The following is a 71645-nucleotide window of genomic DNA, read 5'->3' as shown; positions in this document are numbered from 1 at the left end:
GGGCTGCAGGTACCCAGGTGCCAGGGGCCTGGGCTGCCTGGAGCCCTCTGCGGGACACTTGCTTGAGGCACCGAAGGCTAAAGGCTGCTTGGTCACTGGCTTCAAGGGCATCAATCTATCTCAGATCAAAGCCCTCGGCCTAGCCCTCCTCCAGGTCACACCCACAGGACAAGGCCAGACACTGCAGCCCGGCACACCACAGCCTGGCCCCAGCACCAGCCGATTCTCTCTGGTGGGACGCTGCACCTTTGCCCCTGCTGTGTGCATCGTTTGCAATGCCTCCCTCCTCTTTTCTAAATCAGTTCCCCGCTTCAGCTGAGGTTCTGCCTGCTTCTGCAGCCTCTCCCTTTCTCTGAACTTGACCAAAATATACAGCCAGAACCACTCATTTTGCAGGTAACTCTGAGCGAGTGTGGGCTCTCCTGGATCACTATCTTGCATCGCCAGTGATTTTCTGAATCAGAATTTGGCATTCCTTGAAAGCAGGGTCTGGTCTCCCTCCCGGCTGAGAGCCTCTCAAGGGAGGGAAACATCTTCCCCAGGCTTCTGGGACCTTCTGTGACTAGCACAGGGTTTGGTATACAGTAGGGGGCAAGAAATGTTGACTGATAGGCAGATAGGGTCCTGAGTGGCTGTTCTCCAGGGAGCACTGACAGAGGAGTTGGACGCGGCAGCTACCTCACCTGCTTCCATCCCAGCCCCCGGGCCAGAAGCCTGAGCCAGAGGAGAGTGCCTGGTTTTCTCATCTCCAGGTCTTCCTTGGGCAGCTCCTAACCCCTCCCGCTGGACCTGCCTGTAAACCAAACCACGCTCATCCTCTCGCCTTCACTCAAATGCCACCTCTCAGGAAATTTCCTGAACCTGTCCTTCCTCTGTGAAAAAGTCATCGCCCTTTGCTCTGAGTGCCCACAACATACTGCATACGATATGGTCCGAATTTTGGCTTTGCCACTTGCTAGCTGCAAGGCCTTGGACAGGTCCCCACTTCCCCAAGCCTCTGTGTCCTCGTCCTTCGCTGGTAATGACATGCCAACTGGATAAGAGTATCATGGGCACGAAAAGGGAGAACTCAGTGCCTGGTGCTTCATATGACCTCACTGCTTGTATTTCTGTCTTCTCTGCTGCATGGAGGGTGGGGGTTGTGCCTAATTCACTGTTGGGATGGGGCGAACCCCGATCTCTCTCTCTTTTTTTTAAGAATCTCTGTTTTAAAAAATCTTATCAAGTGACTGATGTACGGCTACATTTGAGGACCACAAGCCTAAACTAGACTCTCCTGTGAGAGGGGAAACCAGGTTCCAGAAAGTAGGGCAGAGTCGGGAGGGTGTGTCCAAAGTCAGCACCACGAATAAGGGTTGGAGCAAAACTAAGATGTACAGAGCCCAGGGTTGGAAGGGACCGTCCCTGTCACCCAACCAACAGCATACCTGATGCTCAAATCCCACCAAATATGTAATATGCCTGACTGCTCTTTTAATTTTTCTTTCTTTAATTCTATTCACACAAATAAGGTGTGATTACATTTTAATTGTAAAACAATCACCATAGAGAAAGCAGGATTCCCTTCGATGTCTATCCCCTGCTCCTCCCTGCCAGTATCTGGGTTTCTGGGTAAACTTCCAGGACTTTTTCTATATGTTCAATTATTTTTTATTTTATTTTGAGGGTACAAGGAGGACTTTATAAATATTGTGCTATACAATTGTTATTATTTTCGAGGTAATATTAAACCTGACTTCTCTATCTCTATCAGGTGATGGGTAAAGTCACTGGCTGGGGTGGGATCCTATTCAGTCACAGACACAGCTGTCATGCATGCTGACACTCCATTCGGGAAATGTGGTTGAGCATCTACTGAGGGGCAGGCACTGGGCACTAATCAAAGTCCTCTGAGTTACATAAACCTCAGCTTCCTAGGTTCCTGCCAGCATTTCTCCATCTTGTCCAACAGGAGGTACTGAGAGTCCATGCCAATTACCTTAGTGAAATTTAAATCTGTTATATTTATTGTGTTTCTCTGGCCACCTTTCTGGTAACCTTGTCAAAGAGGTCTTGTTTTGACATGGTTTGTTTTGAATGAGCTATTCTTTATAAATTCATCTTAAACCCTGATGATCACCATTCCATTTTCCAACTGCTGATAAGTCACGGGTTTTATCGCTTATGCTGCAATCCCTCCATGGATCACGATCAGGTTCATGAATACACAATATTTCCATTACTATTCAACTTTTCTCATCTCCACAATCCTCCCAAGATCACTACCAGCTGTTTGGTGATCTTCTTTGCAAGAAGCTCTCAGGACCCAGGGGTGTAGCTAGTTGGCCTCAGGAGATGGGACTAGGTTCAGGACAGCCTGGGCTCTCTGACTTCCTCCCTCCATCACAGCTGCACTGCCAGCCAACAGCACTCTTCCCTTTCCAGCCTGAAGCTCACTTTCCTGGTCTAAGAAGAAATCAGCCGTAGAAAACATCCATTTCCTCTTCATCCCCTAACATCGGTGGGAGGCATAGTGGGAAGGCCATGGGCCTCAGGAATCAGACACACCCTTGTTCAAATCCAGCTTCACCACTGGCCAGCTCTGAGACCTGGGGCAAGTTGTGGAAACTTGCTAATCCTTGTCTTCCATTTCTGTAAAATGGGCAGAATTGATTTAAGATTAGAAATATAGCTTAGGAATGTTCTTACTGAGGAATGGTTGTTGCAGTTACCGTTATCATCCAAAGTAGCTCAGCAATCATCTTTTGGAGCCTAGAAGGAAAATTTTTTTCCCAAGCTAAGCCACTCACCAAAGCAATCAGCCATGGCCTGCCTAGGTCCTCACCCTCCATGGTTCCTCTGCTGCTGTGACTGATGGAGAACAGAGAAGGAGTTCTGAGCTTCTATAATAACCCCCAAGAAGAGAATGAAGTAATTCCGGGCACTTTGGGCAGAGGGCACTTCTCCTCCTGAGTTCTCTTGTGGCAGATGCTCTCCTGGTTCCTAGATAGGGGGATGCTGTGATTGGCTCAGTGTGCCTTGTTTAACCCCATCCACTTTCTGTCCACGAAGAAGACCCTGGCCGCAGCTTCCCCAAATACTGCTCTGGATCACAGACTTGCTGAGGGCTTTGCTATCACTACTTAGTCAAACTCCTTTACAAATGAAGAAACTGAGGTTCAGAGAGGGGAGATGATTTGATCAAAGATCTCCAAAAATTTAGTTGTGGAGCTGGGGCTAATACCCAGGAACTCTGAGGCACCATCTCTTCTTCCAGGCTCACTCCACTCTGATCCTGTTTCCTCCTAGCCAATAGGGAGTTTTCCTTAAGCCTAAAGGCTCAGTGCAAACCAATTTCTACCACCTCCACCCCTGCTCCTCCTTCTTCATGCCCCAGCAGTGTGCTGGGAGGTAGCCTATGCATCAAGAATCCTGTCTCTGCTGTGTGACCTTGGGCAAGTCACTGTTCCTTTCTGGGCCTCTGTCCAGTGAGGAGGTTGGAACACCTGATCTCCAAAGTCACTTCCAGTCGGATAGTCTCAGACTCTGTGCAGGTGAGAGCCACATCACATCACTCTACCCTCAGGGTGGGACGATTCCCAGGCTCGCTCCAGCCCACGGTGACAGGTAAGCATCCCCTTCCACTCACGCATGCAGGCTTCATATCCCAATCACTGAGCTCGAGGGCTGTGGGGCAGGCATGGGGGCCCCTTAGTGCAATGATGTGTGCATGTGAGCTTCTACTACAGTCAACAAACCACACCCTCTCCAACGCAGAGTTTAGTTTGGAAAGACTACAGTCTTGCTGGAGGCCCCTGAATGCACCCCCCTAATTCTCCCCAAATTCTCCCAGGTTCCTGCTGGGGACTCTCAGGAAGGCTATTCTAGAGCTGGGGCTCCCTTGGCATGGCCAGTATCGGGTCGTTAGCTATTAAGAGCCAACTCTTGAGGCGGCCCCAATCCACATGCACACACATGACCTTGGGCTTCTTCCACGCCTCCACCTCCCACCCCACGGGAACCAGCGCTTGGAAAGGAACTGAAGCAGCTCCTACTAGGGCCCAAGAGACTCCCTGCCCAGGCAGCCAGATCCCGCCAGCACCTCCCTTGCTCCCCCAGGGCCACGCCTGCAGAAGGATGATAAGGGGATGGGATTCTCCAGCGACACCAGAGGCACAGTCCAGAGATCCAGAATATTTAGCTGTGTTTACCCGCAATAATCACCTTGCTTCTCAAAGACACGTCGCCGGGCAGCGCCTGCTACATTGATTATGCCGCCTCATATTTTTGGCCCCCAGGGGCAAACAGCTCTGATTAATATTTCACAACACAGTTTTTTTTTTTTCATATTCCTTTCTTCACGTTGTTGCTTTTCTCTTTTTATTTTTTTTCCTCCTCCTGAGCCCGAGAACCTGATAGAGAGACATGGAATATTTTACTGTCTCTTGTGTCTGCCTGCTCCAGTAATCAGCGGACTCAATCACGCTTGCAGTGTTTTTATGAATTAATAACAGGCACTTTGGAGGGCTAGCGGGGGAGGCAGGAAATGCAATCTATGGAAGCTTAATGAGCGCCGTGGGGAGCAGCTACCTCGCCGCCTCCAGCCCTGCCTCGCTGCGCTCTAAATCATCGGTTCTGAGATTACCCACTGCAAACCAGCCTCGACAGCTTTCGCGGGCCTCCTGAGTGCCACTCTGTCCCTGCCAGGTCCTCCCAGGAAGAGGGATCTGGGAGGGCAGCCTCAGTGCCTCTCCATTTTAATTTGAAAAAAGAACGAGAGAGGGGATCTGGCTCGGCCTGAGAAATAGCCCTGCCCCTGCACGCGCTTTGCATCTGTGGCTCTTCAACAAGCTAGGGGAGGCAGGGTGAGAGTCAGGCAGGGAGGGTGGGCGGGTGGCCCAGGCAGGCCCCACAGGGAGACCCAAAATCCAGACAAGGTCCCCACCGGGAGGTCTTACTCTTACTGGTCTAGAAATTTCTTGTTAGGGATCTCCGTGACTCGATTCTAAAGGACTGACTGATGCCACCGAAACTCCCAAGGACTCAAATCCAGTATGTTGTGAAATACAACTTTGTACAAAAAATTTCCAGTCCATCGTGGTCTGACGCACGGTCCTACTGTGCGTGACCAACCCCCAGTTTGTCCCACATGACACTCACCACTCGAGTTCCACAACCCTCATGCCCCGATTGACAAGACCTGTCCACTGACCACATGCTTGGATGTTAGGGCAATGCCAAATGGCTACAAACGTTTCTGAACATTTACCCTCAATTACCTTGTATTCTGACAACAACTGGTTCCTATCGATTCACGACAGGCTCCCATGTTCATATTGGGAGCAAGGTATGTGTTGATCTTCCTTTCTTTTTTTACTTTTTATTTTGGCAAATGTCGTCTCTACACAACCGTGGAGAGAATAGTATAATAAGCCCTCATGCACCCACCCCTGAGCTCCAGTCATTAAGTTGAATATTTGTGACCTCACCTTCCCTGCAAGGACAGGTCTCCTCCGACCAGGTGCCATGTACCCAGGATGCTGGGAGGTCACCATGTTTGCCCGGCCTGCCTCTTTAGAGGGGCTGCGCAGCTCACACGCTTCTGGCAGCCAGGCTTCTCCCAGGCATTACCCCCTCCCCAACTCCTCTCCCTGTGGGACACCCGAGCCATCCAGGGGGGAGAGGGCCTTCAATCAGGAGCTCACAGATCGTCAGCTGCATGTCCATTGCAGTAGATGACTGGCTTCATTCACCACATTTTCAGTCTTTCTCACTCACTCTCAGGTGGTAACTTCCAGGACCTGGGAAAACAGGAAGCAAGAGCGTGGGGGGTCTGGACACTTTCCTGGGGGCTTGGAGGCACCTCCTGTGAGACGTACCAACCCATCTCCACACGCAAGTGTCACAAGCAGTGGGAAAACTGCCAAATCTCTTCTCCCACTCCTGGTGCCAGGCACTATGCCGGGCAGTGGAGCATCAAACACGCAGCACCTGCGTCTGCCCTCGTGGGCTCCTGGTCCAGCGCTGAGATGCCAGGGACTGCCAGGAGTAAACACTGGTCCCCTGGTGAGACGGAGAGTCACCCATCCTCTGCTGGAGAGGAAGCACAGAGATGATGATGCGACGAGACAGCATGGCGGAGAGGGAGAAGGAGGGAGAGAAGATTGGGAGAAAGGGAGAGACAGACAGACAGATGACAGATAGATAGATAGATAGATAGATAGATAGATAGAAATATACATAGAGAGAAACAACACGCGTGCACGCACACACACACACACACACACTAGTCAGACACACGGAGGTAGGTTAGAGAGCCAGTGGCTCAGAGAAAACCTGAGCCAGGGGTAGATGACAAGGCAAGAGGGGAAAGCAGGGCAGCAGTTGGGGGGTGGAAGGGAGATTCAGGTTCCCTTGGGGGCAGTCTGGGTGTGGCCCAGCAAGGTCTCAGGCCCCATCTTACACGTATACCCTGTAGTTCTTAAGAGTACAGCTCTCTGATCCATCCCATAACAAATGGCAGCCCCACGTGCTAGTTGCTCTCCTCTCACGAGGGAGCACTGCTTTTTGCCAGAATTCCTCCTGAACCATCAAATCCTGCAGCACTTGGGCCTTCTACCAAAGCTGGGTTTTGGGGGTAAGTTGGGGTTGCTCTTATTTATCACTTTGCTCCCCCAAAGTGGACCCAGACCAGCAGCCTCGGCACCATCTGGGAGCTGGGAGAAATGCAGATTCTCAGGCCCCTCCCAGGCCCCCTGAATCAGGATCTGCATTTTAACTCTACCCCCAGGTCATTCATAGGCACATTCAGGGTGAGAAGCGCTGGTCTATCACACACTTGGGGGCCCTTCCTGGACACCACGTTCTCTTCGTCCCTTCCCCTCCCCGTGTAGCGGGTTCGCTGGCTTGCTGCCAGCCTGGAGAAGCCCATCTCCTCCGCCTGGCTCTCAAGGGCCCAGAGATAATGGTTGCATATTGATGTCTCCCAAATGCATTTTAGTGAAAATGTCTTAAAGATCTAAAAGCCTTTAACATCCCAGGGAATGCATTTCTAATGATACAATTTCAGGCTTCTTGACAAGCCGTGACAAAAAATGTTTCTAGATAGGAAAAGAGGCCTTCCTGACATTGCTTAAATTCTGTGCTGTAACAATAGCTGGTATTTGTATAGCATCTTCATTTTACAACATGTGTTTATTCCTTCTTTCCTTTAATGCTCCCATCGCCTGAGACCTAAGCAAGGCAGCTTTTAGGATGCCTATTTTGTGATGAGGACACTGGAGCTCAGAGAGGTTAAGAGCCTTGCCTGTGGTCACCCAGCTACAGGCAGCAGAGGCATTCACAGACCCCACGTCAGCTCCCTCCAATCCCAGGCTCCTTCTGGACAGAACCACAGCTTATAGGACAATCCCACCAGAAAAATCTGTGTGCAAATTGAGGCATGTTTGTTTATTTTTTCAACAGAATCCTACTTTAAAAGCACTAGAGTCAAATGTCTGGTTCAGCACAACAAATATTTCCCTTAGGTGCTCAGCCCTAAACGAGGAACGGGGCCCCAGGAGGAATGCAAGAGATCTGGCCCTGCCTTTGGGAGCTTGCATGTCAGGGCTTCATTTTTTAAAACCCTTTAATGGAGCAGAAATAACTTCTCACATCACAGCATCACCAAAAACTACATGTATTTTTTCCCATAAGAAAGTAAAAATTTCTCTCCTCTTAAAAAAGGAGTAAAAAAACATAGCTCCCAGAGCCCACCCCCACGCCCCAGCCGACAGGTGTTTCCCATGATGCCTCTGGCCGCATGTCACTTGAACCGGAAGGACGTGGGTTCCTTGAGCAATGTGTTAGCACCTTTCACAGCTCGACTCAGCCTAAGAGTTCCTGGTGCAAAATCGAGCTTCTACAAAACACGAAACCTCTTTTGTTTTTTTCAGCAACATATTTACATAAGCTTTTCTCAAATTGGATTTAAGGTGGTTTCACTTCTCTCTGCTCTTCTTCTAATCAAAACTTACCTTTTGTGTGTCCCATTTCCTCAGAGCCTTCCAGATGTGTGAAAGCTAATCTATGAAACCACTTTGCATTTAGGAGCATTTAACCAATATTAGCATAACATTTCACTCCTCCCCAAGAAAATATGCCTAAATTCTTCACCGCCCCAATCCAGCATTTCATGAAATGTGTGTCTGCAGAACACCAGCCAGGGCTTGGTGCAAATATTTCCCTCATCAATGGGGCTAGGAAATCCTGGCTGCCTCAACCCCGCCTTGGATCCTTAGCATGTTAAAGGCTCTGAGAAGTCCTGCAGCATGCAAAACTCTACTTTCGATTAAATCAGCATTCCTCGAACTTCTTTGGACGCAGCCCTTTAACACTTATGTCCTGGGAATCTAGTGCCCCATCCACCTTTGGGAAATTTTGTCAAAACCCAGTGATTGACTCTTCCCAGGTAGATTTAGGTCTGCAAATGGGTGAGGCAAGACTTCGTCTGTCCCTCAAGTCACCCTGCACCCATGGCATTTCCCCCCCGGCCTCACTTTGTTGCAAAAGCAACAGAAGACTCCAAAGCACCTTGCTGCCTCTGACTGCTCCGTGGTACCCCGGTCCAGTCTCTCAGCCTCTCCAACGCTCATCTGTGAAATGTGAGGACAATTCCTGCCCGCTGGTTCTCACAGGGCGGCGGAGAGGCCCAGAAACAAGCTGGGGTCCTAGATAACCTCAACACGCGTCACCCTGGATTCCACAGGGACCCAGGAACGGCTGGTTTCTTAACCACTGGACAGTGAGGGGCAAACCTGGCCTTTCCTCAGAGTGGCCACTCCAGCTCCTGAAACTCGGGATGACATTGTCGTCCCCTCTTCTCTCCTACAGAGGATACATAATCTTGGAGCTGTAGCGTTGCCCAGAATCCCACATTTGGGCCATAATTCCGGCAATCACGCCTTGTACTTGGTCTAGGAGGGGGCCGGGGCTGGGCTGTGGGAGAGGAAGACAGTGCGCCCCTCTGCCGTCTTCCCGCCAGCTTCCACACAGTCGTCCCACCTGTCCTGTGCTGCGTCCTCCCCATGAGCCACACCTGTTGGCAATCTGCACTGACATGTGTCGTGCCTGTGTGCACGAGAGCCTGGCGGGAGAAATCCTGGGGGACTGATTTATTTTCGTCGCGCACGTACATACCTTGTGTGCAGTCAGACGGGGGGTGGTGTTTATGTCTCAGTTCTCCTTGCAAGGGGAAAAAATACAGTGGAGCTATAAATGTGTACATTTGGAACAGCCGCCCTCATGTACTGTGTATATAACTCAGCTGCAAGAAATTTAAACATAAACCTGAGTTTTCCGAGATTGGATGGAGGAAAATTTGGCCATTGGCATCTCAATTATTTTTCCGCACCAAGTGCCAAAATCAAGCATTAAAATGCAACACCTCCACCCCCAGAAAAAAAGAAAAGAAAAAACACATACACATATTTACAGCCTAATTTTCTCTGGGGAAAAGGTTGCTGTTGTTGATATGACATGTTTTTGCAGCACAAATGTTGGCTCTTCAGCCCATTTTGCTCTTTTAGAAACACTCAAATGTGAAACATCTGAGGGAACACCCACCCGAAGTCCAGAGCACTTCCCCCGGTCTCCCAGCGAGCTCTCCTTGCAGGATAATCTGCTCCCAACTGCAAGGCGAACTCTCCGGGGTCGGGACAGCACAGGTGGGTTTTATTGACTGGCACAGAAGGGGAAGGGTCTCGTATTTCTCTCAGCGTCTAGAGTGGGTGGTCGGTCGGGAACAATTGTGAAAGGTGAAAGTGTGAATGGAGCAGAAGCGTGGAGGTGATGGGGACAGTAGAGGTGAAGGGAGTGTGTCTGTAAGGTGGTGGTTAGAGAAATCGGCAAAGCTGAGGGGAAGTCCATGGGGATGGGGAGCCATCTCATGTGCGCTGGAAAGGGAGGTGACATGGATTTGGCGCAGGCTTTGGACACAGGTGGACCTGCGTTTGAATTCTGACCTGGGAAAGGTCCTCCCTGGGGGCAGCACCGGCAGGCTCCTTTCTCCTGGGAGCCCGTATAGACGTCAGAGAGCAGCTCAGCCCTGAGTCCTGGTGATCCCTTCACGGTAGCCCCCATGGTGTGTTCCTGGTGCCCTCGGCTGCCATTTTGGATTCTGCCCTCCTTCATAAATGGCTCCAAGGCCCTTGTCCTCCTTGCCCCCGGTCCCTCCATCGCTCTTGCCCTTTGGAAGGCTCTGGCTGCTTCGCTTCCTGGCTACACACTGGTAATGAATCCTTTTAGGGCTGGGGCACTACGCAGGTGCAGTGGGGAGACAGAACAGGGTCATCCATGGTCCCCAACCCAAAGAGGTACTCCAGGGGAGGAGGCAGGTGTGCAAGCAACCCACTAAGATGCAGCCCAAAGGCTTATATACCCTGTGTCTGCGTGTGAAATTGGTTTGTGTTTCCATAATCAGAGATGTCGCTGGCTCTTGTGCTCTCCTCCACGAGGCAGCACAGCCACTCTCTGGGAAGCCAGAGCTACCAAGTGTTTCCAGGAGGCCCAGGGCTGTTTCTCACGCACCTACAACCCAGCCTGAGGGGGTCCCATGTGCAACTGAAGGGACTCACTCCTCTGGGCAATATGGCGTCCATCAAGTAACGTTGCCATTGTCTTCAGTCGTCACTTCCTACCCAGGCTGGCAGGCCCTGTGGGGTCCCCTGCTCTTCTTCTGTCTCTGTCCAGCACCGTGGCTGAGACCTGGGAACCTCAGACTGCAAGTCCTCCTGACGGTGTGAAGGAGGGGATGCTCTTTCCTCATAGCTTAGTGGAGGAGCCCAGAGCAGGGCTGCTTGGGCCCAGTGTTGCACAGCTCAGCAAAACAGCCTCACCTGCAGTTCCTGTGCCTCGGTTGTGAGTTCTTAAAGGACTGGGCCAGGTGACCAGTCCGGGCATCGCAGCTAGCAGATAGAGAGTTTCTCTTTTGACAGGGGAGTCTTCCATAGGCCCCGAACTCACAAACCAACAGCAATACCTTCCAATCATAAGGCTTGTGGCCCTACTGGGTGCCCAGTGACCAGTGCCCAGTAGGTTCTCAAGAGTTGTGTGTTAAATGGGCACCAGAACATCACTACCAGATCTTAAGTGGGAGGGTAAACATGTTGAGAATGGAGAGTTTCTTAAAGTCTGTCAACTTTTATAATACACATTTTTTAAAGTTTGGAACTACCAAAAAGTAGGGAAAAATGTAAAACTTAAAACTACCCACTTCCAATCCCATCGCCCAAAGGCAACTCTTGTTAGCATTTTTGTGTATTTCCTTCAGCCCTTGGGGAATGGTTTTTTCAGAGACCCTTCTGCAGGAGCAGCAGGGGCTATGCTCTGAGCCACGCAAATCCACGAGGGGGACGAGGAGGAAGAGGCTAGACAGGAGCCCAGCAGGCCCCGGAATGGAGAGGAAGGCAGGCTGAATCCAGGCTGCCTCCTGCCAGTCCTCACAGACAAACTGGGGTACGGGGAAGCTCTCCAGAGGAAGAGAGGTCAAGAAGGAGAGACAGGATGCTCTCAGAGAGTCAAAGCAAGAGTCGGGGATTCAGGATGTAGAACAGGGGTGGGTGGGTGGGTCCTGGGTGGGGTGGGGCGAGGCTGGGGTCAGATGTGGGACAGGACCCTCACATCCCTGCCCTGTGTGAGCCAGGACAGCTGCCAGGAACGTGGGACGCTGCTCATTGACAGTCTGAAAGTTAACGGCAGAGGAATCCTGCTCAGTCCTTGCTCATCTTTCTTCTTTCTTGTGCTCGCCCACACAGCGCCTCCCTCTCGGCCTCCCACTCGCTCTCCCTGAGCAGAGGCAGTCATTCACACAGGCCTCCTGAGGTTTTCCGTGCTGGCTCCATGATTGCCAGGAGCAGCATTCTCTGGTGAGGAATTTGTCAGACTTTCAGGACCAGGTCCCTGACCATTTTGTGACCTGAGAGAAGAAACTCCCGGAAGGGAGCCACTGGGTTTGACTGAGGAGTCTCAGGGATCCCACCCTTGCCCGAGGCCATCCTGCCAGTAGGACTCCATCCACACACTTTGGAGGAAGCAGAACGGTCTGAGCACTGAGAGGGGAGTCAGGACTCTGGGGTCCCAGTCGAGGATCGCTCCCTGTCCCTCTGAATTATGACTTGGAGAAGTCCTTTCACACTCTGAGGGAAAAAAAAATTTTAAAAAGAAGAAGATTGGTATGAGGCAAATCAGAGAAACAGAATCCAAGGAGCCGAAGTGCGTCGATTCTGCGAGCCACCCATGGGCCGAGGCCCTGTGGGGTGAGCACTGTCCCTCCTTTCTCTTTGGATCTGCTGAGATGCTGGGAGCAGCTGTGATCAGATCTGAGTGTGGAGGAGTCTATCAGACCCTGCCTCCGAGCCAAGGAGACTGGGGGAAGAGAGAAGGGTGCTCAGAACCAGGCTGAACTCAGGAAGAGAAAAAGGAGATGGGAAAGTGGGGGTGGGGTGCCTCAGCCCCAGGAGAGAAACACCCCAGGCCCAGGGCTTTGCAACAGACAGATTGCTTCAATGTTCCATTTGACCCTCAAAATAACCCTGCAAAGTATTATTATCCCCATTTTACCATGAAGCCCTTCCAAGGCTCAGAGAGGGGAAGTGACTTACCCAGGGTCACACAGCTGGAGGATCCAAGTCTCAAAGTCAGTTTTACCGGACTCCAAATTCCAGGCTCCTCCCTGGTCTCTGCACTGCAGGAGTTGAGGGGGTGGAGACTAGGGCTCCCGGGCAGGCGCAGCCCCCACCTTCTTCAGTCCTCTCTTATGTCAGCAGCATGGTGACCCCAACGCTCCCACCAGGAGCTAAAATTAATCTGATACTGCCACCAGTGGAAGGGCTTTGAGGAAATCTCTGGGCAGAGGAGACATTTTCCCTTATGCAGGGACAAGGGAAAGAATTATGGTCTGCCTTCTGTGCGGCCAGAAAACCATGGTTGCTGAGAGCCAGATGCAGTGTGCCTAGAAGACGGGAGGGTGGTCCCGTCCCCTGGCCACAGGAGAAGGCTGAGGCTCCAGATCCCTCATCCTGACTAGTTGTTGGGACTCCAGAGCCCTCCTCTTATCCCCAATCCTTCCCCCCCCCCCCCCCCCCCCCACCGCCCCGGCTCCCACAACATTCTTCAACACCCCTTTAAAAATTAAGGGTGGCTGGAGGTCGGGGCAGCTCCTGAAACAGATAAGAGGTAATTGCCTGCCTTTGACTCCTCTTGATGTGAAAATGGGATTGGAATGACTCACTCTGGTTGAAAGGTTAGTTGAAGGTTATTACAGGAAAATTGTTATTCATACATTTTTCCTGTGCGGCCCGATAGCCTAAAAGATTAAATTCACAGAGTGCATAATGACCCATCAGGGCGGACAATGGTAGGGGCGTCCCCGGGGAGGGGAGATAACGGAACAGAGACTTCTCTGAATAATTCATGCTCCAGCAGGCGCAGCACACTCGCAGATTACAGGATGGTTTTCATCAGAAAGGAGGGGAGAGAAAGGCCCTTTGAAAGCAGCCGTGTGTTTCTCAGCATCGCGGGCAGCGCCAGCCCAGTTTGCTGTAGCTCCAATCAGTGCCTGTCCCCACACCTTGGGGGCCCTGAGAAGGGGGACAAGTAGGAACGAGGAGCATTGTTGTTTGTCCCAAGGCGGGCGGTGACAGACCTCCCGCTACCGAGTGCTTTGGGTTGCCTGGCCTCACCCTGAGTCCTGAAACTCCCCGAGGCTGAGGCCAGGTTCGTCTCTAGGGGCTCAGGATGTTTAAAACGAAGACGTGGGTGTGGACGCAGTGGTTTACGGAGAGTGATGTGACGGACCTTTGCTTCCTGTCCCATCGTTCTTCTCTGTGTAACCTCATCTGGAGGTGGAGCCGAGTCAGAACCGGAGGGTTTTTGGGAATGAGGGGGCAGGGCCAGAATGTCACCCCTCTGGGAAGGCCCCAAGTCCTGTCTGCGGCCCTAACTGCTGGTGGAACGTGGGGCCAGTTGAGCCCTGGCCTACGGAGACCAAACCACAGAGTTCCTGCTGGAGCAGCTGCCGCCCCTGCGGCAGACAAGCAGCCACCGGCCCACTTCTTCCCCTCGCAGCCGGGACCCTGGGGCAGCGCCCTTGGCTGCCCTGGCCTCCGATAGTCTCCCTGCAGAGTCAGGCAGGTAAATTGTGAACTTCCTTTTTGCTGAGGAAGATTTGCCCTGAGCTAACGTCTGTGCCACTCCTATTCTCTTTTGTATGTGGGTTGCTGCCACAGCGTGGCTGACAAGTGGAGTCAGTCCACACACAGGATCTGAACCTGTGAACCCGGGCTGCTGAAGTGGAGCCCGAGAACTTAACCACTGTGCCACGGGGCCAGCACCCAACTGCGAACTTTTAAAGCAGGTGAATCCCATTCTGTCTCCCACCAAACACTGCTGCAGTGGTGAGCGGAACGCAGACGCTGCGGGAGGAGCAGGGCTGGCACCGGGCCCGCTCTCAGCCGCTCTTCCAACGTCCCGGCTCTCTCTCAGGTTCTCCTCTGCTGTGACCTCCAAGGGCCTGGGGCCCATTCTAGGTCACAGTGTCCCCTTTGAGGAGGCTAGGGGCCTGGGGCACAGCATTCTGAGACTTGTCTCACCCAGACCTCCTCTCCCCCAGCCCCCAGATGCAGGGCAGAAAGGATCAGCCCCCTGGCCCCTGAGGTCTGAGCAACACTTGGTGCCTTGTGACTGCTCCCCCAACATCACCTCATGCTTTGCTTCCGGGTGTTCCGTTTCCTCACTGTCACCACACAGGGGACCAGCAGTCACACTGACTTTAGCAAATGCCTTATGGCCTCACTCCCCCACATCAAGGCCCAAGGATGGTGCGTTTGCCCCAGTCAGTGACGCGCATCTTGAAGGGCTTCCAGACGAGAGTCATCATCTCACTCAGGATCAAGAGGAAAAGTAGAGATATCCACGCCTCATGGTATAGTGGGAATGCAGACCACCAAAGACCAAGGGAGGTCTTCACGGAGGGTGGCCTAGCATCTGGGTTCTAGTCTCAGCTCTACTCCTTATAAACCATGTGATCTTGAATTTGCCATTTCAGCCCTTTGTGCCTCAGTTTCCCCATCTGTAAAAGGGCATCGAATGGCAACTGCCGTGCTCACCTCACTGAGGTGACGATAGAAACAAACTCATCCACACTATGCACTCACTGCTGTTCCTGTTTTGTTTGTCACCAGATGTGTGTTGGGCCCTGTATTAAACACTTTCCATGGCTGAGCTCTAATCCTCACAGCAGCCCCAGGAGGCAGACAACATTATCCCCATTTTACACGGGAGGAAATAGAGACTCAGAGAGGTTAAGTGACTTGGCCAAGATCCCACAGCAGTAAGTGGAAGAGTCGGAACTGAGACCCAGTTGTGCTCGTTCCAAAGCAGGTAGCTTTCCCTCTTCCCTGAGGGTGCTGGGGCAGCCCCTCAATCATTTCTGCTCAGTAGCTGTTGGTACGGAAGGGGGCTCTCAGTGCCAGATGGGCAGAAAGGACGCTGTTGCTGCAAACGAGGGGCTCAGGGGCAGTGAAGGCACAGCACATCTCCCCGGGTGGAGGGACCAAGACACTGGCTTAGACCTCCAGCAGATCGGGATTTGCCCCCAGCTGTGTGACCCCGTGCACTTGGCGTCTCGGCCGCCTCCCCTGTGGAATGGGATGGATTGACTGCACCTACTCCCAAGAGCTGGTGGAGGATCATGGTGCACAGAAAGGCTGAACCCAGTGCCAGGCTCTCGGCAACAGGAGCGCATGCCCTAGGCACTGCTCCCAGGAAAAGGCAGGCCTTCCGGACTGCCTGGAGTTTTGGCCTATTTCCCCGAGAGTTATGATCACTTGTTTGTTCCTTTGCTCATCTGTTCATCCATCCACTCACCCACCCCCTTTCCCGAGAGCCCAACGCCCTGCCTGTGCTTGGGTGGGTATGGGCACAGAGGACTCAGCCCCACGGGGGCCTGTCCTCGTGGAGCTCCCAGCATGAGGCAGACACAGACACTCGAGCAGCTTGGGCCTCTCCCTCCTTGATGCATAAATCCAGAGTGGTGGAAGAGAGACCCGAAAGGGTAAAGAGAACCCAGTAAAGACAAAAGGTATTAAACAAAAGGAATTCTGACAGTATTTATTCTTTATGAATCTCAGGCAAAACATTGAGAGCTCAGTATGATCCTGGGTTGGCACAATGTTCCAGCTGGAAGAGGTGTAGGTCAGCGTTTCCTGGATGAGGCCAGGGAGACCGTGGAAGGGGCACCTGCTCAAGGTCACACGGTTAATAAACCACCAAGACCCAATCTCAGGTCTCTTGACTCCAGTCTTAGAGCTTGTGCTTCTGCTGTATTATCCATCTCCAGCCTTGTCCAAAGGTGGGAGATATTAGCAGTCTTTTACTTAAGGGTTTGAACAGATCTCTCCTGCTATTTAAATATAGTTCATTGTTCGCCTTCAGTTTATAGAAGCTTCTCCTAAGTGGGTAAAGTGTCTCAGGTAGGCAACTGTGGATCACGGGCTGTCACATGCAGTTGGTACTCAAGATAAAACAGCTGTTGTTTTAAGCCCTAATTAAATCCTAACTCAATCAATTAATCTAGTCCCTAATGCTTATGATTTGAGATATGGATTCGGACTATCTTCTTCTCCTCCTCCCCTTCCTTCCTTCCACAACTTTGTAAGGAGCAGCTTCTTTATGTCAGCCACCGGGCAGGCACATGTGGGGATCCAGAGACAATCACGGTTCTCGCCCAGAACAACCACATTGATCAGTAGGGAAGATAAGCAGGGCGGGAGCGTGTTCCCCCTGTGACGGGAGCAGAGCTTGGAGACCTGCAGACCTGGGTGGGATCCCACCGCAGCCCTTGCCAGTCGTGTGTCCTCAGCCACAATGTCGCTGCTCTGAGCCTCCTCCTATTCTGCCCCTCAGCAGGTGGAGAGGGACCTGGAGAAGCACGTGATGCCTCCCCTGAGTTCACGCAGGTTTCCCTAAAAATCCCCGGATAGCTGAAGAGAAGTAACATCTAGAAAAATTTGTAAAATCAAAATGAAAACTTTGGCAGGTTGATTCTTTCCAACTCACCCTTACCTTCTGCCAAACTTAGCCAAACCCAAGAGAAGATCAGCCACGCTTTGAAGAGCCGATTTCACTTGGATGTTCTATCAGTTCCTCAAAATGAAGGACTCAAAAATAAAGCTCATCTACCTGCAGTATGGGATCCTGGATTGTGTCCTGGAGCAGACAAAGGCCATTAGTGGATATGTACACACACACGCACAACCAAGTGCAGAGGCCTGCTCATTCTCCAACTCTTCCACACCCCTCAGTGTGTCTCCTTCTCTAGATTTCCACAGCTTTGCCTCAGCCCTTTGCTATCTCTCATTGTAAGGATTGCTTTAGCTTGCTAGGTGTCTCCCTTCCTCCAGCCTCCCTCCCTCCCAAGCTACCCGAGACTCTGCAGCAAAGCGCAAAATACTGCCCATGTGTCTCCAGGGCCTACTGGATACATCCCAAGTTCCCCAGCTGGGAATCCAAAACTTTCTGTATTTACAGAAATCAGCAGCCGCTTTACGTTCAGACATACAGACCATCTCCACTCTCCCTTCAAGGTGTGATCTTATTGGATCCGAGAATTACAAGAAAACATCTGGATGTGGAAACTTGATTGCTCTCATAATGAGCATCAGCATCAAGCCCAGCTCAAAGAAGTAATTTTTGAGAAAATTGTAGACAGATTAAAACCCAGTCTTTGAATGAGCGCATGTAAAACTGGTGACATCTGAATAAGACCCATGGGCTGCATCAGTCTCAATTTCCTGGTGGTGATACCATGCTATAGTCATGCAGGATGTTACCTTTGGGGAAACTGGGTGAAGGGTATGAAGATCTCTCCGTATTGTTTCTTACAATGGCATGTGAATCTACAATCATCTCAAAATAAAAATTTAAGAAAAAAACAAAAACAAGCAAACAAAATAATCTTCCCCATTGAAACGTTTCCCCTCACAGCTCCCTAACAGTCCCCTTCTTTCCTTTTGCCATCATCATAACAACCCATACCTCAAATCAAAAGGTAAGGATATTTTCAGGAGAGATCAGAGGAAAGAGCCTGGAAAGGTAACACTAACCTTAACCTTGGAGGTTTATTATCAGAAGATCTATTTGTAATCCCACGTGCTTCTCAGCTCTTAGCATCTTGTGCCAGGATGCCAAGAGCCCATGAGCACTAGAAGCATTGCCAGATGGATCCTTGGAGTCCCAGCATCTTGGCACCCAAGCTATTTATTGGCCCTATATGAGCTTCTTCAGTGTCCAACTTTAATATACAAGATAAATACCCATGGTGGTCAGATATTGTTTGTGCACATACAGCCCTTCTTTTGGGGGAACTAGCCCTTTCCCACCTCATGTGGTCTAGGAGGTGCCATAATATGGTGCCCTGGATCCTCCCACTCCATGGAGCTAGACTCTGCAGTGATTGGTTCAGGGATTTGCACATGACCCAAGCTAGGCCAATCAGAGTCTTGCAAGGATTTATCTGCTGGAGCTGCTTTTTGCCTGAGTCTTGGTGCCTGGGAGATGTGAAGTTGGGGCTGCCAGCAGTCATGGTACTTGATGGCAGGGAAGAAGATAAATCTCAGCAGGAGTAAATGGAGCCAACACACAGAGGGAATCAGCTGAGAGAAGAAAGAGGGTAAGAGAGAGCTCTTATCAAGACTCTTGCTTTCCTGTGGATGCAGCAAGACCTGCTCTGGCCCTCCAAAGCACTTCCCAGTGACAACGCGCCATGACATATCCCCTCTTATTTATTTATTTATTTATTTTTTAAAGATTGGCACCTGAGCTAACAACTTGCCAATCTTCTTTTTTTTGTTGTTTTCTGCTTTCCCCCAAATCCCCCCAGTACATAGTTGTATATTATAGTTGTGGGTCCTTCTAGTTGTGGCATGTGGGACGCTGCCTCAGCATGGCCTGACGAGCGGTGCCATGTCCTCGCCCAGGATCCAAACCAGCGAAACCCTGGGCCACCGAAGCAGAGTGCGCAAACTTAACCATTTGGCCACGGGGGCCGGCCTCCCCCCCTTTTATTTTTTAAAGCCGGTTAGAGTTGGCTTCTATCACGCATAACTCAGGGAGTTGACTTCTACAATACCCTAATTAAATCATTCCTTCATAGCCAATAAAAGAAAGGCAAAAGCGTTGAGCTCTTTTAAACCTTGTACACCTAAGTGTTATATAGATTGTCCAGAAAAGGAAAGGGGAGGATTTCAGAGAACTGTAAAATGCCTCTCCTGGGAACAAAGAAAAGGACAGCACAGTCTAGGGCAGGTTGCAAACAACCACTGAATTCTGACTTCTGTCTTTAAGCTTTCCCTAAACAAGTCAGCACAATTAGAACCAAGTCTCCCCTGAGATTTTAGTTAAAAAATAAATTATTATCTTTGTCGTACCACTATTTGGATATCTTCCCTGCTTACACTGAGCCTCTAACTGCCCTGACATATGCACAACCATTTTGCTCAAAGTGACTTACTCTCTAGAGTAAACCACACCCTTCTATTTTATTGTATTTTATTCTTATTTTTACAATTCCAGTAACTTCTCTTTAGCAAATCAGGTGATGTTGTATAATCTCACCCATGAGTGGCCAGACCTCCAGCTTCTGATAGGGTTTTTGGAGATGAAGTTACTTAGACAAGGGATGGGCACCTAACTTCAGCTAGACCAATCAAAACCCTTGTCCAGGACTAGGGAATTTCATCCATGAGACGGCGTGAGTGAGACACTCTGCATGAGGTCATGCCTTCAACATGTGGCCTGGTTCCTGGGCCTGGGGTTGTCCATGGCCATGTGGACCAGAGAGGAAGGGTGTCCAGTTTGAACAGCAAGAGGAAAACGAAGCCCTTATTGGGGATGAGAGATGGAGGGAGAGCAAATGGCTTCTTGCTCTGACCTGTTCCCAAGGTCAGGAAACCTGCTTTTCTTTGGATTCTGTTAGACATCCTTTGTCCTAAAAATAAATCTGCCCTTTCTCCTCTTAAGTTACATCCAGATGGTTCCTGCCCCTGGCAACCAGAGAACCCTCTAAACTACAGTCATTCTTGCTACACTGTAAAATGCTTCCTCCATCCTTCTCTTCCTTGTCCTCTTTCTCCCTTCTCAATCAAATGTGTGATCGCTGACACATGTATATTATGCAGAATATCAAATATAGGTCAATGGATGTCACCATGGTAAAACAAGCAAAAGAAAAGCTCACCCTTCTCAATGCTTGTTAGTAAAAGGCTACAACAATGCCGTCTCCCCCCCGCTGGGGGGTCAGCAAGGTCCGCCCATGCTTCGGCGTGTGAACTTCTTGTTCTCACCAAATCAGTCAGCTGAAGTGAGAATGTTTTATTTAAGCAGACATGTGTCAGCCTCGGTCTGAAACAAAGACACTCTGCCAGCATGTACCGTCACAAAAGCAGGGCTGTGTGAGACATCTTTGCTAAGGCAGTGATTTTTCTCTATTGCCAGGAACCATTTTGGAAAGTTGCTATGGGAGGTTGGTCTGCACTTTAATGACGCCTGAGACACATTCAAGGGTAAAGCTTTTGAAAAACAAAGCTCCTGGAAGGTTTCAGGATGGGGGAGGTGATGAAATCAAATGACCCATTGAGGCTAAATTACCAGCCTCGCAGAGCGTTTTTAGAAACACCATTCTGCCTCGGCCTGGGGCCACCACTCTTTCGCTTGCTCTTCCAATTAATTATTGTGTTTTAACACTATCTCCAAAGATAATTGCCTGTCAGTGTATCAGTATGTAACACCTCGGGGTGAACGATGCTCTCACACTCCGTCTGTCAGCACTAATAAACACAGGGCGGGGGGAGAACCCACCTGCTTTGCTGTGATCAGCCAGGATCTGGAGCATTCTATCCTTCTCCTCGGCAAAGATGCCGCCTCCTTCGCTCACGCACCCCTTCCCTGGGTTAGCACAGCATGGGGTGGCGGAAGGGGGTTAGGCTGCGAGCAGAAGCACACATGCTCCGTGGTAGAAGAGGGTCTGATCACCCTGCTCGTTCTGAGATGGCTTCTTTCCAAGAGATCTGTGCTTGTTAATTTAATTTTAGGACTCCGGAATAGATAGCAAAGGAGGGATTTTTTTGTTTTCTTGCCACCTATCCCATCACCCCACTGATAGAAAAAGTATAGATCAACGGGCTTTGTAATTACAGAGTTGGTAAAAAAATATTTTCAAAATAAATCATGGTCGGAGGGGTCTTTTGTATTCTTTAGAGCAAAATAGAAAAGTGATGAGATGCTAGCGCTGAAGCTGTTTAGCTTTCAAGCCCACCGCATTAAATATTTCAACAGGGGAAAGAAAAAATTCCCCATTTCAAATTAAATTGAACCCATTCGGTGAATGTATGAGCATCATATGGAGTAAGTGTCAATTAAAGTGATAAGTAGTGGGTCTGGCACGGAGTTCTGGATTGTTCTGAGGTCTCCTTCCCCAGTGTGGCCGTTCAGTGCTTTGGGGGAAATTGAAACTGATCCACCAAGTGTGACCTGGGATTCTTCTGAGACGTAGATTCGGGTCCAATACCTCTGAGTTAATTGGCATTTTATTCTCATTTTAATCTCTGTCACAACCTTTTATTTTATTTTTGTATTTCAGAGCAAACTACAATCCCGGCTTCTTCCCTGCAGCTTGCAGGGAGCTCAGAACAAATTAGGTGGTGTCATCATCTCACCCACAGATCGCAGAGCCCTCCAGCTTCTGTCAAGATCTGGGGGGCGAGGTTGCCTGCCAACTGTGTTCTCAGTTGCAGAATGGAGAGGAAATGGTATCAGTAATGGCATTGAATTTTTTCTCCGAAGCCCAGTTTGCTTCCTATCTCCTGGGTGAATAGCTACATGGACCTTCCCTTCAAGGAGAGGGAGGAAGCACCTGAGATGCGAGAGGGAGACTCTGGAATGAATGATAAGGTATGCAAAATCATGAACTGTGAGGTTGAAGCAGATGTTTAGCCTGGGCAGTAGGAACACTGACTAGGGTTACCCTCATGCTCGTCCCAGAGCGAGCACCCAGGATGCCCGTTAGGGGCCCCCCACTGTCATTGAAGGAAGGTTAGCGGGCTGTGGGCTCCACCTTCTTAGGGAGCCCTCCTCAGGGAAGTCCCTGGGTTCTTGGCCTTGATTCCCCTGTCTTCATCTCCAGATGACGTCAGTCTGTGGTCACTTTCCCAGGAGGCTTCAGCCTTTCCCAGTGCCTAGGATAAGCAATATGATTAGGGCCATTGGTTTCCACATGTGCGCCACCCACTCTGGTCTTCACTAAGTACCTCTTACTTCATATGGACTTTCAGACTCGCAAATAACCAAAGAATGTTTCTCTAGGAATCACTGGGTTAAGACTGCTGTTTCCACCATCCTTGGTAACTCACATTCTCACAAATACAACCCCACACAGATATCTTTACTCACACCTAACCCAACCTATCGTCCCTCCAAATGTCCTGGTCGTTTTGTGACACACAATTTTCCTGGCTTCATCAGTTCGTTGGTTCACGAAAGGCCTCAGTACTTAACAGTGTAAACTCAGATTGTTCTGGCTCATGGCATTCACCTGCTGATGCAGGACCCCTCCCGGCAAAGGCATCTCCTCCCAGGAAGTATACTTCTGGGAATCCACAAGGAGGGTCCCATGAGATCTCCCAGAAGTCCATCCTGCTGCCACTTGAAAGGGTTGGCCATGACCACCAGGCATTGGCTCTCTCCCACCAGGTTTCCGTTGGGAATTACACCCACAGCCTGGCATCAAAGATCCGTTCTCCCCTACTGCTCCTGGACAATCCCCATGATGTCCTGGAGTTCTCCCCAAGCAGGTGAGAAATGCATGCTTCCTCTGCGCTGCAGGCCACTTTGTCACCTGGGCTCCAAAACAGCATTGCTTGAGCCCCTGTGCAAACAGCTGCATCAGCGTCTTCCTGCCACCTTCACTTCGCAGCATTCAGACATGGGCCAGGGGCTGGGCCAGGGAGAGGGCTCATGCTGGCTTCCTCTGCAGCCCCTCATATCTGCTCCCAACATCTGTGTACAACCCTCTTCCCACACACATCCCCTCGTGCAGCAGGCTCTCCCCAAAGATGTTGCTAGGCCCCCAGTTCAGCAGACACAGCGAGCACTGACTCCCCCAGGCCCAGTTGGAATCCTTGCGCAAGGTCCATGCCGCATTTTGCAATTCTCTTGGCCAGTCAAAGACAGAGACTGGCACAAGCCCTCCTATGATCTCATAGTCCCTCCAGTGTGTAGCATTCATGGGTTCTCAGCAGCATTGCCTATGAGAGCCATGATTTCATTGCCTTGAATTCACTCACGAAGTTGTAATTTGTCTTTTTCTTTTCATGTCTTTGAGCTATTTGAGGGCAGAGCCCAAGCTGTAAACAGTTTTGTACTCTCCCACAGGAAGCGGCCCATTCCCTGGCACAGAGCATATACTCTGTGCTTATCAAGGACTGAACCAGGGTCAGCATGGGTCACTTGGGGTCAGGTGGAATTTAACCTGGAAGCCCCCAGAGGCCCTTACAAAACCGGATTCTTTTAGATTCCGATTCAGGAGGTCTGGAAGAGGCGTCTGGAGATGTTTGTTTAATAAGTATCAGAGTTCTGATCAACACTGTCATTTGGAACCACTGGCCTAGAAAGTCAGCTGCTGCTTCTAGCTCACATGACCGTTGAGTCGGTGCAGGACATCTGGGCTGCTTGGTTGGAGTGGGCAGGCACGGTCTCTCTTTCCAGCCGTGTCCCCCTAGAAGTCCCTCAACATCTCCTCCTTCGTGGTTCTTGTTTCCACTTCCCGTATATGGTTTATATCGTGTACCACATCTGACAGATAGTTTTCCAGCTCCGTCAAATTCTGAGGTGGGATCAGTGCATCCCCTGCCTTGGTTAGGTCAGTGCATCCCCTGCCTTCCTGACCTTGAGAGGTGCCAAATTTGCCTTATTAGGGAACCATCATCCTGGAACCTCCAAGTGTCCATGGTCAAGCCAGACTTTGGCTCCAGGTCTGTGTGACTCCAGAAACTCAGACACAGGCACTGAGAGAAAGGAGAAGAGGCCACCACCCCATCACACCGACTCATGGTTTTTCTCCCCAAAATGTAATTCGCCAACCTCCTTTGCCATCTTGTCTCTGGTTACCCCAGGCTCTGGTAGATGCCTGGCTAATTTAACTCAGTCCAACCAAGGGACTTAAAAGTTAACAAATTATCTGAGTCTCTTTCTCCTACTCCCCTTCCAACCGCTGACAGTGTCCCAGGACTGTTCAAAATTTTATAATTAACCATCCACTGAAAGATAATGGGAGGTTCCTGGGGAGATCTGTGGCATAGTCACAAAGGAAAACTATTATGGATGTATCTTGGGTTTGATTTCAATTGTATGCCAGGTTTGTATCCTACTCTTCAATATAATTGTTCTTTTACTATTAAAGAAATATTTTTAGTTAGATACCAATGAGGAAAAGTGATGCTCCAATAAGATGCACTCTGCTTGTCTTGCAGGATTGTGTCCTCCCTGCTGCACTTCTGTGTACCATCAGGAAACTCCTATCCCAGTGTGAGGAGCCTAGCCCTAAACTAGTAGAGCTGCAGAGATCTCTGATAGGCAGCGCTCAGCACAGATTAGGGGAACTGTGTGTTCCCAGGCCCAGTCAGGCTCAGAGCCCCTGATGGCTATGGTACAAGGATGGTGACGCCGCATGGAGCAGAGAAGGAGCACCAGTAAGGGCTGTGATGCCTGGGATGCTGGGCCTGTGGAAGAGGAAGCAGTGGTACCCATGGACTAGCCAATGCACCCTGGCAGATGCCGGTGGACATGGCCGTGGAACAGCAACATGGCGGGGAGGGTTGGACTCATTCGTGAGCAGGTATGAGGAGTCACCTGAGAACGCTCAGAAATACTAGATGGCAGCGGGACATTTTCAGGGTTCCTGCATCAGGAGATGGGGCGATGAACCAGGGAGGTCTGAGATCTTCTCTCAGATCTTATTTGTCTCCTGGAAAAGCTTGGTTCACGGATTTAGCAGAAGCACTGTGGGAAGAAAGGCTCACGGCGATGTAGTCTCATGGTTTTCAATACTGACTATCTACTGATGACTCCCATATTTACATTTCCAGCTCAGACTGCTTTTCTGGAATTCAGTCTTATATATCCAAATATCCACACAACATCTTGATTTAGATGTCTAACGAACATCTCAAACTCAACATATCCCAAATTCCTAATCTCCCCTACCAAAACTGCCTCCACCCACAGCCTCCCCCAGCTGAGCTGCACCACCTCCATCCTCCGTTTGCTTCGCCAAAAACCTTGGAGACTCCTTTGATTTCTCTCTTTCTCTCACACTCCACATCCAACAGTTCAGCAAACCTGGAGGTTCTATCTTCAAGTAGGTCCAGATTCTGACCACTTCTCCCCACTTCCCCTGATCCACAGTGCTCCAAGCCACCATCATTTCTCCTCTATGAAACAGCATAGGTTTCCTGTGGGGTCTCCCTGCTCCCGCCCTTGCCTCCCTTCATCTCTTCTTAGCATAAAACCGGAAGATCCCTTTACAAAGTCAGCCAGGTCATGTCTGTCTTTGCTCAAAACCCTGCAAGGGCCCCCCACTCCACGCAGAGTCATACCTCAAATCCTCACAATGGCTGACAAAGCCTTGTGTGCTCTGCACTTTCCCAACTCCATCCTCACAACTTTTTCTCATCCCTCCACCCTGCCTCTGGTCACACTGGCCTCCTTCCTGTCCTTGAACACTCCAGCATGACTTTGGATCTCTGTCAACTGTTCCCTCTGCCTAGAAAGCTCCTCTTCCGTATATCGGCTTGGCCAACTCCCTCATCTGCATCGTGTCTTTGCTAAAATTTCACCTTGTCCATGAGGCCACCCTCTGCAGCCCACACCTCCCACTACACTCTCAGTCCACTTTTCCCAGCTCTACTTCTCATCTTCTCTTAGTGCCTACCACTGTCTAACAAGTTGTATAATTCCCTTATACATTATGGTTATCATGTGTCTCTCTTCATTAGAATGTAAGTCCCACCAGGGTATGAATCTTTGTTTTGTTCACTGCTGTGCCTGCAGATAGATAATGTGGGAGTAGGCGCTCAATAAATGTTGAATGTTAAATGTTGAATGTAGGGTTTGGGAGCATGTATCAGATGGCAAAGAAGGTGCATTGTCAAAGATGGCAGAAATAATGACACAAAACCAGCTGTTCTTGGAGTAAAATGCACTAGTTGTCTCAAGGTCCAGTTGGAAGGTGAAAAGAAGGTTTTCTGAGAAAACCAAGATAAGCAGAGTCCACTGGAGATCTCAGTGTCTTAATGCTGAATAACAACATTTAACAATGATAATGGAAACTCTCCTCTCCTTAATATAGCTTCTTTTCTATACAGTCATTTCACCCTCCAATGACTCTACAAGATAGATGTAGTAATCCCATATTAAGGTTAAGGAGACCAAGCCTCAGAGAGAGAAGCAAACTTGCCTAATGCTCCATAACTAGGAAGAGACTGAGCCAGCCGGGCCTGGCCAGTCCAAGTCCTGAGTCCCCTCACCTCCCTACTCTTTGCTGTGCCAGCCACAGGAGAAGAGAGAGGGGAGAGGACCTCACCACTGGGTGAGCAGACAGATTTGGGGTTATCACTCTTCAGAAATGTCCAGCTTGGAAAGATTCCTTCAGAGACTGAGGTCATTCCAAGAGATGCCAACACACATTCCTCTTTGCGGTCTGGCTCCCCACTCAAGCGTAAAGACCTCATTACCCAGAACTATACAGGACAGAGTCTTCTAGCAACCCCACCTGGACTGTCCTCCTCCTCCACCTTCCCACCTTGAAACATTGTCCGTTCCTCACACCTGGGCTAGCCAGCTTGCTCAGCTTCCATTATTCCCTGCTCTTCCATGAGAATACAAAATCAATAGTGGTCTGGAGACCAATTCTGGCATTTTAATCAGAACAATAGAATTGGAGGCCAAAGGGCTGTGTGTTGACAAGACAAAGACCACATTGAGGGCTGTAGGGAGCCAGCAGAAAGGAGTATGACTGTGTCCAGTTTTAGGGCAGCCAGACACAAAAGAGGTTGTTCACCCAAACGAAGTTTTAAAAATCCTATAGTGTGCAATTTGGACCTTGTTGGAGTTGTTTTGTCTATTTCTGTGGATGCTGGCCCATCCCCTCCCTTGGCAGAGCCAAGAGGCCGTCCATAACTCACTTGCAGATGTCCTACAGTGCCGTCTCATTTTTGTACTTTATACTCATTAGCAGACACAACTGGAAATTCTTGAGCTGTTGCAAAATGGGTCATTTGGAACCAGATTCTGGTCTCTGAGTAGGTTTGTACAGTGGATTGTTGGAGCTCCCTTGGCCAGAGGAGATATGGATGTTGTCATTATTCCTCAAGTGTTGAAAAGGCCCAGCTAGAGACAGGTGGCATGTTCTTAGATCACTGCAGCTGGAGCAGGTCTTAGGCAATGTCTAGTCCATCCTCACTTAAGAAGCCATGGCCCCAAGATGGAGGTCACAAAGCCATGATGGCCAACCCTCATGGCACATTCACAAAGTCCATCATTAAAACCTTCTTTTGTTGTCCCTACAGACACTGTGGTTGCCTTGGCCATGGCACTGGGCCATTTTGTAGGCAAAAAGCCATTGCAGACCTTGACATCCAGCTTTTGTTTGGTTCTGCTTGATGCTTGTTGAGTCTGTATATTTGGCAACCTCAGCCATTCATTCACCAAACACGTACTGATCACCTCCCACCTCTGCGTTGACTGGGCACTCTCTCAACAATGATAATAACTGACACTTACAGGGCGTTCACTGTGCAACAGGCATGCTATCAGAGCTTTATCCACAAAAGCTAATTAATCCTCACCACAGCCCCAGGAGTAGATGAGCCAGTGATAATGTAAGAAAAGAAGTCTGAAAATCAATGAAACCCAGATGCTGAGCTCCTTTGTTTCCCAAAGATTGCCTCACTGACATCCATAAAAATTTAACTATGAAATTTCATTTATAAACTCAACTTGATCATCGAGGAGACATCCCCAGTCTCTTCCACTTTGCAAGCCTCCCCAACTCTCTGCTCATCCTTTGGGACCAAATAACCTTCTGAGAGGAAGAAACATTCTCTTACTCACAAGATTGCAAATGTCCTGAGGCCTGGACTACTGAATAGGGTGGTACTGCTCCTCTAGACACAGAGCCACCCCCAAAGAGACCCACCTGTACATTCCAGCAGACCCTCTGGTCCACACAGAGTTGGAAGCACCTCTCTTAGTCACCATTGGTCCTCTTTCAATGAGCGTGCGTAGTGGCTGCTCAGATGTCAGTGCCGGTTCGTGTATGCCTGCATGCATGAATGAATGAATAGATGGATGGATGAATGAATGAATGAATGAATGATTTTTTAAAATTTCAGAACATTGACTAATTCCTGCCCATAAGAATCCCTTTGTATACTCTGAAATGCCACCTCTCCAATATGTCTAAAATTGTACCATTGAATTTTTATCATCTTAGGCTGCGTGGTCCACAATGGGAGCCACCAGCCACATGTAACTATTTAAATCTAAATCTGAATTAACTAATATAAATCAAATTAAAAATTCAGTTCCTCGCTTGCACTATTTACATTTCAAGTGCTCAGTAGCCACAAGTGGTTAGCGATTACCATATTGGACAGCAGATACTTCCACACGGGAAGTTCTCCTGGACAACACTGCTCCAGGGAACCATTTCTGAAATCTTTCTTTGGCTCACAGACCAATGACAAATCTGATAAAAGATGCAGATTTTCTCCCCAGTCAGAAAAAGTGTGAGTACATTGCCCATACCCACACTCAGACCTTCCGTGGACCCAGGTTAAGAACGCTCGCTTTAAGTTTGAACCTTTCGTAGAATTCAAATAATCCCTTGGAGAAACAACATGTCAAGTGATCATCAGTTATCTATACCTGAGTGTGTGTAATTTATCAGATGCTCTCTGGAGCTCTATCCATCTGGTTTGGAGCAAGAGGAGGAGGTGAGAGCCCTAAGGACTTGGGTAGCTGGGAAGGCAGGGAGGAGAGACCAAGGAGAGAGAGAGGGCATGTTGGCCCTGAAGAAACTTGTGTACCCTGCAATGATTCAGGGGACCAGTTTTTCCTGCACCTCACAATTCATCACAACAAGATCCCGATGACAGTCGAGCATGATGTCAGCACACAGCAGGTGCTTAATGCACAATGTGTAGAGCTTCTCTAACAAGTATTGTTTTGGGCATCTTGAAGAATACAAAGATGAACCAAACATGGTTCCTGTCCTCAAAGAACTTAGAGTTTCCTCTGGGAAAGACGGTTATATAAACAATAACAAATAATGATGGCTAACATTTACTGGAGCAGGGTACCTTGTTATATATCGTATATGTTGTATATTTTTTCACATTTAATCATGCCTACAACCCTATGGGATAGGCACTATTATTCCCATTTTATAGGTGACAAAACTGAGGTTTCGGGAGAGGAGTAACTTGCCTAGTGATGGAACTGAATTCAGATTGGGTCTCCCTGACCGTGAGGCCAGTGTTTGCTTCATGGCATCAGGTTTCTGCAGATCCAGAGAGGAGCACAGGTCTGAGTACAGAGGGGCCCAGGTCCGGCGGCCTCCATCCCCGCAGAGCTGGGCGGCTCGAGGAGAGGCTGTGTAAAGGTATGCTTTTTGGTGAGGAAGATTGGCCCTGAGCTAACATCTGTTGCCAGTCTTCCTCTTTTTTTTTCTCCCCAAAGCCATAGTACATAGCTGTCTATCCTAGTTGTAAGTCCTTCTAGTTCTTCTACGTGGGATGCTGCCTTGGCATGGCTTGATGAGTGGTGTGTATGTCCACGCCCAGGATCCGAACCAATGAACCCTGCACTGCCGGAGCGGAGCATGAGAACTTAACCACTCCACCACGGGGCTGGCCCATAGGTGAGGGTATTTAAAGGGGTTCCAGCATGGGCTGGCCAGTGGGCTAGGATGGCCACTAAGGAGCTGTCCAGTCTGGCTTCCACAAGCTCTGACTGTCTGCCTGTGCCCTCCCCAGTGCCTGCCAGCTGCTTGTGCACTGGCAGGGTCCCCCTGGACGTCAACACTGCCTGCACTGCCAGTGACCATCAGCCCCATGGAGGGAGATGACCGGCTAGCCTTCCCCAGCCAGCCACACAGCTTCTCTGCCCCCCAAAGTCCCATTAACAGGCAGGCCTCTGCACACACCGTCAGGAAGGAAATAATGATCAATTTGAACGCACAGGTTCACTCTTCCCATGATTCCCCAAGCCCAGCATCCTCTCAGCGGGGCTAAACCCCTCACATTATTGTCGACAGTTTGCCAAACACACCATCTCTTTGAAGCCACACGGCCTGGCATAGTGCGGGACTCTCGCCTGTGTTCCAGGTGAGGACACCCAGGCCCAGAGGCTTAATTCACTGCTGTGGTCAGACGGGGGCTGGGAAGAGGATGAGGACCAGGAGACCCGTGGACCTGCCCTGCGCTGTGAGGCTCCCATGGTCCCTCTGGTGTTTCCTAGGGCACCATGGGGGCCTGGAGGCCAAGGGCCACGAAACAGAGGAGGGCAGTGCATCCTGGAGGTGCCAGTCTGTAGAGTCGCCTCTGCTCATGTCCCTGTGGCTCCTCCAACTCTCGTATAGCGCCCATCCGTCTCCCTCTCCGTCTCTGTCTCATACACACATGTGCGTGCGCACACACACACACAAACACACACACACATCACCACCCCCCCCCGCACGGTGAAACTCCAGGGCCTCCTGCCCCTTCCCTCGGGCTGCCCTGGCACCGAGGAGGGGCCTGAATTGCAACCCTGGACAGTGTGCACCCCCCACACATACACACCCTTCCACCCTCCCCTCTCCTCAGGGTCACCTCCTTACACACTGCGTGGGGGCCTCCTCCCTCCCTGTCTGAAGCCTCGCCTGCATCCTGGTCCGCCCCCTGTGGAAGGAGTCTGCTCAGGAGGCCTGCATCTCGGGGTGGCGAGGACGGCTGACAGGGCACAGAAGGGGAGGTGGAGGCCGCCCGGCTGCAGGGCCCGCGCGCTGCCTGCCACTTCCCTGCCAGGCGGCCCCTCGGGCCCTGCAGCTGGGGTGAGAAGTGGGCTGCCTCCCACCGAGCCCACCTCTGCCAGGAAAGGGAGGCTTGGCCCCACTCGCTGGGCAGGCGACAGGAAGCTGGTCTGGAATGACAGCCTGGGACTTCTGGTAAGTCACCTGACCTCTCTGAGCCCACTTCTCACCTGCAGGGTGAGGATAACAATGCCTGCTCTCGCTCCCCTGGTCGGGGAGGCATGAGGGCAGAGGAGGCAATCGGCTCTAAGGTACTTCGGAAAGCACGCTGCTGTAAATAGAAAGCTCGCTCTTTCTCAAAGGAGGATATGGAAGTGCACCCACGCTCGCATACATGCACACACGCACATTCGATCTTGCTTTCAGATCTAGAAGGGACTCTTGAAACACTTGATTGTGTTCCCAGAATAGCAGTGGGGACACAGAGAAATCTCAGGTGTGGCTTCCCCTGTGTGGAAGAATTTGGTCGTGTTGGAAGAGCAGAAGCGCATTCTCATGGTGCCCATTCCATGGACCTTCCGGTGCCCACTGTCACCCTGGCTGGAAGGAGACAGTCTCATGGCCTCAGAGCGATCATCTGAGCGCAGGCCAGAGCCTTAAAGCCACTCTGCTGTCCCCTTCAAGGCCAGGGGAACAGAGCCCTGGAGAATCCAGTGATTTGCCTGAGGACAGACAGACAGAGGTAGGGGCAAAATCTGGCAGAACAGTGTGCCTGCTGCACATTCAAAGGCCTCCCCAGCGCCTCAGCCCTGGCTCTTGACGTGGAAGACACACACACACACGCACGCTTGTACACCTGCACACACACATGCGTCTCCCTCTGGGTTCATACAAAATGGGCTCCAGGGAGACGATGCGAACCTCATTTGACTCCGGCCATGCTCAGTGACATCTACTGGAATATGAAGCATCGTAATGAAGAATGCCGCTCTGGAGCCAGACGGGCCCTGGCTGGAGTCCCTGCTGTCGTGTACGAGCTGCGCGGCCTTGAGCGGGTTAGTCTCGGCCCCTTGGCTGTGCAGCGAGCCTGGTGACAGTACTTGCTTGCCATGGGAACACAGTGAGATGATGCCTGCACGAGGGCTCGGCCCTGGCTGGGGTGTAGCTCGGGCTCTTGTGATTGTTGCTCTAGAAGGAGGACAGAGGACTCATCCTGGGCAGTCCCCACACCTGCAGCTGAGGATAAAACAGGGCCTGGCCTCAAGGAGAGTGTTGGGCTAAGTGCTTTCGGTACTTGTCTCATTTCTTTAACAGTAATCCCATGAGGTCTTTATAGTTATCCTCATGATAGGGGGAAATGGAGGCCCAGAGAGGTTAAGTAACTTACCCCAGGTCACACAGCCAGTGAGTAGCAGCACGGAGATTTGAACCCAGGTCTGTCTCCACCTCTGAAGCACAAAGACCTCCTTCTGCGCCACACTGCATCTCCAAGAAGTTTCACCTTTTATCCTAGCAGGGAGATGACTCATGGAACAGGCCCTTGGATCACAGATGTGCCCTCTCCAACTGGGCAAGATTGACCACTGTCAAGCTGAGTTTCTCGCCCGCCTGGCACGATGGCCACCTCGGCATAGCTGGAAGGGGTGGTGGCTGTGCTCTGATCTGCAGGCCGGTGCCGCCGTCAGCTGGACTGGCCCACCTTCCCAGTGGCCTGACACTAGGACCATGCGGACCATGAGGAGGCTGCCTGCCTGGGTCCCTGCAGGCTGTCTCTGTGTCACCCTGTGGTCTGAGTGTAGGGGCTCCAGCTTGCAGCCCCTCAGCCAGTCCCAGACGGTGCTGATCTTGCCCCAGGAGGGGCCTGTCAGCACTCCTTAATTATTCTTTAGGGCCTGTCTGAACTAGGGCTTCCTCCTAATCCAGAAAAACAGGTTTTTGGTGTGGGAGCGTGGGCTACTTCAATGGTCCACATTCCTGAGGCAAACACTCCCAGTGGTGGTGGCAGGAGCGAGGCAGGAGCAAGGACTTCGGCATCACACGGACTGGAGCTTGACTCCCCGTTTTGCTGCTCCCGGCTGAGCGACGTGGGCAAGTCAGGGGCTGAGCTTCTGGGCTTCAGTCTCACCACCCGTCAGATGGGAGTGACGGGACATGTCTCAGGCTCATCCTGAGAGTTAATGAGACTCTGCACAGGAATGTCCCCAGGACAGGGCCGGCCACATGGGTGCTCAGAACCTGAGCATCCCTGCCCTCTTTCCCATCCCCCTGGCTCCCTCCCACCCCTGCCTTGCTCTCTGCCCAGAAGTGAGCCCTGCCCACCCCCTGCCCCCATACACAAACCACAAGAACCCTTCCACGGAGACTCAGCACTGAAGAATGCTTGTGTGATCTCAGCCAATGACCTAAGCTTCAATATATTTTTCCTTCCATTTTATTTTTTTATTTTAATTTCGTTTAGCCTGTCTTCCCTGCTAAAAATACCAACCCTTGAGATAAAAGCATGTGCATTATGATTTTGCCTTCTTCAACCTTCCGTGATACAGTGAGTGCTTGAATAATGGAAAGGGAAAAACCAGGCGCTTCGTGCGCTGCTCTGGGCCTGCTACAGCTCTGTGGGCCGCAAGAGAGGGTCTTTGTGAAGAAATTGATCATTTTCTCTCAATGATTGTGCTGGAATTAGGGACGAGCCGCAGGAAGGCACGGGTCAGCTACTTGTCCTCCTCTGGATATGAGGAAACTTTATTCCAGATGAAATCTTGCTGTGGTCCCATAAATCATGACCCCGATACACTTCATGCGTCCGTAACAGGAAGAACCAACAGTCTCGCCCACTCCGGGGGTTGCAATGTGCAGAGAGGCCATAAATCCTCATCAGGCCTCCCTTCTGCTTTCAGCGGTGAGCATGGTCACCCCGCCGGGGAAAAGCTGGGGTCCAAAGCTTCTGCTACCTTCTGTGGAAACGGAGAGCCCACCAGGACAGTACCTCTGCTGTTTGAAGGCAGCAGAGGGAATGGGCCTGTTTCCTGTGCTGTGGCCGTCCCCTGAGGATGGTTTGTAAGGGTAAGGATGAATGGAGAGAAGTGAATACCACTCTGCTCTCTCCCCAGCTGGCAAGTAACATATTAGGGGAAGGTTTTCCTACCTTGTTGTGAGTCTGGCCTCTGATGTCCCTGGAGATCACTGATGGTCCCTGGGAGTGGTGTGTGTGTGTGTGTGTGTCTATGCACCTGCATGAATGGGGAGGCAGGGAGGCCTAAAGTGGAGCCTAGTTGGAGCACCAGGGCCCCCTAGACTTTCCTGTCCCCAACCTCCCCACCCAGTTCCATTCAGTGTCATTTGAATTGCATCGCTCAGGCTTTGGGAAAGGAATTATGATGTTCCTCCACTGTCTGGTGCGGCGGGGTGGTGCTTCATCCCGAAGAGTCCAGTCCCCATGGGTAAGAGGTGGGGTTCCCATAAAGGGAGCTGGAGAGTCACCCCATGGAGATTTTTAAGAAGAAAAAACACTCCTAGAGGAGAGGAAGGACACTCAGACCCCAGTGAATAGGAGACGAGGCCACAGGTGCGGCTCCAGCGGACAGTTAACTGCTCTGTGGCTGCTGTTATTTCCTCCTGATGGGAAGGGCCATGCTTAACCTGTGGCTTCAATGTTTTCCCCACATTACAATTCTTTTCAGATGCCCACAGCCCCTCCTTACTGCCCTGGCAGAATTCGGGAGTGGAGGGGTGTTGGGAAGCGAGGCTGCCCTCCTTGGCCCATATCAAGGCCGGGGCAGCACCTGCAGGATCACTGGACGAGGACAGGTCTCTGGTGTCGTCAGCAGCGACTCCCCCAGGCGTGGGGAATCCCCTCCCTGCAGACAGCCTGAGAGCAGGTCCAAGGCCATGCCCTCCCCCAACATACCAGGGACGAGGACGCCTCTAAGTCAAGCCCCCAAGGGGTTCTCCGTGCACAGCAATGTCAGTGGCATTTTGTCCCAAGCATAGAAGCAACTCTTTGGATTTTTTTTCAATCAAAATTCTCTGCTCTTTTTTCGCTTGGATCAAATCAGAAATTGGTCTGTAGGCAGTGTACTCATTCATTCATTCACAAAAGATGCACTGAGCACCTGTGTGCCTTGCACTTTCCCAGGCTTCTGTGAGATACTGTGGATCTAGCCCAAAGTCCCAACTTTTGGGGGAAGCCTTCTCTAATTTTTCCTAGAATCACATCTTTTAATCAAATATTAGCCAATTCAAAAATTGACAGCCACCTGTGATGGTTAATTTTATGTGTCAACTTGACTGGGCTAAGGGGTGCTCAGATAGCTGGTAAAATGTTCTTTCTAGGTGTGTCTGTGAGGGTGTTTCTGGAAGAAATGAACATTTGAATCAGTAGACTGAGTAAAGAAGATGGCCCTCACCAACGCAGGTGGGCGTCAATCAATCTGCTGAGGGCCTGGATAGAAGAGAAAGGCGGAGGAAGGGCGAATTTGCTCTCTGCTTGAGCTGGGGCATCCATCCGGTACCGCCCTTGGACATCAGCGCCCCTAGTTCTCAAGCCTTTGGACTTGAACCCGAACTCACACCACGGGCTGGCTCTCAAGTCTTCAGGATTGGACTAGAACTACACCACTGGCTTTCCTGGGCTTCCAGCTTGCAGACAGCAGATCGTGGGACCTCTCAGCTTCCATAATAGTGTGAGCCAATCCTTTATAGTAAATCTCTTTATGTCTCTCTCTCTCTCCCCCTCTCTATATATGTGTCCTATTGGATCTGTTTCTGGAGAACCCTGACTAATACACCATCCATTCCATGCTTACACATCTGTTCCATTTCTAAGCCATTCAAACTATTACAAAGTTAGTGATGTATTCTGCCCTACAGTAATTTCTATGCTCTAGACCATCCCAGAATTTTCGTCACTTTTCTCTGGAATTATCCCTCATAAATGTGTTCCGTGAATCTTTAGCTTAAACGCTCCCAGCGGATGTAGTTTCTAGACACTGACAAATAAAAATGGCAAGCAATAGGATATATTGGAGTATATGAGGAAGCCATTTGGTATAAACCTAACTCGGCCTGACCTTGTCTTTCCAAAAGGGCCTGACGGAGGCCGTTGAGCACGCATTGTATATCTGCTTTAGAGATTCCCTATGGCAAGAGCAAAGGCCCTTGAGATAAAGGTGCAATTTCCCTCCCCCTCCCAACGTTAGAGTCTCCTTAAGGATTAAGCATCTTTCCTCAGGCTAGAAACTGATTGCTGCGCTCACCTGTGACCGCCCAGCTGGAGACAATGGACTTGCCTCCTGCCACGCCCACCGAGATAGCAGACCCACTACCTGCTGTGTCCATCAAGTGCTTTGCCGACAGGGCAATCTTGTGACTATTGTGGGAGGGACATTTCAATCATATGTGAAACACCCTCTTTGAGGGTATATAACCACCCTGTGTACCCCCACTTCTTTGGAGTGCTCTGTTCCTTTGTGGAAAGACTCTCCCGGGTTATAATCCTAAGATTTAAGCTCAGAATAAACTCACCCAAATTTTCATTTATAGATTGGTTATGGATTATTTTCATGGACAACACCTACACCCCTCCCCCATCACCATGATTTCCCTTGCAATCTTCTTTTTAGTTCACTTATTCCAAACTCCAGGCCACAGACTTCTGGGAGCCTTATTTCAAGAGTGGAAATCTCTGTATCTCTTGGTTCTGTGTTTCTTAGGATTAGATTCCACAGCATACAATGAAAAACCCCAAACAGCGGTAGCTTAAAACAAGATCAACGTTTCTAACTCTCTCACATAAACGAAGTCTGGTCAGGAGACAGTTTGCAGCTGATGTGGAAGCTCTGTGATTATATCAGAAGCTGAAACTCCTACCTTTTTTCTCTGCCATCTTCAGAATACGGCTTCCATTTTTATGGTCCAAGATGGCTGCTGAAATTCTAGCCCTCACATCTGTGTTCCAGGCAACAGGAAAAGGGGAAAGGAAGGCATATACCCTTCTCTTTTAAGGTGGTTTTCCAGAAGTGCCACACAATGCTCCATCGGCCAGAACTTGACCGTGTGGTCACACCCTAGTTACAAGGGAGGCTGGGAAATATTGTCTCTTATCCTGGCTGTAACAAGCTCGGCTAAAACTTGGGGCTCTGTTAACTGAGGAAGAGGAGGGGAATGGATATTTGGTTATCAATTAGGAATCTCTGCCAGAAGCCCCAAGTTTTTATTAAAGTAGTGGCATGAGCATGGGGAGGTGGGAGGGAGGGAGGCAAGGACATTTTTTTACATTATAAATAGGGCTTCCCTACAAAGGTTGCGAACCACGATGCCATTTTAGAATATTTCTCTTAAAGGGCAGCGTCCAGAGCAGAAAGAATAGACATGAGGAGGTCTGATATCCCGGGAAGTGGAAGCTATTGTTCCATCTATCTAGTACCTCCCTCTTCCTCTGAGAAACGCACCTCCCCTAAGTCCAGCCAGGGACTGGGAGGCTGGCCCTGCTCCTGGCGGCCCTCCCCACCTGCCACAGTTGACTGGGCTGGGTGCCTGGCTCCTTCCCATCCAATTAGAGACGCAGCCCCTCCAACCCTCCTTTCCCTCTCCTCCCAGAAGGAGGCAGCCGTCCTGGGGAAGGGTGTTCCTTTGCAGGCCCAGAGTGACTGGGGCTGGAGGGTCGAATACCGAACCCACCTCCTCCAGCCTGGCTTTCCTCAGTAACAGAGCTGACAACTTGTCTAGGAGGGAGGAGAGTTATGTCTAGGCCCCTCACATCCTAATACTGCTAAGTGGCCAAGGCAGGTTGCAGGGCAATAGCTACCACGTAACTGTTAGAATAAAGTCAAAGGAAACCAGCAGAACAGTACAAACCAAACACGCGTTGGCTGCCTTATCTGAGGCACATTGTGCTATGAGCTGTGCATCTGCTGCACAACCAGCCCTCATTGAGCGGAGATGGCATTAGGATAGCGATCCTAGCACTGGGGCAGCCACCATGATGAGGAGGCACAGAAGATTACGGGAGCCCAGGGCAGGAGGTCTCACCCCAGTCGGGAAGGCCTTGCTGAGCAACAATGGGAGACGAGCAGGTATTACCCAGGAAGAGGGGACTGTGGGTGGGAAAGGGAGGGGGTGGGAAGAATTCCAGGCAGAGGCAAGGAGCTGTGCAAAGCCCTAGGGGTGAGAAGGGGTCTGCAGGGTCAGAGAGGAAGGGAAGCTCCCTAGGGTGCACCTGCGGAATGTGGGGAGGTCGGAGGCCACAGTGGTGTTGAGGCCCCAGTTGATACTGGTCTGGAAAGCGTTGCCAAAGAGAGTGGACTTTATTCTGGAGCCAGCAGGACACCACTAAACTCTAGGTGGGGGAGTGGGATGGTCAGGTTTACATTTTAGAAAGGTCATTCTTGTTGTGGGGGGGACCCCAGAGCGGGAGGAGAGAGAATGAAGGCGGGGAGAACAGGAGGAGGCTGAGAAATGGTGGCGGCTCAGACCGGGGTGGTGGCGGCTCAGACCAGGTTGGTGGCTGAGGAGCCCAAGGGAGATGGACAGGAGAGGTCTTTAGGATCCAGGAACTGAGCAGAAGGCCATCGGGGTGGGTCAGAGCCCATCAGAGGGTGGGAGGTGACTCCTAGGTTGAACAGCTAAGTCGAGGAGGCGCCGTTGCTGCTCTTCTTCAGGTCACTTCTCGCTGCTCCTGCGTTTCTAGAGCTGTAAAAACAAGGGAGTTGAATTTCCTAGGGTCCTTCACGGTACTTCCCAATGCCTCAGAGCCCTTAAGAGTGGTGAAGGAAGCACCCAGGGGAGCTGCAGGAGTGGGAGGAACTTTGGGAACAGGTCAGGGACGAGCAGCACCTTGGGAAGAAGGATTCAGAGGGACAGACAGGACAAAAGAGAGAAGAACAGGCACGGGCCACAGCACACACGAAGGTGTGGCGATGGGAGGGGAGGAGCAGGGCAGGCTCAAGACCAGCCATGAACGCATCATGTGCTGGGGACAGTCCAAGCGGGACCAGATGCTAATCTCCTCCTGTGAATGGTATGTAATCAGAGTTGTTCAAAATATACATCGAACATGTCGATGTTTGGAATAGTGCCCACAACTGGCCAATCTTCCACACCCGACTCCAGGTGAAGCCAAGCAGTCCCTTTCTCTGTGTGCTCCTAGTAACTGAGCAAACGCCCATTTACACTCATCAGATTGTTTTATGATTGTTTAACTGCGTGGTTGTGTTGCTGTAAAGGACATGAATTGCCTGAGGACAGGGGTGTGCCATAACAACATCAATTATAATAATAATATGGCTGCCACTTACTGAGCACTTACTAAGTACCAGGCATTGTTCTAGGCACTCAGCAGGTATTACCTCTTTCTAGAAGTCCTACAGGGCAGGAACTACTATCATCCCCATTTTATAGACAGGAAACCAAGGCCCAGAGATGTTACACAATAATTTGCACAAGGTGACACACTCAAGCAAGCAGAAGATCTGTGTTGACTTTGTTCATCTCTGTGTCCTCAATGCCTAGTACACTACTTGGGACACAGCAGGCTACCAATGCTTACTGGTTGAAAAGATATATGGACAGATGCAGCCCGATGCTCCTAGGCAGATGCATCAGGGCTGGCCTGTGGAGGGCTGTCAATGCTTGTATCATAGATGCAAATAACCCATAACCAACCTATAAATCAAAATTGAGGTGAGTTTATTATGAGCCAAAGTGAGGATTATAACCCAGGAAGGCCTTCAAAGGCAGTCCAGAGAAGCATGAGTTTCAGTACAGTCTTATATCTTTTTAGAACAAAGAAGGTACATTAAATACACCCAGGATACATTTTCAAAGAGGTATTCAGTTGCAAATTAGCAGGTCAACATGACCATGATGCCAGGAAAGGGACTAATCTCCGAGTTACCAATAGGGCGTAGGAGGGGAAGTATGCATTCTTTATCTCAAGAGAGATTCCTCACTTTAATGGATAACCAGATGTACAATGTATGTTTGATAGGCCATAGTCAGGCTTTCTGGTTCAAGCCGAATCAGTTTTGAACTCGAATAGTTACCCCATGCACCTCAATATGTGAAAATCTCTTGTCAGTATCTTGGCTCACCTTTTGCTCAAAAACGGCCTCCTCTCCTAGGCACGTCCCCAGACAAAATGCTGTGATGTGACTTTTAAACAAACAAAACCCTGTGGTTGCGGAAGCAATCCATTGCCAGTTGAAGGGAGGACAGTGGATGTTTTCAGAGGTAAAGTGGGGGGCAAACCACTTTGAAAGGAATAATAAGCAGAAGTGGCCAGTTATTTGGCCCAAGAAGACCCAGCCAGCCAACAAACCAACCAGACACATGTTATACATAACTAAAATTTCAGACTTTCCCAAAATTTACATTGAAAATTCAAGCTTTGAAAGTTGGAACGAACCTGATTCAAATCCAGTGTGTCTAAAACAAATGTTAGAATTCTCTGGGAGAGTATATAGAAAAGTAAGATCAAGTCCTTGTTTAAAGACTTATAATTGCTTCCATTGTTCAAAAAAAGAGTACCACAACATGGATGAACCTCGAAAACATTATGCTAAGTAAGGGAAGTCAGGTACAAAAGACCACATATTGTATGATTCCATTCACAGGGAAATGTCCAGAAAAGGCAAATCGATAGAGACAGAAAGCAGATTAATGGTTGCCTGGGCTTGGGGGTGGAAATGCGGATTGACTACAAACAGATATAAAGATCCTTTCGGGTGACAAAAATGTTCTAAAACTAGATTGTGGTGGTGATTACACAATTCTGTAAATTTACTAAAAATCATTGAATTACACATTTAAAATAGATGAACATTATGCTATGTAAATCATGCTTCAATAAAGTTTTTTTAAAGCAATAATCTTTAACACAACCAACATATTGATATTTCATAAAATCTCTATGTAAAAGACCTTGGAAATTACTGAATCCAGTTTTACAGAAGGCCCAGAGGAAGGCTGTGGCTGCTAGAAACTGATACAAGTAAAGAATTCATAACCCCCAGATGCCCAGGTAGAACCATTCTCTTGGTCTTCACAGAGTTTGTTTGGGGTGTCTAATTGGAGAGGAGATTTCCCTTTGCTTGTCTGCAGACACTCTCAATGTAGACGCCACCTGCTCCCTCCCTGGGCCTGTGAGAGAGGAGCCCCAGCAGCCCTCTCAGGTAAGTTCGTAGGTCAGGCCAGAAGGAAGCAAGAAATGGGCTGGATGACACCCGACCCATCCCTGTCATCCCAAGGGGGTGGCAGGTGCTGGTAGGAATCTGTACTTCTCGTTTCCAGGCTCACAGGCATGCAGAACCCCAGGCTCCACCTCACCTCTCTCCAGGCCAAGGGAGCCAAAATCCAGCTGCCTCTTAAGTTGGTTCCCACTGAGCCTCCTGGGGAGTCTGTGTTTGCTTGAGACAGCCTCCCAACCCAAGTGGGAGGAAGTGAGGTCCATCTCTCCTTGCAGTGGAAGATTTTGACATGGCCTTGACATCCAAAGTGGATGAAATCTGTCATCCACCCATACACTCTTATCCCTATCCATGCATCCATCCATGTATCCATCCATCCATCCAAAAATCCATCCACCCAGCCATTTACCCGCCCAGCCAACCCACGCAGTCATCCAGCTCACTCTGAGCCAATTTCCAGGCTGAGCCCAGCTCCTGCTCTTCAGGAGAGGACAGCCTAAAGCACCCTCATTTAGCATTTTTAACTTTCCAAAGCCCATTGACATTGGTAATTCACATATACGCACCCAACTTGTTACTCCCCCAGTCTTCACATCTCAGGAAATATATGATTTCTCATTCTTTCACCTCCTACATCCAGTGTACCAAGAACTCACGTGGGCTCTCCTTCTGAGGTGCACGTAGAATCCACTCTCTTCTCTCCATCTCCACCCACCATGGTCCACGCCACCACTTACCACTCACCTGGACTACCACGTCAGCCTCCTCACTGACCTTTCTGCTTCTACCCCTGCTCCCCTCTGGGCCCTTCTCACAGCAGCCAGAGCTGATCACATCATTTTGCTCCCCACTGATTTTCCATCCTGGAATAAAATCTGAACTCCCCATCTTCTTTCTTAAGGTCCTGCAGGCCCTGCATCTCTGTCTAGTTCTGTCAATCTCCCCATTGCTCACTTGGCTGCAGCCATGGGTGGCCTTCGTTCTGGGCCTCCACAGCTCAAGTTCCTTCTGTCCTCAAGGCCTTTGCCCTTGGTGATGCTTTGGCCTGGAATGCCGTTCCTCAGATCTTCTCGCAGCTGGCTTCTTTCCACCACTCAGAAAGGCCTTCTCTGCTCACATTTTAAGAAACTTCCCCCTCCCGCCCCAGTTACTAGCATATCACCTATTTTCACCATAGTACTTAGGGCTATTTTTCAAATAAATCACACTGGCTATTCACTCCCTATATTAGTCAGGACTCTTTCTGTTACAAATTATTGGTCTTAATTTTAAAAAAATAATAATAATAAAAAGCAAGGAAGGGGACTTGTTGGCTAATAAAACTGGGAGGTTCAGCAAGCAAGCCGGCTTCAAGCACTGCTGCGTCACCGGTTCCATCAAGACACAGGAAGGGAGCCTCTTCTCATGCTGCTTTTCTGTGTTGGTTTTGTTCTCAGGCAGCTACCCCCCATACTGGCAAAACGAGTCACCCATAGCATCGAATCACCCTCATCACCTGCTCTTCCTGAGGACAGAAAGAGCCTCCTTCTTCAGAATCCCACCAAAATCCTGAGAGGGCTCTGATTGGCCCAGTTGCTCTGAACCAATCACCGAGCCCAGCAGGGTGAGAACTCTGATTAGCCAGGCCCCGTGACATGACCACTCAGGTGCATGTCCGCCTGGACCACAGACGCTTAGAATGAGGACGGCAGTTTCTGCAAGGAGAGGGCAGACGGGGCGAGACAAGTCCCTCCACGCCGCGTGAGTCTCCTCTCCATTCTCGTCCTTCCTCCCACCTCCACCGGATAACACCCCACCGGAGGGAAGGAGTGGAATGTGGGTTACCTCCTCATACTTTGCTCTTCGAGGCTGGGTCCTGTTCCAAACAACCGGTTCTTCGCTTTCCATCCTTAAGCCGAGTACACTGAGCACCTTCTGGGCACCAACCCCTTGGCAAAGGACCACCAGAGGTGCGTCAACAGCCAAACTCTGGTCCTGGCCAGGGAGAGAAGGCAGCCCAAAACAATTTGCCATGCAAATAATTAATAGCCTGGTTGTGTGGTAGGAGAAAGGGAAGTCAAGGCGTTGCAGGCCTGGGTGAAGGGACAGAAATCAACCTTGACGCTTGGACATATTTGAAGGGGCAGAGAGCTCTGTTCCACGCTGCCTGGCCTTTCCTCTGCCAGTTGTGCACGTGTGTGTTGGGGTGGAGGGAGGAATTGTGCCTTCACATGGGCAAGCATCCTGCCTCCATGGCCACATTCAAAGGTCCCCAGGACAGAACTGTGCTTTCTCCTTCCAACGCACTCACTCTGAGGTCATATGTGTCTTGTTCTTGATCATTTGGGGCCAGCTCTACTTTTTGTGGGTCTTTCCATATATTTGTGACTTACTCTCTTTGTCTCTCCTCCTCAACTCATCTCACAGTCGTTGCCTTTGTCTCTCCAGGTCGAGCGAGTTTGTTTGTAAAACTCTGAACCTCTTTGTCTCTTTCAAGAACATCCCAGCACTCCCCACCCCCCACCAGTGTGGAGACCCCATAGCCCTTACAGAGAGTTGTTGACCCCCCTCTCAGGAACAGCACTGCCCTTCTGTTTCCACGCCTACCATCGATTAGCTCTTTTAGGACTTCAAGGCCGAGTAACACCCTGTGGGCTCCCTACACTAGCATTCATTCATCCGTTCGTTCATTCAACAAAAGTAAAGGATAGGGCTGCAAAGGGTATGTGTAACCATTTTAGGAAAACCAACTCTTCTCAAGCGCTTTCAGCCCTTTCCTGCTGTGGACATGCACGGAAACAGGTGGTGTGTTCAGCAGGGCTGACCCCTACCTGTTGCTGAGCTGGTCACAACTCTGCTTCAGCTGGGGCTGTAGACGCTGCCTTGGCATTCGTCTCCCTGCTTAGAGTCAAGGCCTGTCATTACTTCACTAGCAGACGTGGCGTGCCAGACCCTGGTTTAGTCACGGAATGAGTGAGGGGCTGAACGGGTGGAACAAAGAAACAAATCCTTCCAAAACAATGAGCTGTGCCCCAAAGCAAAGTGGACTTCGGGGGAGGTTTTGGAAGGGGTGGAGTGTGAGCTGGCTTTTGAGGATTGGTAGCCTGAATTGGTGGTTGTCAAGACGTAAAACTAAAAGGTCACTGAGTGGAGTCCCTGCCTAGAAATAGAGTCTGTCTCTTGGTGTCCAGACACGGCCCAAATCCAATCAGTCAGTGGTCATTGTGGCTTACTTTGCAGAAAGCCCAGGGAAAATAAAAATTCCCACAATTTCTTTCCCAATAGTTTGTGGGTGATGGTTCCTGACCTGGATAAGCTGACAGTCCAGGAAGACTGGCGGTAAATGCTTCCAGAGTGCAGAGCAGGAGACAGCTCTCAGTTCTGGAGTAGGAAAGGAACACTTCAGGAGAGGGGACAGTTTAAAGGATGGGAAGCCCCATCATTAGCCTGTCTTTTCCACAAGGGCATTGAAAGGGCAAAGAAAGGGGATCTTTCCTTAGAATAATCATGCAGCAGAACCCCCACCTTCTTTTTTTCTTTTTTTGAGAGGAGAAAGTTGAGGCTCAGAGAAGTGAAGTGACTTGCCTAAGGTCACACAGCTAGTAAGTAATGAAATAGGACTCAATCCAGATCTGACTGGGTTTGATTACTTCAGGAGGCTTTTACTTCTTTTCTAGAAGAAGGAACATAGGTGTTAATTATCAGCCTTTTAGTAAGAGCTCAGTTTAAATTCATTTACCAGATTTTCCGGCAAGGGACTGCGTATCAAGAACATGGCACACAGGAAGGATAAGTTTTAGTGGGACCCAGAGATCAGGAAAAGTCCAGAACATGGGTATCTTTCAGATGGGATACTGTAACAGAGGGAACTGAGCAACTAGAGGCAGCTGGTGTGTGGGGCACATAGTGGATGCTCAGTGTGTGTCAGCCAACAAACCCTTACAAAGACAAACAGGAGGACTCAAAGTGAAAATGCTCCTCTCCCACTGAGCAAGTTGGGCCTGTCTTCGCCTAGAGGGTGAGCGAGGTGGGAGGCCTCCCTCGTCCTTGCTCCTGCTGCGTCCAGTGGGTCCACAGTGACTGAACTGGGCCACGTGTCTTGGGTCACATTGTGACCAGGGAACCAGGCAAAGAAAGGGTTACTGAGGATCTGATCAATAACTAACATGGTCTGTCAAATGGTTTTTGTGGGGTTTTTTGCTGAGGAAGATTTGCCCTGACCTAATTTGTGTGCCGATCTTCCTCTATTTTGTATGTGGGTTGCCTCCACAGCATGGCTGCTGACCAGTTGTGTAGGTCCATGCCCAGGAACCTAACCTGGGCTGCCAAAGGGGAGCATGCTGGACTTAACCACTAGGCCATGGGGCCTGCTCCTGTCAAAAGTGTTTTTTTTTTTAAAGATTTTGTTTTTCCTTCTTCTCCCCAAAGCCCCCCAGTACATAGTTGTGGGTCCTTCTAGTTGTGGTGTGTGGGATGCTGCCACAGCATGGCTTGACAAGCAGTGCCACGTCCATGCCCAGAATTCAAACCAGCGAAACCCTGGGCGAAACCCTGAGCTGCTGAAGCAGAGCGTGCAAACCTAACTACCTGGCCACTGGGCAGGGCTGGTCCCCAGAAGGTTTTCAGACAAGAAGAACTATGTGTTCCGTTTTGCGGAAAGTGTCCCTGTTTTGCAGATGGTGCTATCTTGCAGAGCAACTCACACGTTTGCAGCAAGACCTCTACAAAATGCTCCAGCTCCAAGCATCCTGAAGTTACCCTGAACTCATTAGCATCTTAAATACTCCTCCTCTGGGAGGGTCGAAGCCACCATTTTCAGATCATGAGTTGCATGTAGTAACATGTTTACTGGCTACTCATAGGCCCTGAGTGAGCAGTTGTTACAAATAAACCTGTCATCCTCTGCTGTCTTGTGTATGAAGTCTCCACCAGCACTGAGCTAAAGGAGGCACTGCACTGGGAGCCATCCTCCCTGTTCTCCACTGCTTGCGTAAGCAATAAACCTTTTCTCCACCTACTTCTGCTTTGGTTGTGCTTTTTGGCTCTCCATTCACAGAGCCAAACCCATTGAGTTCAGTTACAATGTGTCTTCACACACGTGCCATGTACGGGGAAGCTCTCCCCTCCCAGCAGATGGAGAAGGAGATCCTCCACCTTGCCTGCCCCCCTTCATTTGGGTCTGTGGAGGATCGGGGCATTTATTTCTTCTCTGGTGTGTTCCTGAGGACCTGGCAGGTGACAAATTGCCCCACATTTAATGCTCAGTGCTAGGGATGTGGGCACTCGCAGGGCTGCATCCCTGCTTTTTCGCTTTCCAGCTGAATTACCTTCAACCTTGGGGAAGCCACTCGGCTTCCATGAGTTTCAACTTCCTTATCTGTATCCTGAAGATAGCAACTACTCACAGGCTGGACAGGTGAAGTAGGACATATGGAGCCCGTAGCTGGGGTGTGCACGGATTTGTCTTGCTCACCACAGCTCACCTAAACTCCAAGCATCAATTGTGGCTCCGACGTTGTGGGTGAAACTTGTCCTTATTGCGTCTTTGCTTCCTCTTCCACTCTTCCTACTTCTCTGAGGTGTTGTCAGGTCTGTGAGACACGGTAAACCAAACTTTGAGAAATAGCACCTAATATCCAGATGCAAGGTGCTGAGATGTTTAGTTGCAGCGAAATATCTAAAAATTGCATTTTCCAACCCGTTAGCAGCAAACCATTCATTTCTCGACCTCTACTCCCTATTCACATTAGAGAACATTAACGACCCCAGGAATATTTACACTATCACTCGGCAGAAGCAATAAAACTGGGGGGCGATAAACTTTAAATCCATTCTGGTTTATGAAACACTAAGTAAACCATTGTGGAGAGTCGAACGGTTTTAAGAAAAAACACAAGGAGACAGGAGAAAATGAAACCTACTTTCTCAAATATTTGGCATCAATAAATATGTCATGGAAACCATTCATTCACCATGCAAGGACTGCTTATCTTCCAGGAGAAGACTCTTGATAGATGGAGAACACAGTGGGAAATAGAAAAATCCTCAAGCCTGGTGCTTGCATCAGTGCCATCTCGATGTAAATAATAAGCCCCCTCACCCCCCTCCCACCAGTCCCCAGGAACTACACATGCTCATTAAAGACATGGAAGAAAACCTGCTTGTGGGAACAACCCCTTGAAGTGGGGCACACATCCTGACTTTGTCCCCAGCATGCTAAAGGACCTCTCAGAGCCTCAGTTTCTCCATCTGCAAAATGGTTTGAACTAGGTCAGGCATTTTTTTTTCCTGTTGTATTAATTTATTTTACATGTTGTTGAAAGCAAACTGGTCAAACCCCAATATTAAACAAGACAGAAAATGAAAACAGAATTGCTCTAGCTGACATCAAAGTGAGGTGGGCTGGAGCCATGACCACCCACTCCCTCGCCTCTTCCTCATGTCCATCACGGCCCCTCCCCAGAAGCCAGGGTTCCAGCAACACGGTTCCAAAACCACTCTTCAGGGGATCTTTGGAGACCCCTTAAAATGTGATTCTCTGTGACTTCACGATTCTTTTGACATTCTTTGATTCCTCTAGCCTTCTTTGGTCCTCTGAGACTCGTGGTCTTTTTTTTTTTCTGAGGCTGTGTGTGCCAGACAAGCTCTGTCTAGCCTGGAGAGCGCCTCTTGTGATGGGGGGGTCACATGCGGCCATGCCTGGCACAGGGCCCGGCATCCTGCAGGAGCCTGGGAGGACCCTCATCTCTTTTTGACCCCCAGTGGTGCTAGGGGTGCCGATCTCCAGCCCAGCCGGCCAGGCTCCACCAAGAGCCCGGATCAGCCCTTTCCACGGAGACCCTAATAGCTGCGCACTTCCCTTATGGCCTGTGTATGTGGGCACGCGTGTGTGTGTGTTGGGGCCATCTCTCCCCATCACGGCCATGCTGGAGCCATGCATCCGGTCCCTGTAGGGCTGTCTGCCTACCTGGCTTTTCCCACTAGGGCCCGAAGGGGCGTGTGTGTACAGTGTTTTCAAATAACCAGGATGATTTTTTTTTTAATAAAACTGTTTTTTTATTGCTGTTCCCAACCCACCTAGCACCAGCTGTGATGAGAATCACTTGTAGGGTAAAGTGCTATTGATAAAATTGCTCCCACCGGAACTCAGCTGTGCGCTCATGCGGGGCGCTGTTGGCTCATTTGCTGCTGCTCTTTCCTTCTTCCCTGCCCCTCCCGCTCCTTCCCTGTGGCTTCCTCTTGTCTCCTGGCCTTTTCCCCGTCCCTCATCATCTCCTTCCACCTCTCCATCGTGCTCATTCTCCCTCTCCCCTCCTCCCCTTTCTTTCTTCCCTCTCTTGTTTTCTCTCCCTTTCCTTCTAACATCCTTTGAATGTCTCCCCTCTCCTCTTCTTCCCTTGGTCCCCTCCGAGGCTGGTCTGCATCCCTCCCTTCTGCTCCCACCTCTCTCTGCCTCCTCACTGTCTGTCTCCCCAGTGTGTGCACATTTGGGTTCAGGTCAGCTCAGTGAGGCCCATTGGGAGGTCCCAGGCTTCTCTTGAGAGAGAGGCAGACGCAGCCTGATCCTAACAAGCAGGCGCTCCTCTGGGCAGCTGCTCATGTTCTGAGGGTCTCACCATCCCCAGATATGCCCCTGGGATACAGGAAGGGCAGGCAAAGGAATACAGATATGAAAAAGTATGGCAGGTTCAGGGAACAGTGTGTAATCTAAGGAACAGCATGATAAGTAGCTGCTAAAGGAGCTGCCAAACCAACTTAAGTTTGAGGAGGTGGGTAGGGGCCTGGTTACAGATTATAGAAGGCTTAAAAACCTGGCTAAGAAGTTTGACTTTGACCTATAGTCCCTTCCAGTTATCAGAATGCTTGCAGCTTCGGTGACACAAAATCGACTTACTTTATATTGAATTGCACAACTGTGTGAGCTTCAGGGCCAGTTCTATCAGGGCTCCAGTCAATCATTTCTGGTGACTTTCTCAGACAGACAGCTTTCCTGTCTATGTGTCTGCTTCATTCTCATGGATACAACAGGTCTGCAAACAGCAGTTAAGCAAAGAGCTTTCTTGTTCATTTCTAGCAAAAGCGAGAGAAAGAGAGCACAGCTTCCCCCAGCTGTCTCTTGAGAGGAAGGAGGGGCTTCCTGAGAAACCTCTAGCCCCCTATCTCATTGGCCAGAAGGGATCACATCCTCTTTCTGAACCAACCATTGGCAAGGACAAGAAGACTACTCTTACACCAATCGGGCACTCCCTCTGGGCTGAGGGCAAGCCCCCAAATTCAGGCTGCTATCTAAGGAGGGAGAGCGGGTGAGACATCGGAGAGTCAACCACAGCACTCTCTGCAGCTTCAGGTACCCCCAGGGGAGCACTGTGAGGGGTAGAGGTATGTGACGCCCTGGGCCAGCAAGGAGCGTCTTCCCAGAGCAGCAATACTAGCTGAAAAGTTTAGGAAAAACATGTTACATTAAAATGATCACAGATATATTATTGACTAGAATGCAAAATGCACACGCAGCTTTAAATCAAACGTTGAGATTTTGGAGAAATTTTCTGCTTAACTACACTGCACAACGGTCGGCTTACACTTGTTTTGACTATTGCTGCATTTCTAACACGTGGAAAAAGCACAGTAAATACTTGCTGAATGAATGCATGAACGAGTAAATGAACAAATGATCAAGCCAGGCAATTTCAAGCTCCTTCCAGACCTGGGGGTACCGTGCCCTCTCCTCTGCTATTAGGGGTGCTTTGGTAGAAAAGTTTGAGACCCACTGCAATAAACAGAGGGGCTGCCTAGGGAGTTGTTTTCTTTTCTGTTTAATAGCAGCATTATTGAGATATAATTCATATACCATAAAATTCACCCTTTTAAAGCATACAATGCAGTGGTTTTTAGTAGATTCACAACATTTTTGACTTTGTGAGTTATGGCCACAAAGAATGTGGGCTCAGGGCTGTGCGTGGCTGGGGACAGATGGGGCCTGGCTGGAGGAAAGTGTGACTGATAGAAACAGAGAGAACCGCGAGAAACTACTGCAATACTAACGGGGGAGGGATGCAAGGCTGGGTTTCTCGGTGGTAACAGCAGGACGGGGAAAGAAAGGGCTCATGTTAGAGATGTCGCAAAGGTTGCAAATACAGGTTTGGAGGCCATCCAAGGTGGGCAGTGAGACTGCAGGCAAAGGTGGCTCCTCGTTTTCCAGCTGTCTGATTTCTGTTGCTCAATCCACACCGCATGGCTACGCCAGGCTGCAGCCGAGAGCAGTTGTGTGTGTCCATCTCTCCTGCCTGGGGCAGAGATGCCAGGAACATGGGTCCCCAGGCACAGGCCATGTGCAGGTGCAGAGCTGGCATGATCTGCCCAGATTGCTCGGAGAACAGCACCCCAGGTGCCGTCTTCCTGCCACAGACTCCTGAGCTCAGCCACTCAGAAGCAGCATTTCAAGGATGGAGCTGATCCAGTGAGGAGAAAACAAAAGCAAATGTACGTTCCACTCAGGTGGTCCCCTCAGGAGTTCTGGACCTTCCTGCTGCGGTTCATGGGGGAGAGAAGGGGGAACAGATATCCAGCTCCATCTAGCAAGATGTGCCTGGAGATGCTGAGGCCAGGACAGTGGCTTTCCGGAAGCTGTCAGCAAAGTGGGCCTTGGCGAGACCAGATTAAGCAGTGTCTTCAGCACAAAGCAGGAAGGTGGCGTAAAAACCTGGGCATGAAGGCAAAGACCTGAGCCCAGGATCCAACTCCGCCTCTCGTGAGCTGTCTGGACTTTAAGTTCATCAGCTCTAAAAAGAAGGGGTGAGACCAGCTAAGAAATTCCCAAAATGCTTTTCTCTGAACACTAGGCCCTCTGGATGTTCCACGGAAAAAAGTTGGATATATGTCCACTACTATATTCCCCTCCTCGAGATGTTAGGGCTCTGAAAAGGAACTGGTTGACCTGTGCTCCGTTTAGAATTTCCCCAAGTATCTGATGGGTGGGGTTGGAGGGGGGAGCTCAGAACATCACTTCCTAACCCCAACTGAAAATAGCTTCCTACATCAGGTGCCACAGCATCTGACCCAGGACCTCCCTTCCCAGGGTCATTCACCTTTTCGTCTCCCAGTCTCCTCGTTAAAACATAAGTACTTTTAGATGGAGTAACATGAAGCCATCGTGAGGTGACGTTTTGGGTGAGACTTAACTAATAGTTGGCTGGCACAAGCTAGGACTGTGGTGAGGGCAAGGTAGGGTGCCAGGAGCTGCAAGATGGGTTACTAGGGAAGAAGGAGAAAACAAAGACCTGTATTTGTCATTTAACAAGTTGGAGTGTTTTGTTTTGTTTTGTTTTTCTGCTGAGGAAGATTTGCCCTGAGCCAACATCTGTTGCCAATCTTTCTCTTTTTGTATGTGAGCTGCTACCACAGCGTGGCCACTGACAGATGAGCAGTGTAGGTCTGTGCCTGGGAACCAAATCTCGGCCACCGAAGCAGAACATGACAAACTGAACCACTAGGCCATGGAGCCAGCCCTCTGAGTGTTTTCAAGGAGGCAGATGTCACATACAATCATGTGTGGCTGCAGACAGACAAGAAATGTATTAGAGATGTTTATAGCCAGGATGAGATTTTTCAGATGAGGAAAAATTCCCAGCAAGCCCAAGTAATGGGGTGACACACCCCAGATCCGATGGAGAGTAAGCTGCAGGGCATGACGCACCCGCCGGCTCCCAGGCCAATGTTCTCTCCACGTGCCCAGCGAACAGGAGTCTTGTGGCTGCCTTCCTTGCACAGGCAGGGCATGGCTCCCCCGCCCACGTCAATTCTGTTCCCGGGAATGATTTCTCTTGACAGAAAATGGAGGTAAAAGGGCAAGGGAATATTTCCAAATGGTTGATCTGACAGCTGCAAATTTCATTGTGTGTTGCGTGTTGACCTCTAATTGTTTCCCAAGTAGCCTGGGACCGAGAGATCGATAAATCCCATAGATAGTTAACATCCTCGCCGGCATCCTTGGCTTCAGTTAGAAAGCAGTCAAATTCATGGCTCTCTGCAAATTTCAGCAGATTTTTCATTTTCTGCAGGGCATGATGAACTATAATTCAGCCAGGGACCTGGTTGGGGCCTGAGAAATCACGGCGACCTGGAGGGCGGGAGATAGGAGGGCACTCACAGAGTTGTGGCCCAGCCTCCCCTTGTCCAGGTCCCCCAGGTCGGGGGATGGAGGACCAGAGAGGCCCACATGGCCACGAAGGGAGTGGGAGCTGCAACCCAGCCTCCTGCGCATCTTCGTACTCGACCAAGCTGCCTCCCTCACGTTATCAACAGAAAGAGGGAGTTGTGGTCAATGGGTTAACCCATCCCCAGAGATCTTTTTAAAGGAAAGCTTGGATGCGGTAAACAGATTTGTAATTATTAAAGCTATTTCCCTCTTCCCCTTCCTCTGCCCCTTAATAGCTGGCTGACCTTGGTTGTGGCCCTTTCCCTCTTGCTGAGCCTCAGTTTTCCCAGCTGCACAAGGGGAAGGATAATTAGCCCTGTCTGAAAGCTCTCATGAGGATTCGCTGAGTGGTAAGGGCACGTCCTCCCCCAGAGCCTGCAAAAGTCAGCGGGGCCCTCCGTGAGCCCGCGTGAGGCTCAGGACTGGTCAGCCGGGGCCAGCTCTGCCCAGTCCGCAGGGCTGACACTCGAGTCAGGAACAGGCTGATGTGGGGGTGAGCCTGCATTTACAACCAAGACCCGAAAGACTGTGCCCTGGCGCGAGCATGTGAGGTGTGTGCTGACTCCCCCCCTGGATGGCAGGGGTCTGGAGGAGAGCATGGGATCGGAAACTCTCTGGAATCCCCCCACGGGTGCGGAGCCGCAAGCAGGTGCTCACTAACACCTGCTAATGCACACGGCAGCAGGAAGTGTCTGGTCAACGTGGTGAGGATCGCAGTCAGTCCACAGGATACTGTTAGAACAGAGAGCAGTTGAGTGGGGAATCACCCAGTTTCTCTCTCTCTCTCTCTCTCTCTCTCTCTCTCTCTCTCTCTCTCACACACACACACACGTACACACACACGTGCGATTTAACAAGAAGCCAAGGTCAGTATTGGCCTCATAGTTTTCATCCAACGGCCAAGCAAATCTGAGCACCAAATTCCTCTGGCCCTTTTATATCCGTGCAATGTCAGGGTCGGACTCCACGGAGGGCCCAGACCTCTCTCCTAACCCTACCCTGACTCTTAGGCAGTGAGTTTCAGCAGAAAGCACTCCCATCTAGGATCTGCAGGCTGCAGTTTGATCTCAGCATGACACTAACTAGCTGTGTGATTCTGAGAAACTCACTTCTCCTCTCTGGACTTCAATTTTACCATCTATGAAATGCAGAGATGAGGCTCTCTGGGGGTGTGTATCTAAGCGGCAAAGCACAGCCCACCAGAGATGGGAAGGGGACAGTAGATCATTGAATCTATTGCCTTTCAAATATTTATTTTAGCAGATGAATCTCTAAAAAAAATTTCTTTTGACTCAGACCCCCCACTTATAAGACAGAAGAACTGAGCGGCTCAGGCTGAGTTGGCCATGGTGGCTGGCCTTGAGGCTCCCTCCTCCTTGGTGAAACACTTTGAAGAACTGCCTCATCTTTGAGGTGAAGAAACTGAAGCCCAGAGAAGGCCCCTGCTCAGGGTCACGCGCCCCTCACAGAACCCCACATCCTGGGGAGGCTGGCCGCTCCCTGGACGTGAACCCGGAGGCAGGCGGAGGAACCCCCGCTTCTGTGGGGCTGGCCGCAGAGCCGCCGCCGCCTGAAGCCCCTGAGAGTCGCGCGGTTACCAGGCAACCAGCGCGCGTTGCCCAGCGCTCCCCATTAGCCCCTCGCAGCTGTCTCCGCAGCCAAAACCGGTTCAGAAAAGGCTGCCCGGCTGGCAGGGAGGAACAAAGGGATTAGGCCCCATTTGACAGACAGTGTCCCTCCCATTTGCATGTCATTAAGCTGCAGGCCAGTTAGCAGAGGGGGACACATAGCTTCAGATTCCCTGCCAAGCTGGGGCACCCAGGAGCTGCGGCTTCATCTGCATTTTGGACACCTGCCCTGAGCCACAGGAGCCGGTGTGAAATGGAGGGTTTTCTTGAAGAGACGAGTGGGGGTGCCCCCATCTCAGTGGTGACCCACCTTTCCCGTCTCTCTCCCAAACTGGAACAGAAGCTGGAACAGACCTTTTTTGAGGGGAAAGGGCTTTATTGCTCTGAGAGTTCAAACTTGGCACCACACAACAGCTTGGGAGAAGACAAGTAAATTCTAACAACCTGGGCTTATCTGGGCTCCCCCCCAGCCAGCATCCCACCACACACACAGCAGCCTAGCCAAAAAAAAAAAAAAGGAAGAAAGAAACACAGACCACATTTTCTCCACACTCCCCTTGTGAGGCCTCCTGGGGTGCTCCTGATTGACAAGATGCTAAATGCAGGAGGTTTCCTGTGATAGAGAAAGAGATTTTCTTGAAGCATTCAACTCCTGACCTTTAAGAGCTCGGGGAGCAAAATGATTTTCAGTCACTTGGGTCTGAGTGAAAGGTATGTGAATTGATCGACTGCAGGGCTCAGGCCTCCCGAGGTCTCAATGTTATGTCATTAAAATCTTACAATCGAGTTACTCTAATGTATTCCAGCAGCCACCTTCTCGGAGGCGATTAGTAAATAGACTCAAAGTTACATAGCGCTTTGTCCAGGGGTTTCTCCAAGGGCTGCTCCACATCTGGGAAAGCCAGCAGTGAGGTAGGGGCCCGGGGCCAAAATCTGGCCTTGGCCATTCGGAGTTTTCTTTTTGACAGTCTATTAGACTAAGGTAACTATTGTTGCTTCCTTTCATATTTCTTCCTCTATCTCCCTTTATCTTGTAAAGATGCCTACCCCTCTGTATATAGGGCTGACTAGTTATGGTGCCTTGTTCCTGGTGACAGTGATTGGTCTCAGGATGCTCCTGACCCAGTCAGAATCAGCCAATCAGAATCTTCCCTGGGATCGCTCTCTTTTTACAGAGGAGCCTGAGCTGGGACAGTGTGAATGTGGATTGATGGCAGCCATTTTCCCTGCCGCCTGTGGTCGGTCTGCAGAAGGTAGTCAAGAACAATAAGCATAAATGAGAGAAGGCTAGAATGAGAGAGCTCTGATTCCTAAAGCTCTGTCTTCAATTCTGCTGAGCTGCCCTCATACCTTTCCTAGCTTCATGAGCCTCAAAATTCCTCTTTGGCTTAAGTTAGTGAAAGTTCATTTCTGTTGCTTGCAACCAAAATCCTGCCATGTAGTGGGAGCTGATATTCCCAAAGTACAATTGTCTGGGGCTTGGGGAAAACTAAATTGGTAGGGAACGATACCAAGTGTGATCACGCAGGTCAGAGATGCCAATGACAGCAGCCCCTCAAAGACAGCCCATTAAAACATGAGCTGCATGAAGAGAGGGGCTTTCGTCTCTTTCTCAGCTTCCAGAACAATGCCTGGCACATAGCTCCTCTCACTGCCTCCTGTGGACCACATGTTCTTGCCCATTATGTGGCACCTCTGCCGTCTCCTGACTTTCATCCCCTGACTTTTTGACTTTCTACTCCCTCATAGCTTCAGTTTGTACATGGCCACCATGACCTGGCCTCCCTCACAGGCTCCACTGTTAACTGCTTCATTCTCTCCATGGTTCTTGGTACCAGGTCCAAGTGCAACTCCAGGGTCAGAGCAAAACAGAATCCAATTGGCTTGGCTCATCTTTTTGTGCCAGGGCACCTCATGGGTCAGTCTGGTGTCTTTGAGTCAGGTGACCATGCCTGAGCCAATCACCTGAGGCAATGAGGCAGGAAGTCACATGGTCTAAAACATGGCCATCTGGGCAGTAGAGGTCACAGGCCAACCAGTTCTCCCTATTAGGGACCACAGCATCTCTAGCACAGAATCTCTTGTTTAGACTAGGCTAGGGGAGGCCAAGACTATCTCTACTTCCCCCTTCCTTATTCCGGAAACTTCATCTGAGGCACAGGATTTTTAGCTAGCAGTGGGATCCCTTTCCCCAAGCCAAGGAGCTTGCTCCCAGGTGCCTTTCTGGTGTGTTTCTTGCTTGAATTGCAAATGGAATCGCTGCATAAACCCTACATAACTCAGAGCCCCATGTTGGCAGTATCTTATTTTTCAATTTCTTTTTTTTTTAATTGAATGAACATATTTTATGCAAGCCGTTCTACCTTGGTGGAGGCTGTTCCCTTGTGATTCATCAGAGTAATAACTAGAAACACCATTATTTGGCTCCATCCTCCTGCTGAGAACATCACATAACTGAGAAATGTTCATGCGTCTCACAGAGTTGCAGGGAGAGAAAAAGGGGGCAGCGAGAGAAGGAGGAGAGGGAGGAAGGAACAGGCAAATGATAGTGTGCACACAAAGGAAGGCATCTGGAGCCGTGGGGAGACACTGAGAGGAAAACACAGGCCCACACGTGCTGGTTGTTCACACATACACACTTGGAGGCACTAAAAGAGCCACATACACTTCTCTACTCCAGTACCTCATACTTGAAAAAAGAAAAGAAAAAATATAGACTCACAAAATGTCAAAGTGAAAAGGAATATTGGAGAGCTGGTCCAATTGCCCCATTTAATATACAAGAGAAATGAAGCTCAGAAAGATAGCAGATACCCCAGCGTGTCCCATTTGCCCATGTTCCTGGGTTTCTGCCTAGAAACATATATGTCAACAAGTCTTAGGTGCAGAGCAGAGCTGTATTTACGTTTATTGAGCTCTTGACCTCACGTGATTGATTTTCAGACATCCTCATCACTTTGGTCTAAGATGTGACTGAAGTATTCTTGCTATTATCTTTTTGGTTTTTTGTTTGCTTTATTTTGTTTTTTAATTACCTTTGTTAGGTTGGCTGGGCACCTAGAAATATTTTCAAAAGCTCTCTTCAGGACAGAGAAGCCCCACAATTAATGTCTTACAAACCCTAGCACTCACTCAGGGGCTGGGTGACTGAAGGCTTTTCAGATTAGACAAGTCAAGCTTTCAGCTCAGGTTTCTGGGGACCTTCTCATTTCTTCTCCAGTTTTATTGGCACTTCCTTAATCCAGCTCTCCTCACCTCCTGCCTGCGTGATTTCCAAGCTCTCCCCTCTCCAATCCTCTCTTGGTCTCATCACCAGACTAAGTTTTTCTAAAGCATGACTCTCATCTTGTCTTTCATAGAGTAACAAAGATCCCAAGTTGCACGTGTCCCCCTCTGCGATGATCAGTCATCTTCTGACTGCGAGGGAAAGCATCCAACTCAAATGGACAAGCTGGCGGGGAGGGTTGGCACCTTTACAAGTTCCCATAACCACATATTCAAGGGTCAAAGGCTGGGTTCTGAGGTTTAACTGATGCTGCGAAGAACATCTCTTTTCCTCTGTCTCTCAACTCTGCTTTCCTTTGTGGCAACATTTTCCTGTTCTTTTACTTTCAACTTTTCAGTGTCCTTATGATTTATGCATGTCTTATAAACAATCTAGAGCTGAAATTTCTTAAATCCAATCTGATAGTCTCTATTTTAACCAGAAATTTAAATCTGTTATGATCTATTGTGATTACTAATCTATTTGGACTTATTTATACTGTTTTATTTTTTGCATTCCTTTTTACTGTGTTTTTCGACATTTCTTTGTCTTCTTTCTATTTGATTGAGTGACTTTTTTTCTTTATTTCCTCCTTTTCCTTTTACTGGTTTGTAGCTTACATCATTTTTGTGGCTTCCTTGGTGTTTTTTACCATGCCTACTTGAGTTAATAAAGTCTGAAGTTAATAAAAATCCACGTCATCAAACAATATAAGACCTTAGAACACTTTCACCGCTATTGGTCCCTTCCCATCATACACGTTATTCTTATCCAGTACTTTGGAAACACATTGTTTTATATCCTATAATTATTTAATATTATCACAATATTCTATACAGAAAATATTTGACTGGATTCCTCCACATGTTTATGATTTTCTTTACTTATCAACTTCTTCCTGCATCTCAGTCCTTGCTTCTAGGCAGAATTTTCTTCTTCCTAAAACAATTCTGCCATAGGTCTTTCAAAGAGAATCTGTTGATAGCAAACCTTGTTAGTCTTTGTTTGAAATGCCTTCACTTTCCCTTTTTTCTGACTCAGTTAGCATTCTCATTTGCCAGGGTTTTTCCCTCAACTCTTTGAAGATATTATTGCATGTTCTCCTTGTTTCTGTAGTTGCTACTGAAAGTTGCTGTTGCTTCTATAGTTGCTAATTGTCACTCCTTTATAAAAATCTATCTTTTCTCTGTTACCTGTCTTAAGACCTGCTCTTTGTCTTTGGTGCTCTTCAGTTTTAGTACAATGTGTGGTGTTCAAGGGGTGGGTTTATTTTTATTTATCCTGATTGGGACTCTCTGTGTTTCCCAAGTTTGAGGATTAATGCTTATCCATAATTCTATAACATTCTTATCCATTACATTGTCTAGTATTGCCTTTCTCTCATTCTCTCCATTTTTTTGTGTAAAAACTCCCATGTGATATATGTGAGGCCTTCTTGTCCTGTCCTCCATATCTCTTAACCACTCTTTCATGTTTCTATCTCTTTAACTCTCTGCGTGCTAAGTATTTTCCTCAGACTTATTTTCAAGTTCACTAATCTTCTCTCTAATTGTGTCTAATCTTCTCTTGAACTTATCCACTTCATTTTTTATATCAATGACTATATTTTTTCATTTCTAGTAATTCTATTGGGTTCCTTTTTCAATGTGAAAGTTATTTTCTCATATTGTCACGTTCTTTCTTATGTTATTGATTTCTCCTTTTATGTATTGATTCATTTCAAGCATACTTATTTTTATAGACTAGAGTTTCTGTGAGTGGAGGGTGTTAGGGTCTAATATTGCTCTTTGTTGAATCTCCAGACTCTCACTCAAGGTGGACAGACTCGTATGTTTTGTTATATAGGATTATGAGTACTTTCAATGGAGCTTCATCTGTGGAGAAGCCTTTGGGTTAATGGCATGTTGCCAAAAATTCTAAGTTTTCTTGTAACCAATCCCCCAGGGGCATCCCTATCTATCCTAGCATCACTTTTATGTTAATTTATAGATTTGGGGATTCCCAGACCTTGCAGGTAGTACCACGGCATACTTCAACCCCTCATAAGACAGACTTGCATTATAAATTATCAGGGGAGACTCCCTCTCTGCAGAGCTCAGGCCAAGACACGCAGCTTTCCTGTTGTCATCGCTGTGTAGGGTGTTTTTCTAGCCCACCCGCTTGCTCCAGGCATGATGCTTGAAGAATCCCACCTTTATGCAGAGTTCTCATTTCAAGTTCAGCACAGGTTCAAAACCTTGTTTTCTGCTCCCTGTGAGGATCCAATCACAAGTCCACGTTATAGATGTTGACACAGCCTATCCCTGCCCTAAGGCGGCTGCAGCTTCAGTTTACATGCCAAATGCTCTGATTTTTGTCTCATCTTTATTTTGGACTCCTGTGATTCTCTATGTATTTTGCAAGCTCAGGCATCTTATATATATTTGTTAGAATTTATATATAACTTTTTAAAGGAATTTTCTGAGGGAGGGATTTTGAGTTTTCTAGGTATATGTTGCCAGGAACAGAGGTCTCTGCTTTCCTGCATGTTGGCTTCATTCCCAGAGCAGCTTGCTCTATGTGGTGACATCAATGGCCTGTAGCAATTCCAGGCTTACATGAACCTTAAAAACAGAGCAACAAGAAGGAGAGAGTAGCTCATTCCTAAAACAGGGATAACTATCATTGGCCTGATTTGGGTCACATGCCCACCTCCGGACCAATCATAATAACTCATCCACCTTTCAGGGGAGATGTTGACATAAGCCCCACCCAAGCCGCATAGATGCCAATATCAGAAAAGGGGAAAAGAGGTGCTTGACAAGCAAAAACAAGTGTCAACCACAGCCACTTTAAAATGTACAAAGTGTTATCTCATGTAAGATTTATAATCATCTCTCAAGTTCACACAGTTACTGAGGGATAGAGCTGGCACTGGAATGTTGGTCACCTGACTCAAATCTTGGACATTTTTAATCAAGGTTCAACACCTTGGCCTAGCACTTAAGGCCATGTATTCCTCAGTCCTGCTTTGTCTGTCTAGTCTCATCTGTCCTTCTCTACTTGCTAACCAATGTTCAGTTTCATATTTGTGCTTCATTCAGGTCATCCCAGTACCTGTGATGGCCCTCTCACAGACTTCCAACCAAGCCAAGAAGAGGGCAAGATCTGGAGGCAGGAGTGAGCAATAGGTTTCCCTTCTCATGCCAACTCTGATCATGGGCAGGATCTACATAAGACCATATGTTTAGGTTGAATCCAGGCTCAGTGGGTATCTTAGGTCTGGTTCCTAGAAGCAGAGCCTGAGACAGGTATTCCTGTGTACTTCATTTATGGAGGAAGTGGTCTCCAGAGAAAGCTGTAAGAAAGTAAGGGATGCAGAAGATGAAGCTAAACAAAGACTTGGTTTCCGCTGGAACCCAGCTGAAGTCTGATCTCAGGTAGTTCTGGAGTACGAACAGCACCATGGAGCTGTCCCCCAGGGAAGTCAGGCTTTTGTATCCCTGTGTCAGTCAGTGACTGGCTGTGGGCTTGACCCTGAGGGGAGGTGGGAGAAGACTGTGACCCCTCAGGTGTCTCTTGTAGAGGAGACTGGTCTGCTGAGAGAGATGCTCCAGAGAAGAGTGCAGTGGTGAGCTGTTACCACTGAACACTCATAACATCTGTGGGTTGAGAGAACTGGCCAGGCAGAGAGGATCTGGGCAGGGCACCAAGGGCATCTACGGCCATGGGAAAGAGTGTTGTAATTCATTGATAGCAACAACAAGTTATGAAAGCTGTCCTTTATGTGCCAGACACTATCCTTAGCACTTTACATATGTTATTTTATTTAATCCTGATAATAATCATATTGCTAAGTACCATTATTTACCAAGATTACAGCTCAGGAAACTGAGGCACAGACAGTCTAATTACTCAAGGTTTCACAGTAGATACTGACCCTTACCTGGGTGCTCCAGAGCTCACCAGCTCACATTGTCCCGGCCACAGCAGGAGGATGAGGTCTCCTTCCAGAAGCTTCCATTTGAAAGGGAAATTGACCACATGGAGGTCATTGGTCTTGAGCAGCAAGCCAGGGTGGTGAGAGACTTGGAAATCATGGCGTACGAAAAATGGGCTAATGGACTGGGTATGTTGAACCTAGAAGACCCTTCTGAGAGGAGTCACAGGGTCTCAGAGCAGAAAAGGACGGTTGAGTTCACAAATTCAGATGGAGAAGGGCAGACACCCAGAGAGGCAGGGTGACTCATCCCGGGTCTAGTAGGCGGTGGCTTTCCACAAGGCCTCTGATTGAATGGTGTACCGGTAAACGTTTAACAGTCAGCTCTCTGGGAATACAGAGCCTTGATTTGTAGCATTTGCCAGTTTCTGTGGTGTAATCACTCCCACTGTGGCCAATTTCAAGCTCCCAGTGTGCCATCACTGAATGCAGAGTTGGGGAGAGATGTGCACAGTCAGCTGTTGGGAGTCAGTAGAAGCTGGCTTTTGCACACCAGTGACTCGCAATACAGAGTTTGTTCTGCCGTATTCCCCAATACTAATCCCATAAGACACCCACTAAAGGAGCATTCTAAGGCTACACAAGTTTGAAAAACATAGCATTCTAAATCCCATTCTCAGTGCACGATTTGGTGTGTTAGCTTATTCAAGGGCCCCGAAGTCCTGCTGTTAAGAAACCTGTGTAACTTCAATTAGCTCAGCATTCTTCAAACCTGTTTGACTGCCCAACCATCTCATCACATACCTCTTAGCAACATCCCTTGGAACTAGTGTTCAGTGGGACACACTTTGGAAAATGCGAACCGGAACAACATCTTCAGATAAACCAAGAGCCATCGTGGAGAAGGAGGCTCTGCTTGCTGTTCTCTTTTGATTCAGAGGCAGAAATCGGACCAAGGAGGGAACATCAGGGAAGATAGAATTCAAATTGGTAAGAGGAAGCCTTTTCTTTCTTTCTTTCTTTTTTTGCTTGAGGAAGATTCACCCTGAGCTAACATCCGTGCCAGTCTTCCTCTATTTTGTATGTGGGTGGCCACCAGAGCACAGCTGCTGATGAGTGTTGTAGGTCTGCACCCGGGAACTAAACCCAGGCTGCCGAAGCGGAATGTGCCAAACTTAACCACTAGGCCACAGGGCCGGCCCCCAGAAGTCTTTTCTAATAATAAGACCACCCAACAACTGCATGAGATCAAACCTTGAAGGAAGAAGGTCACCACCGGCATAGAGAAGGAATGATCTCATGTCAAGGGACGCTGGAAAGGGACTTCTTGCACCAGGAAGGCAGTTAGAGAAGATTCCTTCCAAGGACTAACCATGAAGTCCCAGTACTCTGTGAATTTAAAGTACACAAACCCTGTCTGGGACCTCAGAACAGGGTCCATCATGTAGGGGGCCGCCTCTATGGGGAAATAGAGATTCCAGCTCTATTTATGTGTGTGAGATAATTTTAGAAGAACTAGGATGTCATCACTTCCAAAAATATACTTCTTTAAGGTCTAGTTTCTGCATTAATTCACAATTAGAGCTTTATTTGTTTAGCTTGATACTTTATTCCATGTTTAAATACATATTCTCCTGGGAAAAGGGTAGTTTGACATAAGCTACCATCGGCCAATTACGTCCCTGCCATTTGGTTCCGTTCTGTCTTCTTCCCAGAGAGCAGGTTTTGTTCGGAAAGGGAAGACTGGGCGGGGAGAGTAGGGTGCAGGGGTCCTGGGTGTCTGAGGTTGGGGCTAGAGAGACTGCAGGCCAGGAGGGAGTGGGGATGCCAGAGACGTCTTGGCTGCCTTCATGAATGTGTCTGGGGCTGGGCCTGTCCTAGAGATATCCCAAAACTATTTCAGGAGGCGGCAGATTTAGCTGGTGGCTGGTTTGCAAATCATCCAGATATGTTAGTCTTTCTGATGAGACAATCTGTCTCAGAAGGAGGCACTTAAAGTCTTACAACCAAAAGGGATTTGCCTTTTTGAACGCGGCCGTCCAAAAAGCACAACCACACAGCCTGTTTCACCGGCCAAATCCAGCGGTAAGAAAACCTTCCTTCGTACAGAGCTTTCCAGGTAAAAACTTGCTTCCACGTTCATTTTCCGGCAGAATTCTCAGAACAGCCTGAAAAGCAAGCCTCCTGGTCTTTATTTTATAAATGTGGAAACTGAGGCACTTACTAAGGTTACCCAGGGAGTAGATGGCAAAATTTAGACCGCAGCCCAAATTTTTCAGATTTCAAATCCCACTGTCATTAATTTTTAAATTTAATTTGCATTTTTCACAAGGTAATACAAGTTTATAATTTAAACTGCCAAATAATTCCAACAAGGCTTTCAGTGAAAAGAGCAGACCCCTGCCCCACGCCCTCGCAGCCCTGATTTCCAAAAACCTAGAGGCAACCACTGTTTTTTAGCTATGTCTTCTTCGTATTTCTAAAGTCAAATGTTTACACTTCCAGTTCTTGATCTAAAGAAAAAATTAGATGAATCTAAAATCTTCCTTCTATGGAAGATGAGGATTTAATTTTTTATACACCCATTCACACACACACACACTCATGCATTCTCACACACACACTTCACCTCCTCTGGCCATCACAATTTTTCCTTCCGCTATAGAAGCTGTAATTTCCAGAGCCTCTCTGACTGCTCCTTTTGTATGGCATCCTGGTTTTGTTGCATAGACAGCATGTCTTCACTTACCTCTCTGAGATCGTGCTTTTTCATTTGAAGTTTTCATTTCCTGCCTACGTTGTTTGTCTTTCTACTGAGTTCCCTTTCCATGGGTTCCATCCTGACACCTGTCTTTCAAGTTAGAGATGGTCCTCCGATAGCTGAAATCCTTGTCCTTATATACATACTTCCTCACAAGATGCTAGCGGGGTTGCGATGCTCTCAGCGCCTGGGGGGTGGTTTCACTATAGGATGATGAGAGGGAGACCAGCCCATTCTTTGTGGTACTCCCACCTGCCAGCATCTGGAATAATTATCTATTGGGTCTGCTGGTTCCCCAGAAAAACAATCGTCCAACCTTCTGCCATGGGGGAAGGAAGAGGGAGAAGGGGACCCCAAGCTTGGCCTCCAGAATTCTGGGAGCCAAGTGGCAGAGAGGGTGCCACCATCACTATCCAGACCTGCACTCAGTCCCACCTGCACTGGTGCCTGCTTCCCTCGGGCCGGGGCTCTCTCATTTAGTCTCTCCAAGAGGGAAGCTCTCTTCTGCTGGCTGGGGGAGAAATAGTGGCTTGGTGGCACTGAGAGGGAAGGAAACCCATGGTCTAACTTTTTCTGTTACACACCATATCAGGCGAGTACCTGGGACACAGACGCTGAGTTTCGCCTGCAGGAAGTGTCCTGGGGAGTGCCCGTGGGACGCGTCACTGCGCCCAGAGTGAGGGAAGCAGGACTGGGCAGAGCGAGGAGGGGCACTGCAGCCAGCACAGAAGACTCGGCAGATCCCAGGGAGCCCTGGAGCTGGAACGGTCCTGTACAATTGCCTTGTTCCCAGACAAGAGGGCTGGGCCTTCCTGCTCCCTCACTGTGCGGTCATCTGAAGGGGGCTCTCCCCAGAGAGGGCTGGTGGCCTTGGGCAAGAGGATTCTCTTTAACTAAGAGCTCAATTCCTGGAGAGAGACTTGAGCTGAGAGTGACCAATACCCTCAGCAAGCTGGGGAAATGAGAAGCTGGAGGCTGAGGGGCAGCAGGGCAGCACACCGCTGCAACCACGGCAATGCACCCTGCACTGCTCCAGCGACCTGCCTTCACAGGGCCCTCTAGGATTCTGATTGGTTCTTTTTCCCGGGGAAACACAGAAGGAGAAAGTTATGCCCCTCACCCACATGCCCACCATCACTGAAGCTGGTCTCAAGGCTGTTACGCTATCTCTCATCTTTTTTTTCTACTCCCCTTTCTAGATTTATCTCACCTTGGGGAGTGCTTGTGCTGGACCAGATGGGTAACTTGGGGAGGTGACCCAGCCCCTCATCCCTGAAGAACCTGAGCCCTTGTCATCATGCCCTTCTCAAGCTGTGGAGGTTGCTCTTGTCAGTTATCTGTGGAGGCTGAGCAATGGAGCACCAAGAGATACCCCAGAGGATCACCTGAGTGCCTCTGTAGCCCTCCATGCCCCCATTTTATGAGTAGCCTCACCCTCTCCTGATTATCAGTTGGCTCCTCCTGCCGGGGTGGTGACCTCCTTCTTTGCCTACTGGTCTTTGGCGCAAAGAGCCCGAAGTGATCAGGCAGCAGTCGTAGGCTGAAGTTTAATGGAACTCTTGCTGTGTCTCCAGTGGAAGCATGCTCCCCCAGAAGCCAGGACCTTGACACATGCTAAGTCTAAAGTTTCAGTGAAAAGAACCTTAAACTCCCCATGTGGATGTGGTGGATGGGAGTGATGATAGACAGGGCTCTGCCACTCCTGGGCTCTCAGAACCATCAATTCCATCTACTGGGGGTATGGCCACTGCCCATGGATGAGTCCTTCTCCATTTTTGCCTCACGTCACTTCTGTCTCCACACAAAGTAGGTGGCCAGATGCACAGCCTGGAAGGACTGACACCCGCGGCCGAACTGTAGTGGGACTGCAGCAGAACAGCAGTGCATTTTCAACTGCATCCAGCTTCCTAGCCAATCCACCCAGGAGCCAAACTGAGGCCTTCTTCTCCACGGCCTAGTCACAGGTGCAACCATAGATGCGAGCTTAGCAAGAGGAGCCAATGCAACAGTGAGGTATGACGTGAGGTCTGAACCACCTGCTCATGCAGCTTCTTGCTCCCTCTGACCTGCTCATGCCCAACCCCAGAAGTACCACTTCACTCTTATGATAGATTGCTGCTGGGCTCACTTGACATTATGACTGCATGGGTCTGACAAAACTCGGCTCTCAAAGGGCAGTTCTGGTTACATGGACACTTGTACTTGATGCTCTGTAGCTCGGTGCTCTGTCTCCACTAGGGCCCAGAAGGACACCAGGAGCTGAGTTTCAGAAGATGTGTCACTCTCCACTGCAGTTGGAACGGCTTTACTCTAGAATCCTGTGTGTCTACATTGTGATTCTCTAATTGGGGTTTTCCATAAATTCCATGAAATTCCATGTGACATCTTGTCCCACCACTGATGCCTCTAAGATCATAGTGTCTTCCAAGCGGTATGGCCCAAATTGCAGGGCCACTTACACCGCAGCCTGGACCTACTATAGAACCCTGCCCTGCTCTGGACCCCATTCAAAGACACCAGCCTTTCATGTTATATGGTAGTTGGGTTAGAGCAGTGTTCCCAAGCACATAATATGCTGACTCTAGAACGCAAAGAAGCCTAATAGGGGTTGTAGTTCTTTCTTAATGATGAGAGATGCAAGGTGACTAACAAGTCCTTTACTTGGAAGAGGATGTCCCAGAAGGTCCCCGACCACTGTACCTCTAAAAACTCCTGTGGCCAGGCCCTGAATCTTTGTAAGCTTGATCTCCCAAACTCTGAAGCACATATTTTACCAAAGCCTCCACGATTCTTGCTCACTCAGTCTCAGTAGCATCATGTCATCAATAGAGTGAGCCAAGGTGGTAAGCTGTGGAATGGCCAGGTGGTCCAGGTCCCTTCAGACTAAAGTGTGACAGAGGGTGGAAAGTTACCACAGCTCTGGTTTAAAATCACAAATGTATACTGTTATCCATCCCAAGCGAGTGTAAAATACTTCTGATCCTCAGTCCTGATAGAGCTGGAAAAGATGGCATTCACCAAATCAGTGGCCATATGTTATGTACCTGAGGCTATGTTAATCTACTCCAACAAAGATCACATCTGGCACAGCAGCTGCAATTAGGGTTATCACTTATTTGAGTCTGCGTATAGTCCACTGTCATCCTCCAAGATCTGTCTGGTTTAAGTGGGGGGGCGGGGGGGGGGGTCAGACTATTGAATTGAAAGGGGAAATGATGCAGACCATTCTCCACCTTTCCCATTCCCACATCCTCTAGGTCTAGAGACCTAGACGAATCTATTCTTTTCTCCCTGGAATGTGATAGTTTTTTATTTACTGCCTTGGCTCTTGGTGAGGAGACAGTTTTAGAGGCTTCCACTACTTGGCCTCCTCCACTACAATAACTCTCACCCCACATGTCAAGGAGTAGTTCTGCCAACTGCTAAGTATGTCCATTACAATATACATTTGAAGTCTAGGAAATGAACAATGGGTAGGTCTGTAGACCTAGTTGACCCATTGTGAGTTACCTGGGTCAAGACTCCATTTATTACCTGCCTCCCTATATGCCCCCACTCCAAAAGATGTGCCATGATTGGGCTGGTGATCAGGAGGTGAGGGGGAGTAGATCCTGAGAAAATTGTACATTGCCTTGCAAAGGAGAGGCCTTTGCACCAAGTTCAAGCAAGGGAAGAGTGCGATCTTTTAACAGAAAGAGGAGTTCTACTGCTGTGGGCTCACAAAGTCCAGAGGGATCTGAAGATCCAAGACTTTTGAGCACGTCAACCCAGACGGCTCCAGCCTGTTCTCAGAGTCCCACTCCTTCCCGATCATGGCCCTGACCTTGGCAGGACAGACTTTCTGAGGTCGAGAATTCAACCTCCTCTAGAGTGCTGCTACCCTTATAATTAAGTCCTGGATCTGATCCTCAGCTTTTCCTGCCCTCCAGTTGCAAGAGTCGAAGAAGTCTTTTTATATGCTGCCAATTGGGCTCACTTTCAGACTTAGCCTTTAATTGGTGATTAATCACCCTCAGCCTTTTATTTCTTTCTCCAATGCATTGATTGCCCTTAGCAATAGCCATTTAACTTGATAGTCTTTATAATTACTACTTCCCCAGAACTTCTCAAATGTCTCGGATATTGCCCCCATCAGGGTATTACCTCCCATTGCCATCCCATTCCCATGCACAACTAATGAAAGTTTTAACAATTGCACCAAGACAGCACGCCAGGATTTATCTGTACTCCACTACCATATCCATACTCCATCACCACTACATTGGAGTCCTCATTGCCAGGCAGCCAGCGGTAGGTAACCCCGCTCCACAATCCCATCTCAGAGTCTGCTCCTTTGCACCACTTCTGGCAGCAACCCTTTTAGGTTCTCTGGGCAGTAGACTCTGAGACAGAGATATGTATTCAGCAGGTTTATTTGAGAGCGCCCTTGGGATCAATACCTGGGAGGAGTGAAGGAAATAACATTGGCAGAGGGGGGAGTTGAACTGTGCTACCACGGCAACAAGGACTTCAGCTGGTCCACAGGAAGCTCTGGAGCCGGGATGCTCCTTCAGAGTGCTCCCGTCTTCGGGGAAGGGAGTGGGGCCTTTGTACCCCTGCGTTGACCCGTCATTGGATGTGTGGCTCCCCCAGGCAGAGGATGTGACCTTGGGCAAGGTGCTCTCTTTGGTTGAGGCTAACTCTTGGTGAGGAACTTTCCTTGAGAGCTGTCAACCAACGGCATTCCCAGAAGCTGGGGAAACAGGTCCTGAGGGAGCACCTGGGTGACACACCACAGCATGTACTACGTATTCCTACCGGCTCTGCTGTTTCAGCCCCACCCCACACCCGGCCTACAGGGGTCCTTGGGGCCTCCAGCTCCGGAGTCTTTCTGGGTTTCCCTAGTGAGAAGCTGCTTGTCCCATCTCATCTCCCCAGCCCGCCACCACTCCCTCGCCTTTACAGAGGCCCTGACTGACTCCCATCTCTTGAGTTCTCTGCCACCACTTCTTTTACCTCCCAGCCTCAAAAATCTTATCGGAATCTCCTGTGTGATGTCATCACCGTTTACTCTTGCTCAATGTGGATTTGTGCTTTTATTTTTATTCCTTTATTGTTATCTTAGTAGGGTCTGGGGAGAGAGTGAAAGTAAACGTGGGTTCCCTCTGCCGCAGTTACTGCATGTCCATCATTGTATTTTATGAAACAGAAAGTGGCGTGAGCCTTTTCTTCTTCCCAGCACCCTTCCTTCTTGAACTTCCAGCAGCTTCCATCCTGTAGTCTGTGAATCTTGGCCCTACTGCATCTATGGCAGAGCATTCTCCTGTGTTTATACCTTGCCTGTCACCTGGAGAGGAGAGCGTTGCTTAGTTCCACATTATCTGACCTACTAAGAAGAGTGGAGGGTGGGAAACTGCTCCATGTTGCAATGAAATGACCCCTCAGGGGCTTCAAATTCCTTCACTGGGAGTAGCTTCTGATCCCCTCCCCTCACCGTCTCATCGCTCTTTCCCCTCATCTGAAAGGTCCCCTCCTTTCCCTATTGTCCCTAGCCCAGGGCTCCCACCTTCTGGGCTCAACCATGATCCAGTCTGGTCAGCCCAAAATCATTGTTTCTCAAAGAGAAGCACCATACATCTTGGGGCGTGTGCCATTGTTTCAGGGGTAAACAAAGCCTCAGGATAAATATGGAGCATTATTTAGGGTGTTAATGTCTGCCCTGTTGGACAAACAGAATTATGTATGCATGTGTGTGTGTATGTAAGTTTTCCCCACCCAACAAATACATACTGTGTTCCAGCATTGCAGTGGGAGATAGCTTCTCGAACATTCAAAGATGGAGCCCTGAATACCCGCTCCCTTGGAGAAGTGATTATGCATGCTGGGCAGGATCTCATCCTTCACTGATTCAACAGAGATTCCCTGCCCGCCCTGCGTGGGCCAAGCACTGTGGCAGACTAGAGGGAAACGGGAAACAAGACGGATGGGGCCCCCGTCCTCGTGGAACTTCCATTCTACTGGATGCAAGCAGTGACTGAAGAGAGAAACACCCATCTGGCTGTACAAACACTCCTTTAAATGAGTAAAATGAAACACTAATTAAGAGAAAAAGGTCTCCTTATTAATAATCATATCTTTTCTTGTGAAGGGAGGAAAAGCCAAGGCAGAAAATTCTGAAAGCCCATTAAGAGGCTGAAACCAAGAAACAGAACCCTGTAGACTATAGATTCAAAATGGGCTTAAGAAACATCACATCAGGACTCTCCAGGGAAACGGTTAAATCAGAGCCAAAGGCATTAGTGCTGAATTAAGAGGAGCTTGAGCTAATGAGAAGGGAGCAGAGTGCGGAGGAGCCTGGGGAGGGCAGGTGACTAGGGATCATGTGCTGGACTGAGAGAAGGGAGGCAGGAGGCCACGGCGGGAGGAGAGCATCGTTGATATGCTAAGCTCAGCCTCAGCCTCCAGGGGAGGAGCAGGAGCAGCTGCCAAGTGAGCCAGGAGTTCCGAAGTGAAGCTGGAACATGCAAATGGCCCCCTGGGGTCACATGGGGGTGGGGGGGGGACTTCCCACTTCTGGCAAGGACTGAACCAGCATGTGGCCAACGCCAGGCAGTCGGGTGTTAGGGTGTTCAGGGTCATGTGGCAGGTCTGGCAGGTTGCTTGGCCTTCTCCATTCCTGTCCTTGCTCCCTGCCCTGTGTCCACCTGGCTTTCTCTGGCGCCTCCATCTTAGTCCAGGTGGGAGTGGCTGTGTTTCCCCTTTAGTGGGAAGGAGGCAGCTAGAGCTGGTCTCTGAGTGTGGGGAGCAAGTCCTCGTGCCATGGTAAGGGAATCGCAGGTAGGGAGGAGCAGGGCAGATACTGGGCAGGACAAGGGTGGGGACATCTTGTCAGGATCTCTAAACTCACTCCGCACAAACTGCAACCTGTTGCAGCTCAGAGAAAGACACACCTTAGACTTTGCCTCTTTGGCAAATGAGCTGTAGTTACCACCACGAATAGTTAGTTCCAGGCTGGACCACAGCGCAGCTCAGCAAAGACTTACGCAGGCTCCCATCTATTCCTGCCAAGCCTCCTGCAGGCCTGCTCTGCCCCAGGCCCCATCCAGGCACAGAGAGCATGCAGCACAATTCCAGGTGCTCACAAACTAGCCAGGGCCACAGAGACACAATCACCCGACTCTGTGACATTGACTCCCTGTCACTGTTACTTTCCATGTACCACAGATGAAGCCGCTCTGGGGGCAAGTTGGAGTTCCTCATACACAGAGGTCTGGGGGCTTTGAGCCAGCACCCCAAAATCTCCCCCTGCCCCCACTGCCCCAGCCCTCACCCAAAGCAGGTGCTCTGAAGCGACAAGGACAGCAATGATGCGGGTGGGAGCACATGAGTTATGGTGTGCCTGGTGCCTCACAGACAAGTTTGGTGCCCGCCCGTCATCATGAATCACCGAGGAGCCTAATCCTTCATTAGAACATTCAGCAGTAATTGCTGGCGAAATGCCACTTGCCTTTTTCTCATTTTAACAAAACATTTATGCATGAAAGATTTAATGCCAGGTATCAAGCATATCATTGTAAATTTACCACTAATTAAGCCTAATTAAAATAATTAAATGGCTGTGGAGTCACCATGTGAATTAAAATCGCTTCTCCTCCACC

The 71645-nt window shown here is 49.4% G+C and overlaps 1 long non-coding RNA gene across 1 annotated transcript; it reads right to left on the bottom strand.

The window, feature by feature from the left end:
- Nucleotides 1-21604: 21604 nt before the first annotated feature.
- On the bottom strand, nt 21605-33072 carry LOC123283463 (uncharacterized). The gene is made up of 3 exons (XR_006524129.2): nt 32469-33072; nt 28265-28388; nt 21605-22247 (listed from the first exon to the last, which is right to left on the bottom strand). It is a non-coding gene; the product is annotated as an uncharacterized lncRNA (long non-coding RNA).
- Nucleotides 33073-71645: the final 38573 nt, after the last annotated feature.

Source organism: Equus asinus, chromosome 2, assembly GCF_041296235.1.
Source record: "Equus asinus isolate D_3611 breed Donkey chromosome 2, EquAss-T2T_v2, whole genome shotgun sequence".
Taxonomy (NCBI): Eukaryota; Metazoa; Chordata; class Mammalia; order Perissodactyla; family Equidae; genus Equus; species Equus asinus.
This window is presented reverse-complemented; position numbering and strand designations above follow the sequence as displayed.